Source organism: Rhinolophus sinicus, linkage group LG01, assembly GCF_036562045.2.
Source record: "Rhinolophus sinicus isolate RSC01 linkage group LG01, ASM3656204v1, whole genome shotgun sequence".
NCBI lineage: Eukaryota > Metazoa > Chordata > Mammalia > Chiroptera > Rhinolophidae > Rhinolophus > Rhinolophus sinicus.
In genome coordinates this window covers 91850670-91922758 of record NC_133751.1, presented here as the reverse complement: position 1 = coordinate 91922758, position 72089 = coordinate 91850670, and positions in this window count along the sequence as shown.

Here is a 72089-nt window from a genome sequence, read left to right as displayed (position 1 = left end):
CCCTTAATAGAAATTGCACTAAACAACAGGGATTATACAGGTTAAAAAATGGATAGAAACATTAGAAGCTTCCTGCAATAGTAAATAAAAATTCTAAAAAAACTCAGAGAGATTAAAACTCACTTTTTTTGTTCATTTTTCACCTGTACTCTTACATCGAGGTAATATTCACAACATTAGGTAGAGTTCAGAGGCTATGAGGACATCCATTCTCTTAATGGTAAGAGATTCCTATGGTTGCTGAAATAAATAAATTGGGTCTCTCTCCAGGCCAACATACTGTGGTCTAAATGTTATTTATTTCCCTTCAAATCATACCTTCTCAAAATCTGTGAGTGTTCCTTGTAATAGGAAAACACTGTGACTGAGTACTATCGAATAGGGCTTTAATCTCTCTCTGATCTTTTTCTTGACACTCTAGATTTCCAGCTCCTCATCTATGCACAAGACGAGTTTTATTCTAACAGAAATCTGGAAAAAGAAAGGATCATCAAAGCCACTTGAGATCTGTTTTAAAAATTGGTTTTACTGGCTCAAATGCACAGAATCAGATTAAGTAGGCTAGAGTGAGGCCACGGAATTTTCCAAAAGTACATCATGGTAGACTAGGCTTGGGAATCACTGAACTAGATGAACTATAACTATAAAGTTATTTTTCAAATAATTTTATAACTCTCTGTGCATACTTAATGGAAACATTTTAAAACTCCTTTACAAAAATGTTTACATTTAATTAAAATTACCATGACTTTTTTCATCCATACCATGTAATCAGAAAGAGCACCAAAATATATTGCAACTTTTATTTATTTATTTATTTATTTATTTATTTATTTATTTATTTATTTATTTATTTTAGCCAAATACCACCAAAACATGATATACTAATGCATAACGCAAATTGGAAGCATGAACTATCTGCTTCGCAGGATAAATGAAAGTTTTTGTATCAATATTTAAAATACATATATATTTACAATGATATGTGAATGAATTATCAGTACAAATACTTGCCATTTATTAGAGATGGAACTTCATACAATGACTTGAGTGCAAAATGTTTTCGAGAGGATATTCTTTGTGTATTTGGAAGCCCCGCCTTCCACAGTACAGTCTAAAATTTCAGTTGAATGATGGCTTTAATTTAAGTTTTTCTATTTTCATATATCAGCAGTAGATTACCACTTCATGTTACAATTACTCACAGAGCTTATCTATAAATGAAATTCAAAAACATGATGTGAACATAATGTGCTGCCAGCATAAGCAGACACAAATTTCCCTGCTCTTATCACACTTTATGTCAACATGTTCATGCATAATAATAAAAAATACACCTTCGAGGAAATAATTTGATTAAACCTTATAGAGCAACGAACATTTCCTATTTCTGTGTAACACTTCACATACTCCACAACCTTACATGCTGATCCACATGGCAGTGAAATGCATTATGGCAACATTTTCCAACTTACAGAAAAAGACGCTGCATTCTGTTCTTGCCTTTATTTCTGCCTCCATGTGACCTTACAGGTGCAGAGCAAAGAAAACCTCTCTAGTGTTTTGTTGCTATTATTTTGAAATTCATACAACTGCTGTTTAAAAACTCCCAAGTCCTTGCCTTAGATAGCTTAATTATGTTTACTGAATAACTTAAATGTACTTCTCACTGCCACCGCCACCAGTTCCCTCCTGAACATAGATGCCTAGGTATTATTTTAATCCAGAGCTTATCATTCTTTGATGGAAAGGGCATTAGAAACAGGACTATTGTGCTAATTAACTGCATGCTCTACTCAATTCTGAAAACAGGAGACACTCTGGAGTGAACTGAAGATGAAAGAGAAACAAAGGAAAAGGGTTATGTCATCCTTTTAGGGATTGTAAGGGAAAATATTTTTAAAATCACATTCAAATTTTGCATTATACAACTAAGAGTGATTCATGATCTTTCCAATAAACCGTGCAGTACAAATATGCATAAATAAAAAAAATACAATTTCTTATCATCTTTACCCCATTCCAGTTCCATCTCTCTGGAGTAATCAATATTAACAGTTGAGTATGTACCCTGCCACACGTTTCTTTATGTTCCTTATGTATACATGTAGAGATTTTGTGGTCTACATGTTTATTTTAACACAAATTACACAATGCCTACTGCTAACTTGCTTTTTTTCCCATTTAACCTCTCCCCTCTCCCACGTGTCCCCCTTTCCTTCTTTATTTCATCTTCCTTTAATCTTTCTATGACTGTGTGCATGGGAAGTGTATTAAATAGGGCTACATCAGGAAAAGTGAAAGCAATTTAGATTTCAAACACAAAGAACTTGGGAGAGCAGAGTTCACAATAAAAACTGCTGGCGACTTTCGGATCTGGGGGGCCGCTGCCTGCAGGATTTGGAGGCAATTCACAAAGAACCCACTGCAAACCTCCTGATTTCTGTGCTGGTATCTGCCTGTTCCTCCCTCTTTCCAGAAGTTGTGTAATAGCCCCTCAGTGGCAGATTCTAAACAGGATTTCTGCTCATTAGAGTCTGGAAAATCAAGATCACAAGTTCATTTTTTGAGATACATAGGATCATGTGGCGTGAGAGGAACAATATGGAAATAAGAACAGACAATCCAGTAAAATATTTAAATTTTTTGAGACTTTGCATAGCTATAAATTTATTTATATCAGAAATGAATTTAAAAATGACTAAGGATAACATTTATGTTGGAAATGTCTGTATTGCTCACTCATGCTTGCTTTCTCTTTCATTTTATGATTCTTCTAATCTCTAGGTTTTTGAAATTTCACAAGTGTATACTTTTGTGCAATTTTTCTTTCTTTTCTTTTTCTTGTGTGTTTGTTTCTTTTAATTTATTGGGCTAGCACTAAGTGGGTCTTGCAATGTAAAAACTCATATTTTTAAATTTTAATAAATTCCTTTATGTATTTTTCTTTGTTGATCTCCCAGTAGCATTTCTCTGGCTTTTCAGAAACTCCTACTAACTGGATGTGTGTTTGACTGGATTGGTATCATTTTTTTTTTTTTTTTTACTATTTTCTCCTGTTTTCTATTTCTTTAAGTTTTACTTCTATTTTTTAGAAGATTTTTCTCAACTTTTTATCTTCTAGTCCTTCTATAGCTCTGTGTTTGTGTGTATGTGTGTGTTTAATCACCTCATTAATTTTCAAAATTTTATACTGATTAAAGAAAAAAGTTTCTGTTTTATAGCACATTCTTTTTCACACGTGGCATATCTAGTTAGATTTTAGCAGACATTGACCATACCTCTGTTACAGTTCTCTACTGCTCCTGAGTTTTCTCAAATAGTTTTGCTATCAATCTTTTATGTAGAAGCATTTCTTGGAATGTCTGTTGATTTGATCATCATTATTTATTTGGTAACGAGGCACTAATAAGCTATTTGAAGCTCTGTGAACTGAGTGAAAGTGTAGTTAGACAGGCCTTACCTAGAGTGACAGGAACTAGGTGCCAAACTGTGTCTGTCTCCTAAGGCAAGAACTTTGCAGAGAAAGATACTCAGTCTCCTCTATAGTGGCTATTTTCCTGTTACATTTGAGTTATTTATCAGCTAGAAATATTAATCTTTAGTACAGTTGTCAGAAACAATTTCTCTGTCTATTTTTCTCTTAGATTTTGTTTATGGTGAAATTCCATGAAATCATTTTCATTTTTATGTACCAAATATTCTTTACTCATGACTTGTTGCTTTTCTCACATGCCTAACTAGGTATCCTTTCTGAATATAAACATAGGAGGTCTGACAATTAAGTTCACAAACTTGTTGCAACAATGTTGTTAAACTTTTTTGATATCAGAGGGATTATTAATTATGAATTTGTATCAACTGGACAAACAGTTAACCAAGTTTCCTGTTTGGAAGTGCTGAAAAGGTTGTGTGAAAAGTTAAATGAAAATGACCTGAACTTTTCACACCAATGCACCAGCTCACACTGCACTGTCTATGAGGGAGTTTTTAGCCAGTAAACAAATAATTGCATTGGAACACCTTCCCTACTCACCTGATCTGGCTGGCAATGATTTCTTTCTTTACCCGAAAATAAAGGAAATATTGAAAGAAGAAATTTTGATGACATTCAGGACATCAAGGGTAATATGATGACAGCTCTGATGGCCATTCTAGAAAAAGAGTTCCAAAATTGCTTTGAAGGGTGGACTAGGTGCTGGCATCAGTGCATAGCTTCCCAAGGGGAGTACTTCGAAGGTGACCATAGTGATATTCAGCAGTGAGGTATGTAGCATTTTTCTAGGATGAGTTCTCGAACTTAATTGTCCTACCTCATATATTCTATAATAATTTTCAAATATGTATTATTCTATTTTTAAGACATAAACACTTATTCCATCTGAAAGGATTTCTCCAACCCCACACATTTTTTTTCTCTACTTTCAGTTGATGGCCAGTTATATTGACAATAATTTTTAAGTTCACCACTATTTTCCAAAAATTTGAAAAGCTAACTTTGTCATATATGGAGTTCACATAAATACTTCAATATATTTTAGTAATTACTGCACAATTTAGTAATTTTAACTGATCTTTTAATAATTCTCAATTTTAAAAAAGCAAAATTTTAACAGTAACATTATGAAATATATTACTATCAGATAAGGAAAAACTTACATCACTTTTCTGTCTTTTGAAAATTTCTCCTTTCTATTCTCAGAGAATTTTCCTTTTTGAGGTGCTGCTGAGAGAAGGGAGAGGAAACGTTATGGATGAAATGCTAAAAATACACACAGTTATTAAATTTATCTTAAAATGATTAAAATTTTGTCCTTTATAATATAAGTTTAATATTTAGCCAAAATATTAAGATTAATTTGTTTTTCCTTTATTAATATGGATACTAATTTGGAAATTTTTAGCAATTTTAACACTAATATTTTTTTTTAGTTAATAAATAAATATTTATTGAAAGGTTACTAATTAACAGCTAGGTCATTTGAAAACTACTTTATATGTATTATTTTGTTTAAATCTCACAACAACTCATGAAATAGAAATTGGTATTTATCCATTTATCCATCAGCAAAATGTTTCTATTTCATGTTTTCTTTCCTTGACTATAACTTTTAGTTGGAAGGTTTGGGGTCCACTCATCATTTTATTCACTAATTTATATTTGCATTTTGATTTGTTTTGCAATAACTATCTTCCATTTTCTCATCTCAAACCCAAGTGTTGTTCTTTTAAATTTGTTTAACTCATATTTCCTGCTGATAGATTTTCTTCTGTCTCAATACACAACTGATCTCAGGCAATGGGAAAGCAGAAAAAAATATGACATTCTGGTTACTGGCTAATAAGCCAACAAAGTGTATCAATCTTTCTTTTATCTGTTGGATATTACGTTCAGGTGCTGAAAATAGTGATTGGAAACAGTAGTGCTATCTCCACAACGTGCTTGTCCAGAGTAGCAGAGCGAGTCCTTCGCAGCTCTGTTATCAGAGATATCCAGAACGTCTCTCTGTCTAGTCACCTTTAGTGCCTGACTTGTATTCAAAACAGCTTCATCATCCAAGATTTATAATGTTCTAGTCATCACGTTCAAAGTTCATCAGGACATAGGATAAGTGAAGAAAGGTAAAAAGTGATTTCCTGGAAGCTTCTACTACTAGTTCTTTCTTAAATCTCTCATCAGAACATGGTCACAATGCTATAATTGCTTCCAAGGGAGTCTGGAAAAAGTGTGTGAGTGTCTGTGAGTGTGTGTGTGTGGACACTTCATATGCTGATAATATAGGTTTCTATTTCTGTGTAAGTATCCTCAACCCTTTCACAATTCCCCTCTTTAGTAAACTAGCTATCAAGGGGTATACTGATTCTCATATATTGAAAGATTCAATTTTTTCACAAAAGGAACAGAATCAAAATTTCACCCAGTCACCAAACCAGCTCAAAGCCCAGAATGCTTGTTTCCTGTTTAGATGTCTCTATCAGGAAGATAGATGACATCTCATAGTCGACTGACCTGAAGCTAATAAATGCACCCTCTGTCTCAATAATAATGAATGTATAATGGTGGAGATGGGATAATATATCTGTAATAAAAAATCCCATTTAAGAACCATATACAAAAATTACTAGCACATAGTTTTAACTAAATGCATAACATTTGGTAAAATAAAATATAAACTCCTCCCCTGAGGCAGGCTCTAGCTCTGCTCTCTGGGGTGAGGGTGAGGGCACTTACTTGTCGATATTCACTTGGCTATAATTAAAGTGGACAATAGGGAAGAATTCCAGAATGCCTTAAAAATGTACAGTTGTAATAGTCTACTTAGTGATGGTATAGGTTTGGGGGCCTTGAATTTTTTTTTAAGGTACTTACAGTAACAGGCTATTTAAGGAAATGGAGTTTTTTCACAAAGAAAATAATAATAATGATAATAATAATAAATAATAATAATACTCTCAATCCCAAATATAAGAGGTTTCCAAAATTCCTTATACAGTAACATAGTGGTTATAATTTAAGATATATGCAACCCTAGTGAGAGATCTAATAACTCAGTGAGAGATTTGGAGCATTTTAAAATGTATAATTTTTTAAAGACCTAAGAAAATAAAATGAAGAGATTACAAAATAAGATGTCACAAAGTGTAAGTTTGTCTCTACCTCGATATTTACTAGATTTTTGGCTTAGAACAAGAAACAGACATTTCTTAACTTAGTTTTGTCTCTTTAAAATGCTTGTGACCTCTGCAAGGAACAAATGAGATAATACGGATGAAAGTGTTCTGTGGATTACAAAATTGTCTATTATATTAGGTATTATTGTTATGACAGCAATCACTGAAGAGCACCTACTATAATAGAAAATTGTTTTTATATAAAGTATGCCATAAAGAAAAAAATATATAATGTGCTGAGCAGGCTATCAAGTATTGTATATTGCTCAAGGGACATTTCTATGAGAAGTTGGCATTGCTATTCTCTTAGTGTCAAATGCATCATTGTGGCTACATTATAGAACATCATTATTTGGGACAGCTTTCACAAATTTCACATATAGTGAATATATATAATTTCCTTCTTAAAGCAAAAATAGATTTCTGGTTTCTTATGATTGAAAAGGATTATAATTTATTGTAGAAATAAATTATTGTCAAAGATTGTGTGTCCTTGTTTCATCAAGCCTTAAAAGCCCAGCTCAAATATATTTTTTAATGGCTGATGAACTGTATAAAAACAAACTGAACATTGGGGAAAATCTAGGGTTTCAGAATGTGCAAATATAGATGTCCCAGTCTAGGCTGCTTAATGTGCAGAGAGACTTTTTTTCTAATGCTCCTAGAATGAGGCCATAATATTCTGATTTATATGTACATCTAGGGCTCCAGTCCAGGGCAATCTTTTCATTATAAGAATCAGTGTTAAAACACTGGCATCAGATCATGAAAATGGAGACTAAACAGGCAAATTTTTAACAACTTGGACCTAGAATGCCAGATTGGCTATATAGGTATTACCTTTGTGTAGAGGTAATTATTTAGACAAAGAATGAATGATTTGCTTTCACCTAACCCAGGCAAATTCTGATTTAAACATTATATGTATGTGGGGACTTGTGGAGTGTATATGTGTGTATCATATATATGTGCATATACATGCATATTTTGTATTATAATGTACATATAGGTATACCATATATCACATATTTATGTATAATTATTATATTAATATAGTGAAAGATCTATTTCATCCCTATCTTCATCTAACTTACACACACAAAAAAAGTAAGAATCACTACTGCTTTTTGTCTTTATTTCTTAATGTTGCATATATTTACACAGTGACAAAGGATATAGGTCCTAATGCTCTTATTACATAAGAAGTAGCATACGATCACCCTCTTCTGCACCTTGCTTTCTACATTCAATAATAGTGCATATACTAATACACACATTCCTCATTCTTCTTACAGTTACATAACATCTTGCTTATGAGAATTCGTAATTTATTTAGTTAACCCTTTCTTGATAAACAATAGCATGTTAAATACATTTTAATGTTTAAAATTACTTCAATGAGAACCCTCAACATATTTTTTCTAAGAATGCAAGTAGACTCCCGGTTAAACTAAATAGCCAAGAAAACCTAGGTTTTGCTTTGTTTTTGTTTTTGTCTCTTTTAGGACACCTTAGAAGAATGGATATATTTCTAGAAACATACAATGAACCAAAACTTAAAGAAATAGACAATCTGAACAGACTAATAACAAGTAAGAAGATTGAATAAGTAATAAGAAAACCTTCCAACAAAGAAAAACCCAAACCAGATTGTTTCACTTGTGAAATTTCCCAGACATTTAAAGAATAACTAACATCATTCTTTGCAAATTCTTCCAAAAAATTGAGAAAGACAAACTCTCAAACTAATTTTATGAGATCACTATTACTCTGACACCAAAGCTAGATAAGAATACTACAAGACAAAAAACAAAAACAAACACAAAAACAAACAAAAAAACAAACTACAGGCCAATATCCCTGATAAATATAGATACACATTTTTTCAATAAAATGTTAGCAAATCATATTCATCAGCACATTAAAAAGATCATACACCATGATCAAGTGGGATGCACCTTTGGGATACAAAGATCATTCAATAAATATTTGACACCACATTAATAAAATGACAAAAAGCATATATTTTTCAATTGATGTAGAAAAATCATTTGACAAAATTCAATATCAATTCATGATAAAAACTTTCAACAAATTATGTACAGGAAAAACAAAGTGCAATGCAATGAAGGACATACATGAGGTCTTGCAATTAGTTTCGCAAACACATCCCAGAAAAAGTGCTACATATCTCATTGCTGAATATCACTACGGTCACCTTTGAAGTACTCCCCTTGCAAGCTAAGCACTGATGCCAGTGTCTAGTCCACCCTTCAAAGCAATTTTGGAACTCTTTTTCTGGAATGGCCATCAGAGCTGTCATCATATTACACTTGATGTCCTGAATGTCGTCAAAATGTCTTCCTTTCAATATTTTCTTTATCTTTGAGTAAAGAAAGAAGTCATCAGGGGCCAGATCAGATGAGTGGGAGGGTGTCCCAATACAGTTATTTGTTTACTGACTAAAACCTCCTTCACAGACAGTGCCATGTGAGCTGGTGCATTGTCGTGATTCAAGAGCCATGAATTGTTGGAGAAAACTTCAGGTCATCTAAGTTTTTCATGCAGCCTTTTCAGCACTTCCAAATAATAAACATGGTTAACTGTCCAGTTGGTACAAATTCATAATTAATAATCCCTCTGATATCAAAAAAGGTTAGCAACATTGTTTTGACTCTTAATTTGGACTGACAGAACGTTTTTGGTCATGGAGAATTGGCTGACTTCCCTTATGCACTTTGACACTTTGTTTCGGGGTTGTACTGGTACACCCATGTTTCATCACCAGTGATAACATGACACAAAACATCATCTTGGTTCTCCAAAAGGTCCGGCAAACTTCGATTCTCCTTTGCTTATTTCATCGGTGAGCTCCTTCTGTGCCATTTTTGCACACACATTTATCATGCCAAGATTTTCAGTTACGATTTTCCTAACTCTTTCTCTATCGATGTTTACTTAATCTATTATGCTTCTCACAGTCAGCCGATGATTTTGACACACAATTCGACAATTTTTTGCAATACTTTAATCAGTTCTGCTCGTTATTGGCTGTCCTGACCTCTCTTCATCAGTAATGCATTCTCTCCCCTCTGAAAAACGTATAATCCATTTGCACACTGCCATTTTCTTCATGGTATTATCCCCATAAACTTGGACTATCATGTCCCTGATTTTACTTCCACTCTTGCCAAGTTTAACACGAAATCTAATGTTTGTTCCTTGATCTAATTGAAGCTTAGACATTCTCGCTACCACACACAAAAACACACAACAACAATTATAAACGCCCCTTAGCAAGACACCGCCACACATCCACATGAACACATCTATGAGACACTGCTATACAAAAGTTATGAAACTTTATCGAGCTGTTTGTACAATGCTTCTAATGTACGTGCACAGTCACAAGTTTGTGAACGTAATTGTCAGACCTTGTGTGTGTGTGTGTGTATTAGGTTGGTGCAAAAGTAATTGCAGTTTAAAAGGTTAAAAATAATTGCAAAAGCCTCAATTACTTTTGCACCAACCTGGTATATATATATATATATATATATATATATATATATATATATATATATATATATGGTGCCACAAATATGTATACACATTTTAAGAAAGGAAAACTGTATTAAAATTGTAATATTCAATATATACCAATAAGAAAAGGTGAATACACGTCACGTTTGACTTCTGCAATTACAGGAGGTGCTCAAAGTGGTTACCATCAGCGTCAAGACACTTCTGATTACACAAAGTACTGCTTGAGCAACACTGACCAAAGTTTCCACCTCTATACATTTTTTTGGCACCCCCGGTATAATCAGAAATGAAAAAGAAGCAACTACTGATACCACAGAAAACAAGAGATTATGAGAAAATATTAAGAAGATATATGCCAACAAATTCGACAATCTCAATGAAATGATAAGTTGTTAGAAGCATACAATCTTCCAAGACTGAATCAAGAAGAAACAGAAAATTTGAACTAACTGATTACTACTAACAAAATTGATTAGCAATCAAAAATCTCGCAACAAACAAAAGTTCTAAACCCGATAACTTCACAGAAGAATTCTAGCAATAATTCAAAAAGAATTAACATCCATCTTTCTCAATTCCAAATTATTTCAAAAAATTCAAGAGGAGGAAAATCTCCCAAACTCATTTTATGAAGTCACCATTACCTTGATTGCAAAGCCAGAGAAAGACATTACAAAAAAAGAAAATTATAGGTCAATATCTTTGCAAAAGATATGAATGTAAAATCGCAAAAATGCAAAACATGCAGAAATCCTCAATAAAATATTAGCAAACTGAATTAAGCAATGCATTAAAAAGATTATACACCATGATCAGGTGTGACTATTCCTGGGATGAAAGGTTGGTTCAGAATCTGAAAATCAATTAGTGAGATACACCAAAGAAACAAAATGAAGGATAAAAATCATATGATCATATCACTAGATGTAGAAAAATCATTTGACACAACCAGCATCCATTTATCATAAAAACTCTCAACAAAGTGGCAACAGGGGTAACATAACTCAACATAATAAAGGCCATGATGACAAACCCACAGCTAACCCCATAATCAATGGGGAAAAGCCAAATACATTTTCCTTATGATTAGGGACAAGATAAGGATGCTGGCTATCACCATTTTTATTCAGTGTAGTATTGGAAGTCCTCGCCACAGCAATCAGACAATAAAATAAATAATAAAATAAAATAAAATAATAAAATAATATAAAATAAATAAAAAAATAAAAATGAAAAAATGAAATCATCTAAATTGGAAAGGAAGAAGAAAAAAATGTCATTATTTGCAGATGACACAATAGTATATATAGAGGACGCCATAAAGTCCTCCAAAAATGTATTAGAACTGATACATGAATTCAGTAAAGTAGTAGGATATAAAATTAATGTTTAGACATTGGTTGCATTTTTATATACCAATAATAAACTGTCAGAAAGAGAAATTAAGAAAATAATACCATTCCTAATTGCATCAAAAATACTTAGGAATAAATTTAACCAAGGAGGTAAAAGATCTATACTTGGAAAACTGTAAGACACTGAATAAAGAAATTGAATAAGATACAAATAAAGGGAAGCATATACTGTGTTCATGGATAGGAACAATCACCATCATTAAAAAGTCATACTACCCAAAGCAATTTATAGATTCAATGCAATGCCTATCTAAATACCAATGACATTTTTCACAGAAGTAGGACAAATAATCTTAAAATTTATATGGAACCATAAAAGACTCCAAATAGCTACAGCAATCTTGAGAAAAAAATAATAAAGTTTAGAGGTATCATGCTACCTGATGTCATACTATACTGTAAGGCTATACTAATGAAAACAGCATGGTATTGGCATAAAAACAGACAAACAGATCAATGGAAAAGAACAGTGGGCCCAGAAATAAACCCATGCCTATGTGGTCATTTATCTATGACAAAGGAGTCAAGAATATACAGTGGGGTAAAAAGAGTCTATTCAATGAATGGTATTGGGAAAACTTGACAGATACATGCAAAAAATGAAAGTGGACCACCTCTCACACCATATACAAGAATAAACTCAAAATGTATTATGACATAAACATAAAACCCAAAAGCATAAAACTCCTAGAAGAAAACATAAGCAGTAAACTCTCTGACATTGTACTTAGTGATATTTTTTTCTGATATATCTCCTCAGTCCAGGGAAAGAAAAGAAAAATAAACAAATGGGACTATATCAAACTAAAAGTTTTTGCACAGCAAAGGTATGAAAGATATTCTACTGAATGAGAGAACATATCCCCAGTGAAACATCTCATAAGAGATTAATATCCAAAATTTATAAAGAAGTCATACAACTCTACAGCAAAAAAAAAAAAAAAAAATCCAGTTGAAAAAAATGGGCAGTGTACCTGAACAGACATTTCTTCAAAGAGGACATTCAGATGGCCGATAGACATGTGAAAAGATGCTCAATATAACTAATCCTCAGAGAAATGCAAATTAAAACCACAATGAGATATCACTTCACACCTATCAGAATGGCCATGCTCAAAAAATCAATAAACAAGTACTGGTGAGGATGTGGAGAAAAGGGAACTGTTGGTGGGATTGCAAATTGGTACAGCCACTATGGAAAACAGTATTGAGATCCCTCAAAAAATTAAAAATAGAACAACTTTATGACGCAGCAATTCCCCTTCTGGGTATTTATCTGAAGAGATCCAAAACATTAATTCAAAAAGATATATGCACCTCTAAGTTCACTGCAGCACTATTTACAATACCCAAGATATGAAAGCAACCCAAGTGCCTATCAATAGACAAGTGGATAAAGTAATTGTGGTACAGTTATACAAAGGACCATTACTCAGCCATAAAAAAGAATGAACTATTACTACTTACGACAACATGGATGGACCTAGAGGATATTATGCGAAGTGAAATAAGTTAGACTGAGAAAGACAAATACATATGATCTCACTTATATGTGGAATCTAAAGAACAAAATAAGTGAACATACAAAAGAGGAACACAGATACTGAGAACAAACGGATGGTTGCCCTAGGGGAGAAGGATTGGGGACAGGACGAAAAAGGTGAAGGGATTAAAAAATATCAATAGGTAGTTACAAAATAGTCACAGGATATAAAGTACAGTATAGAGAATTTAGTCAATACTGTTGCAACCACTATGCACAGTGCCGGGTGGGTACTAGACTAATCAGAGGGATCACTGCATAAATTATATTAGGTTGGTGCAAAAGTAATTGCAGTGTTGGCAATTATTTTTAACCTTTTAAATCAATTACAAGATTAATTTCCCTACTTTATCTTGGCACTCAGGAAAATGTTTGTGTTATTTTCCAAAAATTTTTTATAATTTTATAATTTTTATAATATTTTGTTTCATTAAAACTTAAAAGATAATGTCTTTGTGTTTCCTAATATAATGTATCCACTTAAAACTCATTTTTACTAAACATGTAAAACTTCAACAGTCAAATTGATACAATAACATTTGTTTTTCGAAAATGGAAAACAAGTTAGTAGAAAAATATAAATTATTGGCATAATATATGTATCCTAAATGTCAGTCTAAACATACGTTAAAGAGTGATGGTTATAAGAAAACTATTGAATAAAAACCAACAGGGAAACTTTTTATCAAAAAATTGACAACTGTGATACATGGCTCTGCTTTTTCTTTTTCTTTCTTTTTTTTTTTAGAAACCATTACTAAAAGATTAGTGGTTATAGACACAATGCAAACTATTTTATCATTTAACTTACCATTCTGAATATGATATGAGATACTGAGAGTAAAATGAAACAGAGATTATATTAAAAGCCTAAAATTTTAATAAGCTTTATATAAAATAACTAATTAAATACATTTATTTCATGGTTAATGTTCAGGGCCCAGTGTAAAATTTTGGAAATAAGTCTTAATTTTCTAATTAGAAACCCTTTTAGTTGCAATTATATCTTTAATAGATAGTTTATTATATAAAGTCATATAGGAAACTAAAATTAAATTTCTGACTTTTCACACACACACACACACACACACACACACACACACACACACACACAAAGTCTTACACCCCTATTGGTAACTTGGGTTTCTCACATCCCTATGCCATTACCAAAAAGAAAAAGAAAAAAGAAAAAAAAAACATTTTTGGGAAAATTAAATAATGATGTGAACATGAAACTCATTTCACAGGAAAAATTGGCAGTGAGATAAAGATCAAGCTTTATGTATAAGGTAACACTTTTTGTGAAAGAGTTAAATTACATTTTAGATTAGTGTTGTGACTCATATGCAAAGACTTAATTCTCAAATATGTTATACCATTTCTGTATCTTAAGGTTTATTTGTTAGCATTCTTGATAGAAAGAGACTGGGTACTCTGCATTGTAATACTGAGAAATCCGATTCACATTAGCTAAAGACAAGGGCAAAGGATGGAGCTCAGACAAATGACCAGGATGGAGCTCAGACTCAGAAATTCAGAATCAGCTTCTGGAATGCCATAGGGACGCCTTCTTTTTTATCTCTGATTCATCCTGTTTTAGCTCTAGACCAGCTTTCTCCAACTAGAAAGAAAATAGGACTTTTACCACTTACGGAGCTTCAGATTTTGTATTTAAATAACCAGTAAGAAGAAATAAAATGCTCTAGCTCCAAGTTTAGAAATCTCATGGAAAGGATTTATTGCTTAGTGTAAGACTAGTGCTCATCACTCTTTGGTCAGTCAGCTGATTATGCCTCGGGCGATATGGCAAACATTCAGCTAGCTAGGGAACAGGTCATATTATACTGAAACTAATAACTCCCATGCTAATCATATGATTGAGAAGGAGGTAGTTCTTAGAAAGGGGCTCATAGTATCAGAAAGTCCAACAATTACAATAAAATTTAGAAACTTAAAATTAATCTAGTTCAGTTGCACATTTAAGAAATATTTTTCTAGACCATTCCGACAAATAGTTACATGAGTATGCTTGAATAATTTCCATGATGAAGAATTTGTTACTTTTATAATTATTTCTTTCAAAATGGAAGCAGGTAGGCATGAGTCCCAATCTTGAGTCTACCTCATGTTCCATATTTGACATTTTACAAAAGCTTAACCTAGTATGTAATCTCAGTGTCCTCACTATGCTGTTGCTCACTGTACCTTTCTCCTAGAAGTGCTGTAAGGATTAAGTAGAATAAGATGGCAGAGCACCAAACCCCTATATGGACAAAGCTTCAATGTCAAAAAGTCCTGTCATGTTCTGATACAAACTACCTTGATCTTTTGTTCACTACAATTTCTGTCATGGAGCTCTATGCGAACAGCATGAAACTTCTCTTCTACATAAATGTACTTCAAATGTTTGAAGATAATTAATATGTTCTCTTTAAATATACTTGGTAGTTTTTAACCTAATGCAGAATTTTATCTGCATGTAAAATCTATTTTTGCCATATTTGACCTGTTATTCCAGCCTGTCAGGGTTTTAGCTATGAATTCTGGTATGCAGAATATGAGCAGTCAATCCTAGCTTTGTTTATTTGATAACCATAACTCCTATATCTCCATCACATTCAGTATTAATAAATATTTTAATATTTATTTAAGATTTTAGAAAAAGACACACTTTGATCTTCTCACTACAAAACTTTATCAAGGTTGACATTAATCAACATACTTTATATCTTCTTTTTCCTTTTTCTTTTTTTAGGGAGGGCACAGCTCACAGTGGCCCCCACGGGGATCGAACTGGCAACCTTGGTGTTATTAGCACCACACTCTAACCAATTGAGCTAACTGGCTACACCTAGTCAACATACTTTGGATAAATATATTTGACGGTTTACAAATTCATCTATTTGCTTTACAGTCATACACACCTCTTTTCATCTTGTCCAAAAGTTGTAATGAAAGATGTTATCAGTCCTTTTCTGCACCCAAGATTTATAGGAGAGTAAAAGTAGCGTCAGTAAACCTAACTGCATAAATGCAGGCAATTCCTTTACCGTGTCAGGAATTCAGTCTTAAAAGATTGTTAATGTATTATTTGCCTAATATTCAGAATTGTGTTGAATATCACATACAACATTAACATAAGTGAAAGTGCTTTTTATCAAGGGCTAAAAGAAAGATAAAGCAGTAGTGTTATCATGCCAATTCCATTTATCTTGTATGAAACAACTATCAACAAAATAAATATGGCTCCTTTACCCAAGACAGTACTCACTACATTCATGATGTATCCTTGAAATCACACCTCTCTATTCTATCTTCTCCCTGTGTAATTCCTTCTGTAGAGAATTGAATGACAGACATTAAATACTGGATAATATTGTTTCCTTAGAAACAATGTTATAAATAATACTTAGGTTCAACGTTTAGTGTTCAGAGGTCTCATTATCTATAATGTAGATATTTTTACTATTGGTATATACAGAGGGTGCCAAAAAATGTATACACATTTTAAGAAAGGATAAAAACAACTATTAAAATTGTAATGCTCAATATATACTAATAACAAAAGATGAATACAAGTCATGTTTGACTTCTGCAATTACAAGAGGTGTTCAAAGTGGTTACCATCAGCATCCAGACACTTCTGAATACGGAGAATACCCAGCCCAGACGGTCGCATTACTTTCTCAAGGCTGTGTCCTTGAGGTTCTAACGTAGAGAAGGCGAGTGGAGATCACAGTGCAAACATAGGGGAGGGAGAGGGGAGCCTTCAATTGCCCTGGACCAGCTTGCAGGAGAAACCTGTGGTCACATCACTTGGTGACCTACCCAGAAACCCTTTCAACCAGAAGCATTACATGCTTCTGAACGTCCTTATTAGTGAATTTGTTTTTACTCATTGCATGTCTCATATACGGTAAGGGGCCCGGATCAGAATCTAAATCAACCATGTCATTAAGCACATCGTTTAGTTCATCTGTCTTTTTTTTTTTCTTAAACAACTTTCTCCATAAAGGAAGATGGACTTGATTTACATTTTTGTACAAGTTCCTTACCTCACTGCAGAAGAAGAATACTTTCTAGATTGCTATTTCCAGGTGCACGGGGCATAATGTCATAGCACTACTAATGATTAGCTCCTTAAATCATGGTCTGTAGATCAATAGCATAAGCATCACTTGGGAGTGTGTTAGAATTCAGGAATCTCAGGCTACACTTGAGACAGAATCTGAATTTCAATAAGCTCCCCAGGAGATTCATATGCACAATAAAATTTCAAAAGCAGTGATCTATAATATACCTTAAACAGAAAACAAGCTGATAGAAATACCTACACATGCATTACTGATTGATATGCTAACAGAGGAATTATGTTTGTGAAATAAAGTGATGGCATACTATTATGAAATATGAACAGAATACTATTTTTATACATGAAATATCCCCACTCTTATTGGCCATGTGACATTAGACTAGTAAATTAATCACTATGAACCATATTTTCTTATCTTATGAAATAAAGTTAATAATAAATTTCAGAGTTTTCATGAGACTTAGTTCTAATGTATATAAATCACTTTGTACAGGTCCAAAACATCATATTAATTATTAATAGATACTAAATCTAGAGTTTTTTAATAATACTGGAAAGCAAGCAAATTTGGAAGACAGGCAGTGTGGTCATTAGATTTATCATTCAAGGGTTGTGATGTCACTTAATAACAGTGAGCAGATGTTTAGGATGTAAGGGTGATGGTGTGTTTTTCAAGATTTAACCATTTAATTTTCCTTTTTTCCCCCCTTTCCCTCCTACCTGATTCAATAACTTTGTTTTCTGGAGGTTACATGCATACTTCATTAATCTGGTTAACCTGCAATACTCTGACTTGAAAGAAACGGAGTCAGCCTGTAGCCATCCAGATACCGGCAACCGGGCTACAATTCTGGACTGCTATTTTCCATCAGATATGACATCGGAATCACCCCTATGACTGAGTTCAAGATAACCAGCGCAGACCAAACTGGACCCCAAGAGATGTTCTTCCGGATGAGTCGCATGACTTTCATTTGTTCTGCGTCTTCTGTACCTATAAAATTCCTTGACCATTATAAGAAGGGGGAAGGTGACCTTTGAGATGGTAGCCTGCTGTCTTCGCAGAATGCCAACATTGCCAATAAACCTACTTTTTTTTCCACCCATCTTTGTCTCTAGATCCTTGGCTCATGAGTGATAAGCAGCCAGTTATGAATTCAGTAACAAGGAGCTGTGGATTCTAGTTCTGGTTTGCATTTCACCAGTGGCCTTATCTATGTCCATGGCCCTAACTGTCCAGTGCCTCAGTTCCCTCATTTATAAAAAAGAGTTGAAAGCAAATTAATTTAATGTCCTTCTGCTAAAGGAAAAGGAGGTTTGCTTTCTGCAGGAAAGAAATCAAACGTAAGTGAAAGTAAGTTGATTTAACAGAAAGTAAGTAAGGAAAGAAAGGTCATCCCTCAGACAGAGTGTCAGTCTCTGATTGCTAGTGGAGGAGAGATCCCCTCCATCTCTAGGGCTAGGGTTTTATATGTATTTTCTGTTTCCATGGAAAATTTATTGGTGTAGAGGCAAAGGGGAGAGAAGAACAATAGTAAGTTTATATTTAACAACTCTAAAATACAAGAAGAATAGGGGGAGACTTGTTTTACCTTTTGTAAATCACAACCTATGTTTTGTTTGAAGTAGACTTAACTACAGGGACAGCAATAATGGGATCTCTTTGCTTAATAGGCTTTCGATGTGTTGTTAGTGTCATTGATTAACATCTGAGTTCTGTGTCTTATAGCACCTAGGTAGCAAGCTTGGTATTTAATCTCCTGGTTTCTCCTTTTGTACAAATAGTCCTCATTCCCCTTGCCCATTTTAATTTGACCTTCAAAGTTTTGAGTGTCATAGTTAAGCAGTAGTTGACCTCTTCAATTGTATCAACCATTTCAACGTCTTAAGTTGTGTTAAACTTGACCTTGACAAGTTGAAATCATTTTAAAAGTTTAGAAACTTCTAATGCATTTCTTAACTTACCCCTTAATTTTGGTCTACTCTTTATCAGAACAGCAGCCTAAATGATAGGAATGACGTAGCAAAATATGGGATCCGTTGTTCTAATTTCTCTGTCATCTCTTAATATTCTACAATTTATCTAAAGTAGTAAGCCATCCCTCCATTTTCTTTCATATTTTGACCTTACAATTCACATTCGGTGTCTTTATAGACTTTTTTTTTAAATATACAATACATTCCTAGCTTTGTCTTTTCTGAAACTTCCCTACCTCTTATATGTTTGGCACATTAAATGGTGTCTTTTCATAAGTTCTATGTTCATTTTCTCTGAGAAGTGATTTCTACCTGTTTTATTACTTTGCCTTTATAGGGGACAAAACATAATTTTACCTTTACCCTCCTAAATTCTTGGCTCGGGCCCAGGTAATAAAAGACACATTAACAAGAGAAAAACAAACAGAACTTTATTAATATGTATATCTCATGTATATACTATGAGAGACCCTGGGAACAAATGAGTAACTGAGGTGGCAAAAGCCACTAGCTTAAAAACTATCTTCAGCTAAAGATTAAAGAAATGTGTGGGGAGGACAGTTGTGGAGAGGTTATCAGGAAAAGTAAGGTTTCCCTGGTAAGGTATAGTAAGGTGTATTATGCAGATTTAAGTTGGGGCTTCTCGTTTGATAAAATTTCCTTGTGATTTAGAATTGTCCTATTCCTACTAGAGAGAGGGAGACACCCTAGCAAATGGAGATCTACTTTATAAATATAAATTTCCCTTATCATACTTTGTTTTCAGAGCTTCTCTCTCTGGTGTTTCTCAAAATAATCCTTATGCCAAAGAAGAGTATTTTGGGGTGACATATTCTGCTACCCCTCACTGTATTTTTCCTATTTTACTCATAGGCACTCTCTGTAGATTCTCCTCTGACATTTAAGAATTAACAACTCTCTTGACTTAAAAGCAATGCTAGGGCTACATTTATTTTAGCCTCCAATAGTAATGGGGGTTAAGGGAGGAGACTTTAAATGACAAGTCAAGATTAAAGACAGGTACGCTGTAGATATTTATTTTACCACATATTAAATATCTCCTCTCACAAATACAATTAAAGGTATAACCAATTGAATATAACTTCAGTCTCTGTCTTTAAAGTTTCTTTATGAATGTGAGGAAACTTGGCTATCTTGATCAGCTTTCGCTTCCTTGAGAGTTATAGGTGACAATACTATTTTTTTCCAATTTTTTTTCCTTCGAATCATAACTTCAATATAGCTTACACATGCATTATGCCTAGTATTTTAATAGAGTAAAGCAAGGATTCCCCCAATCCTTTTATGCTATCTTATAGCAGCGTGGCTACGTTGCACATATAGCCCATGGACTTTGTCCTACCACTTCAGGCAAATAGACAAGAAACACAACATAGCATACAGCCGCTAGCCACTGAAATTATTTTCTATTCTCTATAGCTTCTAAACATCAAATTAATCTAAGATTTGTTGCGAATTCCTTTGAACATCTCCTGTTTAAATTCCCTGGTCAAAATACCCTTTTAAAAAATTCTGGAAATGCCACTTAAATGTGCTTCCTTAACTAATGTGTGTGTGTGTGTGTTTGTGTTTACTTGAATAGTTAGGGATGTATGGACTCTGAGAAGAAAGATTAATTTGATGTGATCCCCAAGAAGAAATTTATCTGCTGAGGTGGACTTCCCATGGTCAACCAAATAATAAGAGTCTTGGCAGGCACTTGCTGACAGGTGCTTCTTACGTACTGTACTCTGTACACTGGGAATAACCTCAGACTGAACTCTGGGCTTTGTTCACTGTACCCCGCTTGTTTACACAGTCTGGGTCAACGACTGCAGGGAAGCCTGGTTTAGTCTTCCTACCAATAGACTGAGATTGGCCCTGTCCAACAAGAATTGCAGAATTTGGATACCCCATTTACATGAAAAGGATCTTTCAAAGAACCTGTGTGATAATGTTCACTACAGAAGGTGTTCTCTCCTTTGTCTCTGTGGAACACAATTTAGGTTGTTACCTGAATCTGTGTCTCCGGGGCTGCAGCTCCTTTTGCTCAAAAAAATACTTAAAATTCTTTATTACTGTCTAAAAGTGATTTTGATTTCAGGTCTTTTACTTTTCTATTTAGGCTTTCATTTTTCAAAGCTTAACCAGTAGCTAAATATGATTAGAAACTAGGAAGAACTAGATTTACTCCAAGGAAGGATTATCATTTAGATTTCTGCAGTAAAAGTATACATGCCTTAAAGCAAAGCTTTGCTTCGTTTCAGTGAGACAGAGAGAGAGCAATGAAATGGTACAGAAGGCTCTTCTTATGTTCATTGCACAAAATAAGTTTTGCTTTCAGAACTCTGACAGATATTTTCTTTTTAATATCTACAACTCTCTAGATATTAGCAATTCATCAACATTCCATAAAAATACCTTGGCCTAACCATCATGCAAATGCTTTGTATAACATTTCAGTGGCATTTTTACTTCCATTGGTTTATAAATACCGCAGGTTTTTGGCTGCTGGGAGCAAAATGGGTGACACAACTATTTGAAAAGATGGGGAGGTGAGGGCATGATTAACATAAAATAACGTGTACTGATTATTTTTCAGGCTTTAGCCTCTAAGATACATTTTATTATAATTTACAATCAGAAGCATTTGTCCTGAACAGTTTTTCCATGCTGAGACATGTTAATGGAATAACATTATTACTCAATAAAATCACTTACTACATATCAATAATTTAAGTAGTCCACTCCAGAGGTTGGCTATGAAAACTATTTGCCACAATAGGAGCAAGAGAAAAGAGAATAAAGCACATAGAGCATGCAGTTGCACTATTCACTGATGCAATTTTTTTTGTATTTGTTTATATAAAAACGAAATATAAATCTTGAAAACGTTATAAGAAATTATTACTCTGATTCCATTGTAACAGATCTCAGAACATTTTACACTAAAGCGGTAATGAAATCTAACTAAACAGATTTATTTTAAACAAAATGTCTAAATAATGTGAATATTATTTTTCTCCTGAAAAATTATTCCAGGAAGTATATGTGACCTTAAGAATATTAACAAGCGCGCACACACACACACACACACACACACACACACACACACACGAGTCACAAATTAGACTGGAGCTGGCTCCTCCCCTGATTCTCTGTCATTTTGTTCCATGGGAACAGTCATTAGCCCTTAGCCTGACCTGGTTCTTTTTCATACTAGCTGCTGGTCACAAACCATATGGAAAAAATATTACATTGTTAGGTTGAATTCATTTAAATTTTATATTTGCAATATTTTCACAACAGGTGTGTGTGTGTGTGTGTTTCTGCATGTGTATCTCTCTCTCTCTCTCTCTCTCTCTGATTTCTGAAAACAGAACATAAATTCAGTAAAATATTTCTATATACACTAGAAAATCATGCTTTTTCCCCCACAGAAATATATTTTTTTCAAAGATTCTATTAAAAATACTAGAACTTTTAAACAGGTTCAAACTATGCTATATATTTAATTGGACAGAGCGCTCTGCAGTATCCTTTAGCCAGCCTTTTGAAATTCTCCTAAAACATGTCGAATCCTCTGTTCCCTTTAAACTGCCTGAGTATCAGTTTATATTATTTACCTTAAATTTCAAAATAATACTGATTTCCCTGTGGAAGTCTAAGAGGCTTGTATTTTATTTATATATTATAAAGTATGGAAAGCTAGATATACTTGAGCTCCAATTCCCAAATGAACTCTCCCACCCCAAAATGGGATGTATACGGAGGATCTTGATTACATCTGGTGCCACAGCTTGTAATGGATATTGCTATTAATACAGTGTACCTTTAACCCTCACATTTTTGCCTCATATCACATCCTGTTTGCCCTAGGTCAAGTGCATTATTCCCTAATGCTTTACCAGAGTTCTCTCATATGTCCTTTCCTAGTTGTTCTTTCACTTGCTAATTAACGGTGACTAGATACCATGAGTTGAAAGTACTCTCCAAACCCCGCCTGGCTCCCACCCCGACTCTGCCCTACCCAGATCTATCTGGAACCTCAGAATGTGACTTTATGTGGAAATAGGGTCTTTGCAGATGTAATCCAGTATGATGTAATACTGGATTAGAGTGGGTCTTAAATCAAATAACTGGTATTTTTATATTTATGAGAAGAGGAGACAACACATAGAGATACACACAGAGGAAAAGGCCGTGTGATGATGACAACAGAAATTGCAGTGATGCATCTATAAGCTAAAGAATGCCAAGGATTGCTGTCAACAACAGAAGCTAGAAGTGAGGGGTAGAACAGAATCTCCTTCAGAAACTCCAGAAGGAACCAACCCTGCCTCCACTTTAATTTCAGACGTGTGGCTTCCTGAACTATGAGAGAACACATTTCTGTTGTTTCAAGCTACTCAGTTTGTGGCAATTTGTTATGTCAGCCCTAAGTGTCTTTCATTATAGCTTTGCACCTCCGTTTGTGCTCAACATCGTTAATCCAGCAATTTCTGTGAGACTTTATGATTCCTACTGCTGATCCTACTGAAGGCAGAGGACTTACTGTGAACCTGATGAACTTAAGCTTCAGAGTCCCCGCAATACAAGTTCTTCCAAGGTCTTATACTAACGTATCTAACATTCTTTCTAAAATTAATTTATTTTTACCACAAAAAGTATAAGCTACAAAACTTGGTTCACTCTTGGTAAAAGAAGTTCCTGGGCACCTGTAAATGATCACTGAATGAATGAATGAATGAATGAATGAATGAATGAATTAATTAATTAATATGAATATTTATATAATATCCTTTAAACCGAACCATCTGAAAAGCAAAATTTAAAATAAAGGTTAGAATCTTTGTACATTCGGAATTCCCATTAGCATCATCTTTCTTTTCTAGAAAAAAAAAGCAGGAAGGGGTATTCACAAGGAGGTATTGGGACAAAAATTATATCACTGTTAGGCAACTATAATAATAGGGTTGGGACCCATTAGTAGGAATAAAATTTAAATTCAAGATAAGTATAGATGTTAAGATATATTCCCAATGAACTTACCATAAGCCATATTTGAGAAATACTTATAAGGTTATTTAAAAATATAGTTAAACTACTTCATTAATTAATTAACTTTTACCCAGAACAAAATACAATTTTTTAAAAGTTATCTGTTTGAAAATATCTGTCATCAGGTTTTCCTCTCTTTAACATTAAAACTACTGGAATACTTTGTCAATAGATACATCACATACAGTCAATTCTCATTATTCACAGTAGTTATGTTCTATAAAAGTGCCACAAACACCAAATTAGCAAATCCTAAACCACTACTCTTAAGAAAAATGCAGGGTTAGGTTCCCAAAAGTCTCTGGTCACAATTTTTGTCAACCAGTCAATACATAGACTGGTTTCAAAGACATCTTTTTTTAAAATATACATTGTTGATTCATTAACATTGAACTCATGGCCAGGAGCACAATTCCCTATGCCTAAAGAAAGCTTATCTCAGACAAATTTTTTTTTTCCCATAAGACACTTCACAGTTTTGTGCTATGGAATACTAGACACCCCTTGGCACTTGAGGACCATTTTAAACAGTGAAATCACCAACAAAAGCACAAAAATGTGAAAAATTATGTTACTAAATAGACCACAATAATGACACTTGTTTATATTGTGAAAGCTGAAACAGGAAGCAGGGTATCACCTTGTTCAATCTCAGCTGAGAATGTGCACATTGGACAAGTCAAATTGTTCACATGTCTATGAATGATTGTGAAAGTGCCTCAAGTGTTGATCTGGGGTTACATATAAATTTTAGGGAGTGGGTCAATGTGCGAATTAAATATCCTTTGACTGTTATAATAACGCTCCAAGTAGTCTCTCTTCTTTGGCTGTCCTGAACAGGACATTAGCTGTGTACATACAAATTTATTTACAGTAGAAGCCTACCCAACAATGATTAATGGAAGTATGTACTCTAGTGTTACTATATGAGAACTGACTGTATTATGATTTTGCAATGAATTGCTCTTCTTTTTGTTTTCATAGTCTGTGATAATTTATTTTAGCTTTTCGTTTCTTATTTTTTCAGCTCTCTCCCCTACCTCTTATTACGCTTTTTTCCTTTGCTCCATTTCACCATTTTTAATATCTAGGTCCAATGTTACATTTCTAATTGTTCACCATAGAATTCTACACGGATAGTCTACAAACATTTTGACTCACTATTTTCTTTTAAAGAAGTGTAATTTCTCCTAAATTCACTATTTGGTTAATGACATGGTGATGGTCAATTTTATGTGTTAACTTGTCTGAGCCATGGTGTATCTAGACATTTGGTCTGAGTATGTCTGTGAGGTGCCACTGAATGAGATTAACATTTAAATCAATAGGCCCAGCAAAACAGATTGTCTTCCCTAATGTGGACAGCCCCACCCAATTAATTTAAGACCTGAATAGAATAAAAAGATTGAATAAAAGGGAATCCAGCAATTTCTGTGAGACTTTATGATTCCTACTGCTGATCCTACTGAAGGCAGAGGACTTACTGTGAACCTGATGAACTTAAACTTCAGAGTCCCCACCATACAAGTTCTTCCAAGGTCTTATACTAACGTATCTAACATTCTTTCTAAAATTAATTTTTACCACAAAAAGTATAAGCTACAAAACTTGGTTCAATCTTGGTAAAAGAAGTTCCTGGGCACCTGTAAATGATCACTGAATAAATGAATGAATGAATGAATTAATGAATGAATGAATGAATGGATGGATGGATGGATGAATGAATATGAATATTTATATGATATCCTTTAAACCGAACCAGCTGAAAAGCAAAATTTAAAATAAAGGTTAGAACCTTTGTACATTCGGAATTCCCATTAGCATCATCTTTCTTTTCTAGAAATAAAAGATTAACATTTAAATCAATAGATTTAATGATGAAGTGATGAAGTCTGAATTGGTAGCAGAAAGCTGGTAAAGGAGGAAGAATGTAGAGGGGTCTACAATTTTATCTTAACTGCTTCCAGAAGACGTCCATTACACAAAGTTAAAAAAAAATAAAAATCAGAAACTACTCAAGAGCAATCTTTCTCAACATGGGTTATACATGTCTTTAAAGGTGGAGTCTGAATATATGTGGGGGAAATGTTTGCATGGCACAATAGCTGGAGAGTATTAGTGGGATTTAGTGCACTGAAACAAGCGTCCTAATCTCCTCTCATTGCAAGGGTAGTCACATACAACAAAGAAGTGCTAACCCCAAATGTCAATATTGCCCCAGTTGAAAAGCACGGAGAGGAAGTGTTCTTAATTAAAAATGCATGGATGGGCTTTTGGAGATCAGGGAAACATTGGAAATTAGAATATGCTACTATCCCCTCATCTTTGTGTTAGGAACCAGCAACATTCCTATGAAAACATTAGCAATTACTATTTGAAAGCACAAGGGTCATTAGGTGATAGTATATATAACTCATTGATATTGGGGAATGCTGATTATTACCCAGTTAGATGACTACAAAGGAGATTACCCAAAGGAAACAGAGAACCTTTGGTCATAAGAATTTGAGGTAATTTTATTGGCATCAGATTATTCCTAAATCAGGTAATGTCATATTCTATGTTCAAACTTTAGCCTACTTCCTAATCACCAAGTAGGCTTGTTAATGCATAGATTACTAGAGTTTCTAATTCTGTAATAAGTCCAGGGTGGGGTTGAGAATTTTAATTTCTAACAAATTCCAAGGTAGTGCTGAGTACCATTTGTGTAGCTGGGTTGGGGTGGGCAAGGGGACATAAACAAAGAAACTCCTAGAAGTTTTCTCCTTCCCTTTGTTACATGATTATATTGAAGAAAAGTGACACCAAGAGGAGTCGCGGAAAATATTGCAATATGTTGGTCTTATAAAACCTTTCTGAAGCTTTCTCTCTCGGACATAGACTATGATATTATTTGATTTGTGAGTAAGATGTGGCCAAAAAAATTACCTCAAATTCTTAGAGCCAAATGTTTTCTGTTTCCTTTCAGGTTATCTCCTTCAGTCAGCTGTTACTCTAATAGTCAGAAATCCCTAGTACTATTAATATATATGCTGAAAGACAGCGATCTTGAAATGTTGGTGGTTCATATTTATTTCTCACTTCTGTGGACAGAAACAAAGTACCACCCAAATGAGAACAAGCAAAGGCTATTTAGTGAGAGCTTCTTACAGCAAAGGAGTCAGCCACTATTACTAGTATCTGCTGACAGGCAGAGGAGAAAGTTTTACAGTGGAAATGCTTTACGTTGACAAGGGGAGGCTTCAGGGGTGCCCTGATTGGAAACTGTTGGCGTCGGGAAGCTGAAAGTAGGCTGACTGAAAGAGAGCATCCTACGTGGTTGGTTAGGGCAGCATATTTGGCTTCCTCTGATTGCTCCTAAATCGGAAATGCGGGCAAACATTTGGGAATCTGTAATGAATCAAGTCCTGGATGTTTGGGGCTGATTGCTAGACGTTGTGGTTTGGCTTCCTGGGCGGGTTGCTGCAGATTGTGGGTCAGAGTGTTGTTTATAGATGACCTGGCTGCAGTTCGTTGGTATGTTCAGTCTTTCATTTCCATTACTGTCAGCAGCTCTAGGTCTAGGTCTACTGCTGTAGCTCTACCACAAGCTATAGGTAGTTCTGGTCTCCTTCTTTTTTTCAGCCACAAGCTGAATGACATATCCTTCTTATAACAGAGGGCACAGGAGCAAGAGCCCTGTTGGAAACTAACAAGGTCTCTAAAATCCTCTGTTTGGATTGCATAGGTCATGGGCCATCACTGTTCCCTATTCTACTGATCAAAGGGAGTCACATGATCAACACTAAAGAAAACAGGAGTAAGCACAAAATAATTTTGGACACTATTATTATCTATCAGAGCCACAAAAAAAATGTCAAGACTATAAAAGGAAGGGGGAAATGGAGCTAGGTAATGTGTTAAAGTGCATGTAGGTAAAAATATTAGTGAAAACTGATTCTAAGGGATCTATTATTGCTATTAGAGTTTTAGACCACAAGTGATTCATGGGAGTTAGTATTTGATTATTATATCTCTGGTTATATATATTTATGTAGTTTTACATAATTCATAACTTAGAAAATTGAGGACTTTTAGAAAATGTGAAACTATTCTAATGTGCTAAAATGCTTTATGCATTCAATTTATTTTGTCTTTCACATCACAACAATTTGTACTGCTCTGGTCCTGCATTTCTCTTAAAAAACAAAATGATATGTTAAAAATATATTAAATATACATTTGTAATATTTGTTTAAATACATAGCAGAATAATTCCAAGCCTTGTACTTAAATAATGTCTATAGCTTTCCTTATAGCCTTTATTCAAGTATAGACTTGAGTTAGATTTTTTTTTTTTCTTTTATCATTTATGGTATGAATTTAGAACCTGGGGCAAGTCTTTCCAGTACAAATTTTGACCCTTACAAAATTGTATATTCTCTATTTTCTAAGTTCCCTAAAGGCAGCTTGATGTCATCCTTTTTTTTTTTTTAATGTCTCACAACGCGGCACAAACCGCACATATATTAGCTCAATACATGTTTGCTGAATAAGTAAATAAATTAATGAATGTTATCTAAACCCTTATGATAATAGAAAAAGAAAATGGGGTTAAAAATAGTTACAATATATGCCCTTATTATATAACTCATTTTTTTCTATCACAGTGAACTAACTCTAGAATGAATGTTACTACACAGAATAGTAAGTAAAGTGACAAACATGGATAGATATAGAAGTCTATAAAAATACATAATTAGTGGGAGATCTAGTTTCACCTGTATCTTATATAATATGTAATAATTATTGAATAGATCCTGTACTGACTAGCTGTTAGTTCTCTTTCATTTGGAAACTTGGAGAAATATTCAATCAGTTGAGAAGTGAGTATATATATATATATATATATATATATATATATATATATATACTGAGAGTGCAAAAGAAATGTACACAGGTAGACACTTTGGTCAACACTGTTCAAGCAGTAGTTCGCCATAATCAGAAGTGTCTGGACGCTGATGGTAACCACTTTGAGCACCTCCTGTAATTGCAGAAGTTAAATGTGACGTGTATTCCTCTTTTGTTATTGGTATATATTTAGTATTACAATTTTAATATAGTTTTTCTTTCTTAAAATGTGTATACATTTTTTGCATCATCTATCTATATGCACGTATGTGTATATATACATATATGTGTATGTATATATGTATGTATATATGTATATGTATGTATATATGTACATACATATATATGTGTACATTATGTATATATATATACACACACACACACACATATATATATATATATATGTAGTCTCACATGGTTATGGAGGCCAAGAAGTCCAATGACCAACTCTCTAAAAGCTGGAAACCTGGTAGTATAATTCATCCACATCTGAAGGCCTGAGAATCTGGGGGCCAATTGTGTAAATTTCAGTTCAAGCAGAAGACGTAAGAACAGGGGTTTGCTAAAGTAAGAATCCAAGTTCAAGGGCTTGAGAACCAGGAGCTCTGATGTCTAAGGGCAGGAGAACATAGAGAATTTGTCTTTCCTTTGACTTTTTGTTCTATTTGGGTCCTCAATGGATTGGATAATACCCACTCACACTGGTTAAGAGAAGATTTTCTTTACTCAGTCTACGGATTCAAATGTTAATCTCTTCCAAAACACTCTCATGCACACCCACAGATGTTTTACCAGCTATTTGGATATTCCTTCATCCGATCAAGTAGACCGTAAAATTAACCATCACGTTCTCCAAACTCCTAAAACCACAGTTGTTACCACCAGCTAGTTTCCTTGAAAGTCTGAGCTGCAGCTGCACAGGGCTGCTCTTCCCCATTTCTCTATTCTAATGATCCTAATCATCCTGTTTGTCTGTCAGCCTTCACAATGGTAGCTAATTTCTGAACCTAATACCTCTGTGTTACTACAAAGAGGCATTCTTTGTCTCTCTTTTTGCCTTTCTAGTCTGCCAATAGCTATTTATCCAATTCCTTTATTAAATTTCCTCTGTTGAAATAATGAGTCATTCAGGTTTCCTTACTGGACCTTGGCAGATTAAAAAAGCAGAGAGACTTAAATCAAGAATTGGTCTCATTGAAAATGAAAAACAGGTGAAACTTTAGATTTCATTAATCTGATTATTTTCTTTGCACATTCAGTTAAGACAAATTTCAAGTAGGAACTAGGAGTTGATTAGAGACTGGGATGAAAAAGAAAAAGAAATAATGTCAGAACGAGAGGAAATGCAAAGAAATCAAGCCCTAGAGTTCGGTTCTCAGGATGTTTATGGTGGCATAAAGGCACTAGTTATCCACAACCTAAGTTATGTTCATTTTTGCAATTTTTTATTGGTCAGAGCCTACATAAGCATAACTTGTGATATGAAAAATTAAATTATATTGAACACAGAATTAGTAAAATATAGATGAAAACTGTTTGTAAAGTAATACAAGCATTTAAAAATCTGTAAAATAGACAAGGAAAAAAAAACACCCATAAGCATTGCCTTCCCATGTAACCCACCCATAACACCGCCACATTGCTTTAGCCATTTTGCCAACATCTTTGGTATATTTCATATCTTTTACAGTTTGCTTCATGCTATTTAATATATATATGTATATATATATATATATATATATATATATATATATATATATATATATATATATATATATATATATATCCCAATGTCAAATAAGTTACCAAACTCATCCTAGATAAAGTGCTACATACCTCATTGCTGAATATCACTACAGTCACCTTCGAAGTACTCCTCTTGGGAAGCTATGCACTGATGCCAGTGCCTAGTCCACCCTTCAAAGCAATTTTGGAACTGTTTCTGGAATGGCCATCAGAGCTGTCGTCATATTACCCTTGATGTCCTGAATGTCACCAAAATTAAAAACCTTCCTTTCACTATCCCCTTTATCTTCAAGTAAAGAAAGAAGTCATTGGAGGTCACATCAGGTGAGTAGGGAGGGTGTTCCAATACAGTTATTTGTTTACTGGCTAAACACTCCCTGACAGGCAGTGAGTGCCCTGTGAGCTGGTGCATTGTCCTGATGCAAGAGTCATGAATTGTTGGCAAAAGTTACAAGTCATCTAACTTTTTCATGCAGCCTTCTCAGCACTTCCAAATAGTAAACTTGGTTAACTGTTTGTCCAGTTGGTACAAATACATAATAAATAATCCCCTCTGATATCAAAAGAGGTTAGCAACAACATTGCAACAAGTTAGCAAACTTTATTGGCAGATCTCATGTGTGTGTGTGCGTGCGTGTGCGTGTGTGTGTGTGTGTGTGTAGAGGGTGCCAAAAAGGTATACACATTTTAAGAAAGGAAAAAACTGTATTAAAATTGTAATACTCAGTATATACTGATAACAAAAGATGAATACAAATTATGCATACACATTTTTGGCACCACTGATATAGCTATAGATGCATCTATATATCTATATATCTATATATCTATATCTATATCTATATATCTATATATCTATATATATATCTATATATCTATATATCTATATATCTATATCTATATCTATCTATCTATATATATATGTATATTCCAAAACAGTTCCAAAATTACTTTGAAGGGTGGACTAGGCACTGGCATTGGTGCATTTCTTCCCAAGGGGAGTACTTTGAAGGTGACCATAGTGATATTCAGCAATGAGGTATGTAGCACTTTATCTGGGATGAGTTCTGGAATATATATATATATAATCAGTGGTGCCAAAAATGATATATAGATATATAGATATAGATAGATATAGATACATATAGCTATATATAATATGTATTATTTATATATTATATATAATATAATATATAAATAATATATTATATATAACATATATGATATATAATATATATATATATACCTACCTACATATATATATATATATATATATATATATATATATATACCTACCTATACATATATATATATAATATATACATATATTTATTTATATATATATACCTACCAGAGGTGCCAAAAAATGTACACAAGTGGACACTTTGGTCAACGCTGCTCAAGCAGTAGTTTGCCGTAATCAGAAGTGTCTGAACACTGATGATAGCCAGTTTGAGCACCTCTTGTAACTGCAGAAGTCAAACATGACTTGTATTCATCTTTTGTTATCTATATATATTTAGTACTACAATTTTTAAATATTTTTTTCCTTTCTTAAAATCTGTATACTTTTTTTGGCACCATATAGATATGCATGGATACAGCTATAGCTATAGCTATAGATATAGATATAGATATAGATATAGATATAGATATAGATATAGATGTATGTCTATATATCTATCTATATATACAGATATAGGTGATATAGATATAGATATAGATGTAGATGTAGATGTAGATGTAGATATAGATATGAAACACTACCCCTACATTTGTTTACTAGTTCAACTCCTATATATCTGGTAAGATGCAACTAAATCCCAGCTCAAGTGTCACCATCTTAGAGAAGTCTTTCCAATTCTCCGGCCAGTGTTACAGCTTCCTTCACTGCTCTCCCTGAGGCCTTATTAACACCCTTTTAAAACATACATATGTCCAATTCTGACACCAATTTTATATGTATGTGAGGTTCCCCATACCACAAAGCAATTCTCTGGCGCTAGCTGGTATCCTGCAATATAACTCAATTCTGACACTTAACTACATGGAGATAGTGTCAGATTCCACAAGTATGGTCTCAGTCCTTCAAGACTGTTTTCCCAGCCCTACTTCAGATGCCAATTTCATGTCCAGATTTTCTCCTGCACTTCTTATCAACCAACTATACATCAGAGGTTTGAATGACCCCCATCCTCCTTGTGTTCAATTAATTTACTAAAACAGCTCACAGAACTCAGAGAACATTCTACTCATTAGATTACAGTTTATTATAAAAGGATATAATTCAGGAATAGCCAGATGGGAGATGCATGGGGTAATGCTTGTGGGTAGGGGTGTGGAGCTTCCATACTCTCCCCAAGCACGCCACTCTTCTCACGCCTCTACATGCTCAGCAGTCAGAAGTTCTCCAAACCCTGTTCTCTGGGTTTTTACAATGCTTCACGACATAGTCATGATTGATTAAATCATTGGCCAATTGCAACTGAACTCAATCTCCAGCCCATTTCCCCTTTTGAGAGGTCTGCGGTGGGACTGAAAGTTTCAGCCCTCTGATTACATGGCTCCACTGACAACCAGCCTCCTTCCTTAGGTGCTTTCCAAATGTCATCTTATTAAAATAAAAAAGACACTTTTATTGCTCTCATCACCTAAGAAATCCCAAGGGTTTTACGATCTATGTGCCAGGAATAGCGGACAAAGATCAAATATAAATCACAATATTACAATATTTATACGTATGTATGTATATGTGCGTATGTATATATACATATATATATATATATATATATATATATATATATATATATATATATATATATATATTTTGGTATGATATTAAAATATATAATATTGATGCTATGTAGGAGCCTGACTCAGAGAAACTATGCTATCCGGCAGCACATGACCTAATTCCTGGAACCGTCAGTTTGCCCTTAGAAGGTCACGTCTCTGATAAGTAAAGCCCCTTCCTCATTCCGCTCTCTCCTTCCTCATTCACTCCCCGCCCAGTTTACCCTAACCCATATAATCTTGTAGCTGCAATAAAAAATTTGAGGCTTGATCAGAACTTTGTCTTGCCTCCATTTCTTCGCGCCTCCTATTTTCTCTTTTCAGGGTGTCTCCCTTCGGTCCCTGTTGAATGTTCTGTCATACGGCATAACGGCGACTGGACTCCGGTCCACCAGTTCGGGGATTTATACCGAAGCGCCTTAGCTAAGACAGATTTAGTCCGCGAGGGTCACGGCCAGATGGGCATCTGATTGTTTCGCTTGTTGATTGAAGGGCCGAGAAGGGGACCATGGGTCAGACATTAAGTTCTCATGAACTGTTCGTTTCTGGGTTAAAGAGTTCCCTCAAGGTGCGTGGAATTAAGGCTAGAAAAAAGGATCTCCGTGAATTTTTCGAGTTTCTGACAGATATTTGTCCCTGGTTCCCCCAAGAAGGAACGATTGATATTAGAATTTGGAAGCGCGTCGGTGATGCGTTCCAAGATTTTTATAAAGCCTTTGGGCCTGAAAAGGTCCCCGTTTCTACTTTTACTTACTGGAATCTCATAAATGACGTCCTCAGGGTTCACTCCCATGACCCGGATGTTAGAGAAGTTTAGTCATCCCTCATTAAGACTTTATCCCTGCCTTAAAAACCTTCCCCAAGATTCAGACACAACCCTCCCTCCCGAGGACCAGGCTACCCTTGGGGATGCGGCCGCTCATTACCATCAGGAGGACCCCTCTGTATCGTCTCCTCCACCCTTCCGGCCACCTCCTTATATCATCCCTCAACACCCTCCATTCCTCGCTCCCATCGTCCACGGTCCCCTTACTACTATTCCTCACTCCAATCCCCCTACTCAAACAGCCGCTTCCCTAACACAACAGATTGCCTCTCTTCGAGAGGCCCTCCAGGAAAAACGCCAACACATTAGTCTTCTCAAAGAACTCCGTGCCCTTGAGGCTGAACTCGCTGCACTCTCTGGGCTGCCCTTTTCCCCCCGTCTACCCCTAAAACGAGCTCCCAAACAAAAACCTGTCCTCGCTTTTCCGGTCACTCGCAGACAGGCTGCAGAGGTAGGTCCCGATACTCAGACCCCTGAGGACCCCCAAGAGGAGGATACCGCGGAGGAGTCCGATAATGAGGCTGAGGAACAAGATAACCCCCCCTCAGAGGAAGAAACGGAACCCCCAAGAGACAGACAGCGCTACCGCCCTTTAAACATTAAATATTTAAAAGACTTAAAGGCTGCGGTCCACGCTTATGGCCCTGTGGCTCCCTTCACGGTAGCCTTGCTGGAAAGCCTCACTGACCGTTGGCTAACGCCAAATGATTGGTTCACTTTAGCTCACGCCGCCCTGTCTGGCGGTGATTTTGTTTTATGGCGCACAGAGTACGCGGAAAACGCATGAAAAATGGCTGAACGAAATACTCAGAGCCAGTCCTCCCGCTCCTGGACTAGAGATCGCCTTCTCGGCCGACCGCCCTATAACACCAATGAGACTCAGGCCGCCTTCCCCCCAGGCTTATTAGCTCAAGTCCAAAATGCCGGCCTCAAGGCCTGGCGTAAACTCCCACCCAAAGGGCCCGCCAGCACCTCCTTGGCCAAAATCCATCAAGGGCCACCAGCCCCTGGCCCCAAGTCCCCAGAACAAACCAGGGGCAATACGGTTTGTTCCTCAGTCCCAGTCTCCATTACCTCCCTTTGCAGAGCCACCCCAGGCAGTGCAGGATTGGACCTCTTGTCCCCCACCCCAACATTATTAACCCCTGATCAAGGCATACAACTCCTCCCTACCAATGCCCATGGGCCTCTACCACCCAATACCTTCGGGCTAGTCCTTGGGCGCGGTAGTTCAGCTCTAGCGGGGATTAATATTATACTATTCAACAAGGCCAGAGAATAGCTCAACTTATTTTACTTCCCTTAGATTCCTCCACTAAGTCTAACCTCCCTCACCCCAGACTACACTCTGCCTTTGGGGCCTCGGATACCTACTGGATACAACAAATTACCCCTGACAGACCCCTACTCACTCTAAAATTAGACAATAAACCCTTTGAAGGACTCATTGACACTGGGGCTGACGCTACGGTCATCGCCTCTCACTTCTGGCCTGCCTCGTGGCCTACCACTGTTGCCTCCACCCATCTAAAGGGCATCGGTCAGTCTACTAACCCTAGACAGAGTACAAAACTTCTCACTTGGGCAGACAGTGAAGGTAATACCGGCCACGTCCAACCTTATATCATCCCAGGGCTGCCCGTTAACCTCTGGGGACGCGATATACTTTCCCAGTTAAAGCTTATCATGTGTAGCCCCAATGAAGTAGTCACACAACAAATGCTCAACCAAGGCTTTGTCCCAGGACAGGGGCTTGGAAAGTCGGGACAAGGCATCAAACATCCCATAACTGTTATAACCAACAATAATCGGACAGGTCTGGGACATCCCGACCAAAATTTCTCCTAGCGGCCATTGACTTCCCTGTACCCCATGCAGACAAAATTAGATGGAAATCGGATGAGCCTGTATGGGTAGACCAATGGCCACTTAATTCAGAAAAACTCACAGCCGCCACACAGTTAGTACAGGAACAACTGGCGGCCGGCCATCTTGAGCCTACCACCTCCCCGTGGAACACTCCTATATTTGTTATTAAAAAAAAGAGTGGAGCCTGGAGACTTCTCCAAGACCTCCGTGAAATTAATAAAACTATGTTTGCCATGGGGGCCCTTCAACCTGGCCTCCCTTCCCCTGTTGCCATACCAGCCAATCACGCCAAAATTACACCCAACCATTCTCGTTGGATATCTACTCCTGGTAACTTCTTGCATTTTGGCTGGCTATTGTTAATTCCACTGCTCCTGCCTACCCCGCTCCTAATCATGTTTTCATCTGCGGCAACGGCCTGGCCTTCACGGCCCTCCCCACCAATTGGACTGGCCTCTGTGCTCTGGCTTTTCTCTTACCAGATATAGATATTCTACCCGGAGATCAGTCACTTCCTATACCAGCCCTTGATCTTTTCTTCTTGACAACCCCTTTCTAACCAGTTTTCATGGTCTCTTGCCTGTCCTCCTCCCCATCCTTGGCCCCATTCTAGGATTACTCCTACTTGTCTCCCTCGGACCTTGGGCATTTAATAAACTGACAGGATTCATCAAACAACAAATAGATAACATTCTGGCCAAACCTATCCATATTCATTATCAACGCCTGGCCACGATGGACCATCCGGAAGGTAATTACAACCAGTTACAAACAGGCTCCAGCTATATAAACATATAGCAGACACGGTGGCTGAAAACGTGTCGGCCCGATCTAAAGGGCTTGAGACCAGACGGCTGCAGCAACTGGGTACTGCAAGGGAGGGACCCTAACCCATATAATCTTGTAGCTACAATAAAAAATTTGAGGCTTGATCAGAACTTTGTCTTGCCTCCATTTCTTCGCGCCTCCTATTTTCTCTTTTCAGGGTGTCTCCCTTCGGTCTCTGTTGAATGCCCCGCTGGTCGGGGCAATGCTATTTACATATTTGTCTATTTCTATTATGATTAAGTTCTGCTAGTGTACGAAACATGCTTTATTTGTCTATTCTGCAACTCTGTCTGAAATGTAGGTGGTATTCAAAAAATGTTTGATTAATGAGTAATGAGCAAATAACAAAAAAATAAGTTGGTTTATGGCCACTGGATAAGTATATAGACAAATGATGTGTATTAAAACTATGTATAATACAGCAGTTTTATCCATACTTGGTTAATAGCTCAGGTTTCCTTTATTTTCTATTTACACAGAGATTTTGCTCCCCTTCAGGATTTGGGCCTCGTAATTTGATCAGGTGTAAAAAGAATTAAGAAATAACTAAGAAAGAAAATTGTGTGTTTGGCTATGTCTATTGAAATGTACTTTAGGTACTCAATTGTATATGGGATAGATATTTATTATATCTTTATCTTCTTTTCCAGAACTATATATTACTTCATGTGATCCCCCCCTCCCCCCAGTTCTTCCAGTCCTCAGCCACAGAATGTGGATTTGATCTAGGTTAACCCTCTGGACCACAGGGATTATTCCAAGAATGCAATCAAATATACATAAGAGAGCCAATAAAAAAACAAAAACAAAACAACAACATTATTTTATGATCCCTCTAAATGCTAGAGAAATCAGATTTTCGTTTTTGCTTTTGTTTGTTTGTTTGTTTTTGTTTTTGTTTTCTGAGATCAGGAAATTTAAGAACTAGGTATGTGTGAATATGCCTATGGTCATATATTTTTTGGCATCTGAAGAGAACCTGAAAGAAAATAAAGCACAATAGATCAAAGACTCAGGGTAAGAAATGGAGAAAGAGAGAGAGAGAGTATGCATGCATCAAGAGAGAAATTTTCTTAAAATAGTGTTTGTTCCCTTAGATATAATGATGCTGAATCTACCTAGCTCAATTCCAAGCCTTTGCTGTTAGTGATTTTATAAATTTCTTTTAGGGTTAAACTGGTTTGAGTTTGTCCCGGCTTCTACTATAAGAATCTTGATCATGCTCCCTCTTTTTTCTTTTCATTAGAACTGTTCTTTAAGAACTGATAACATAGTTGATATGATTTCACATTCTAGAACATGATTATTAACACTGAAGATCTTTTCTTTTTTAAAATCCATGAGTCAGACTTCCCTCTAGATATACTAAACATTATTTATTAACATAACTACCAAATTCTCTTAGAATCTATAGTCAAAGGAATCTTGATATATTCTAGTCATTCTTTGAACAAGTGCCATAATTCCCAATACATTATAGCTTGGGGAGATGGATGACCAGCTTAAGATTTTACACATCCAGTGAGGGATGTCCCAACTCACTGGATGCATGTGCAGTGTAGAACTGTGTCAACAATGAGAACACAGAAACACATTGCATATGTTGATCCAGAATCTGACTTCTTGTAATTTCTAACTTCAGGACAATACTGAATAAAACATCTCTTTATTACATTTGACAACTCTTCACATATTTGAATACAGCTGTTTTCTTTTATCCTGTGTCTTCTTATTTCTGGGTTAAATTTATCTCATTTCCTCAACTATTTATCTTAAATAAAATCCAGACTATCTACAATTTTTCCCTTCTTCCCGTGGATGCTTTCTGTTTTGATTATGTCATTTTCCCCTAAAATGTGTTCATCTTGAATTGAAATCAATTTGCAAACTGTAGTTCTGGCAAGGTTAGCATAGATTTCATTCTTAATCATGACTAGGATACAGGATAGCTATTACGCTTTCTAAGACTGTGTTGCATTTAGGTATTTTGAATAACATTGATCAACTAGAACCCAGAGGTCATTTACAAACAAATTGCTGCAAACATTGAGCTTAACTAACACGATGATATGGAGAACTAAGCAATCCCTCTACTATTTGCTTATCTGCATGTTTCATTATTAAGTAGTACAGACTGCTCATAAATTATTTAGCACTATTATTTTGAAAGTCCTTAATAGAGTAGTTTATAAAGACAATTTAAACTAAGTTGACTGAAATAATTATCATGAACACATAATAATCATACAAATGGCTAGTTAATTGCCTGTCATTCTTAACTGAATTGTGTAGTTCTGTCTAATTCATTAACTGAATCAAACAGGTTAATACCATTGTAGACCCCAAATTTCATATTACATCATATTCTGAGAGCTAAATTTTCAATAACAATATTTATACTTTATTATAAAATTTAAATATGCTCATTTTAGAAAATTTGGAAAAAAATACGTAAATTATTTTTAAAAATTCTCAACACTAAAAGAGGGCAATTAGTAAAGCATTTAGACTCATACTGAGGAAAAATACACAATACACACAACTGTAGGATTATATTTTTTTCACCTAAAGTTCTAATCAGAAACTATTCTTATTTTAAATATTCTTGAAAATACCATTTTGTCACTAACGGATAGGATTTTCTATGGCTCAGTAGCCAGTTATTAGGAGTTTATGGACTTTGAAAATATATATTATTTCTAGGTAAATCCAAAAGGGCTATAGGACCAGACGTGTGGCTGCTCTGAAGGCCTTTAGTATGATTCCAAAAATGTCTGAATCACAGATCGTTTTGTCTAGTTCCTGGGTGAAGTTCAGGAAAGTCCTTGGCTCCTTTGCTACCCAGTGGAAGCTGAGAGTAATAAATGCAGGCCAACTTCATGTCTGCATGCATTGGACTCCATGATACAGGTAATCCTAATGTATTATCTCATAACCAGAGGACTAATGAGTTATACCTGGATCAGCTGAGGTGGTTCCTGGCCCAAAACCAGATCCAACTCTGGGCTGAATTTCAGCAGCATAATGTATGCCAGGCTGGGCATGGATGGTAGTAATGGAGTGTCCAGATGGCCTGAAATAACCTTAATGTCTCAGAGCGTGATCCTCATGCTTGTATCTCATGGTCATTCTCTCCTGGGGACAGAAAATTGGCCTCATTTTGAGCATGTTTTCGACCATGCTTCTGTGTCTCCTGACGGAGCTGCCTTCCTTCTGACTCTTTAAGTATTGAAACCTCCTTTTACTTACCCTCGTGGCATCTACATCTCTCCCGTTTATCAATATGAACTTATAATGGAATTATTTCCACGTGGTAGTCATGCATCTTTACTCTAAAAAGTACAGCATGTAGAAAAAGAGAAAAGGAAGATCTTTTTTTCCTCATAAAAATGTTAATTACTAACTATCATGAAAAGATTACAAGTTATGGAATAACTGAAATATGTTTCTGCTTATCGTTTTAGGTTTTATTTTCTGTATTATCTTTCATTTTGGGGAAGGAATGGGGACTTCTGCTATCTGCCAAATAATGAGAAAAAAATTAAATATGTTAAGAAGAGGACCCCGAATAGATCATATTTCAAGTGCCAAGACCCTTTTAACCTCAGAATATCCTGTACTATTTGAAGTGTACTCTTGTGCATTCTATTCAATATAGAACAATTCAGTATTGGAGAAATATACATTACTCAGAGGAAAGTAAAGAAAACTTGCTCATATAAGGCAAACTCTGGAGATAAGAGATGTGGATTCCTAAACATGCCATTCTGTTGAGACTCTGACTGGTATGGAATATGTTCTTGAATATCTGGGTTTGTCCTTTTTTCATCATGAATGATCAATCAGATGAATATAATACATTGGGAGTATATTGTTATACCCTCCAAACCTCTGTTCTCATCTAGCTTCTAGTGTTGTATGCCTAAGTCTGAGACCAGTCTGATACTTCCTTCCTTGTAGATTTTTTTTAAATTATTGATTCTAGTTGAAATGAATTTTATTTATGTTCAAAATTCATGTGTTCACTAGATTATGATATCAGAATCTCTTAATTATACCTTATACTTGGTAATCTCTTTCTACATGCAGAACCTGGTATTTTGTAAGTACAGGAATATTTTCCTTTAGTATATATTTAATCATTGAGTTTGATCCACTTATCTTTTAGGCATGAATACTAATATTCTGAATTTGGATTTTTCTATCATCTCCCATTATTATAATACCTCTTTCAATTCTTATATTTCTCCCATCTTTGATTTTTAATGGCATTTCTGTTTTTCTTCTTCTAGTGTAAATGTTAATTATGCTATTTTTGTCATTTTATTACCTATCCTTATTTCCTCTCTATTCATCTTTATTGTTGCCACAGGATAATCAGCACTTTGTCCTATTCTCTTGTCCTCCAGCTTTTGTATCACCTCTTATGTGAATCTAAACCTGTATGCTATCTAATTGACAGTGTAAAGTAGATAATTTCTAAATATTTTACAGTAGTCAGTCTTTTCAAGAATATATACTTCTGTAACTCACATATTATTTTCTCCTTTTCTGATACATGCATTTTTCAGAGTTCTCACTTTTACTTACTTTTAATGTCCCAATATTTCAACCACAAAGACCTATCCAAGTTAGATTTTTATCTATAAACAAGGTAGAATAATTTCCTTGTTTCTCCTAATGGTATATTTTAATATCAGAAAGTCCTTCCTAAGGTAACAGCCCAAGAGAATTGTGAACATGCACAACTCATCACTAAATTTCAGGGAGCAACAATTATTTAACATCGTATAGGTGGTGGATTAAGAAATAATACTTTGTTATCACTTTCTGGTTGTCTTAAACAATCTGAATTCCTTCTATGAAAGTAAGAGGGGGAGAGGAAGAGAAAAAAGGAGAGAAAACATGAATTTATTTAACCAGTAGCTCTCAGAGAGCAGCTTTCCTATAAATTTGCCCCCTGTACAATCTCCATAGCACTCTATCTCTATGCCTTACGTAAAATTGCAAAGCATGTTTACTTTGCCCCAGATCTATAACATTACTTGGATATTTTATCTAAAAAAGGATGGGTGAAAAAAATTATGATTGTGTAGAAACAGGGAGGAATAAACAGTTGGTCGTAAATAGTTTCCAACAGTTAAATGGCACATTTGTTCTTGGTATACACCAGGAATTTCTTGCATTCACAGATGAGTTTGGTTTAATTTACGTAGTTATTTAAGATTTTTTATTTGAATGCTTTTATGCAGGCTATTTACTGACATATAAGCCCACCTTTTCCTATGGATGAGAATAGAGTCTAATTACATGTTTATGTTGTGTTGCAGCCCCGAGTAGGCATTTGAATTTTGAATCATAGGCTAGATCTCATGCCTATACAAGAAGTCCAGCAAGTTTAATTATGATCCATTTGGAGGGTCAGCATAATCCATTTATTCAGATAAATTTCAGTCTTGTAATTAGTAGAAATTTATCCCAGACTTTAGCAATATTATAGCTTTTAGTATTAGTGTTCAATATTATTCTACTCGTATCTTAAGCTGAGATACTATAAGTATTTTAACTGGAAAATAAAATAATCAAGTCATAAACTCAAAACCATATTTGCACTTCACGATCCAATCAAAGAATTTTATTGCTAGAAAGGTCCTTCAAGATAATTCACTCCACGTACTTCATTTTATGGACACATTTCAAGTATTACTTTTCCAATGTTATATTGGTGTTTATGGTTGATTTCAAACTAGAAGCCAATATTCTTTCCACACTTTACACATTTCAATATTTCATATTGAACTTGTTATTTTATTTTGCCAATCTTCTCCAGGATTTCTACCTTTAAGTTATTTTCACTTTTTTTTTTTTTTCTTGCTCTAAGAGTATACACAAAAACCATCATTTGAAAATTCATATAATTCGGATAAAAAACAAAAAACAAAAAACCAATTTTAGACTATCTTTTTTCCTTTAATTTTCAGATTCAATCTCTAAATCACCAGTACCAACGAGTTATTTCATTTATATATTTATGTTTAACTAAAGTGCCTCAGAATCCTTATCGTTGTGATCATTGAGATACTTTGTGGATTGTCAAACACACTTCTAATTATTATCATCTTTATTCCCAATTTGTTTTCAAATCAGAGCATTTTGAATCCTTGTGGTTTTTTTTTCCCCATGCAGAAAATCTCCACTTCTTATTTGTAACTCCCAAAACTTAACCATTTAATTTACTACTATAAGTAATCTACAGAAAATTTGTAGCAACCCACACTTGAATTTACGAAGTCAGAGTCACAGCAATGAATGGATCTATATTAAATTTCTTTGCTGTACTTAATTTTTGTAAAAATCTTTTCCTATATAAGAACTCAAAAATTAGTATTATAAACATTTTAAGCTAATTTGTATTCCCAATACATCTTTGCTAACCATAAAGTAATTGAGATACTGTACTAATAAAATGGAAAAAAAATATACAGGAATTAAAATAAAAAGCAATTTTCAATTTCTATAAGTTGATCCTTACCTTTTATTTGGGCATATATGACATTTTTTTCTGTAATGTTTCTGACAGAAAATTACTGATAATGTCTATATCCCCCAAAATGGAACATTTTTGATGCTTTCAAGAGTAATTGTCAACTTCATTTAGGGGCTTTGATACTTGAATTGTCAACTCTCTAGAGCTAGTGTCATCTTTAACCTTTTGTTTACTGTTTAATTACTTTCTTTTCAATAGATAGTTGCTTATTATCTATTTGCAATCTCAGTGAGTGTTAATATCTTATGTCTTTGAGGGTTATGTGTTATGCCCAACATTTTAACACAGTAGTGAGCAAGTCAGAAATACATTTCAAATAACATACTTATTCATTGGATTGGTGTTTACAAAAATGTTCTCAGAATTAATCCTCATATAGTCTAGTTCCACTAAACAGATGTCTGATTTCTCCTGACTGAGCTTGGAGATGTAATATTTTACATCATATGGAAATATGCATTGACTGTTTAAAACCTGTGATAGTGAGTATTACATCTCCTCAATCTACATGCACCTTAAGACTCAAAATTTTGGACTGATATACATTTGAGTGAATCAGAAGATTTGTAGAGTAACTTTTGGATTCTGTTATGCTTTTCTTTTTTCATTTATTACTTCCTTTCAGCTACTGGACGTAAAAAGTGACTGGACGTAAATTCTTCACTACATACTACAATCGGTAGGAACAATAAAAAGATGATCACTAGGTAGGTATTAACATGCAGGTTACGCCAGGGGTCAGAATATAAATTACTTACAATAATGGGTTCAAAATACTCAATTTTTAATTTATTTACAGCTAAGTTTCTCCTTTTTTCCTGCTATTTGCGAAAGCTTATAAATTATGCACTTTTAATAAAATTAAAAAAAGAACTGGCCTTCTCTGCAGCTCATTAAATCCATTCAATTTTACTCAGAGGCAGCATTTAAATGCATTTTATCCTCAGCAGTATTCTCAATAATTCTAACTAGTTCAAACTGAAAGCTTGAGAGCCCAGGGCTTATCTCATAACAATTTCCCTTTTTGTCATGGATTTGTATATCTTTGTAAAGGAGCCTAGCTATATATCCACTGCTATTTTGCAAAGACCTATTACTATTCTGATTTTGTCTATTCAATTTATTTCAAGACAACTAGCAACCACAACCACCTGTATTCACGTGCTTGTATGGTACCAAAACATATTTGAATTTTCACTCAAGTAACCACTGTAAAATCGAAACTTCCTTTTGTCCTAAAAGGTGACTCCCTTTCTAATAACAAGTTTAATGATCGAACGTCTATTGCACTAATAAAAGATAGTCTCTAAGAAATACAACATTGGATTTTTTTTTTTTTTACTTTTTCTCTCATCCATTAAAACCCAGACACTAAAGAAATGAGAAATGTTTAGTTTCCATAACTTAACCTATACATTAATGTACCTTCAATAAAGGGTTTGATGATTATCTGTTATAGCACTGATTCTCAAAGTGGAAGTTAAAACCCTTCGAAAATTTAAATGAATCTAAATTATTTTTGTTTCCTTAGAGCATGCCCTTATTTCTGTTCTTACAACTATGCCTCCCTCTCTCTGGAATGTGAGAACACTTCAATGTCATCTCTTTCAAAGTTGCTATCCTTCGTGGAAGGATTACCTATGGTAAATTTCTGACTGAGTGATTGTCATTGGCTTTTTTTTTTTTTTTTTTTTTTACGGTAATATGTGACACATCTTAGATATTTATACATTCTAGCCTGGAATAAGGAGGAAAGGAACTAGTTATAAGAATAAAGTGTCCTTTGAAAAGGGTAGAAAGCAACATTTTCCTCCAAAGAATACAAATTTGAATTTGTAAGTGAAAGCAAAAATGTGACTAATTTGATACTTTAAGGATAATCAGGGATTTTTTTTTTTAATATGAAAAATAGGAAAACTGTGAGTCTTGGAAATGGGCAAAAGAGATTAGTGGGTTTTCTTTTTTTAATTAAATGTATTGTGTTGACCCAATTTTTCAGATATTGGATTTTATAAAACAACATTTAGATATTCAGTTGTGTCTGGATGCATTTGTAAAGATTAAAGTTTATTGGGGTGACAATTGTTAGTAAAGTTACATAGGTTTCAGGTGTACAATTCTGTAACACATCATCAATATATTACATTGTGTGTTCACCACCCAGAGTCAGTTCTCCTTCCATCACCATATATTTGACCCCCCTTATCCTCTTCTACTACCCTCACCCCCTTTACCCTCTGGTAACCACTAAACTATTGTCTGTTTCTATGAGTTTTTTTTTTTTTTTCTTTAGTTGTTTATCTTGTCCCTTTGTTGCTTTTAGTTTTATATCCCACATGTCAGTGCAGTCATATGGTTCTTGACATTTTCTGTCTGACATATTTCACTTAGCATGATAATCTCAAGATTCATCTATGTTGGGTTTTCTTTTAATACAATGTTGGCTGTTGTCTGGTGAACTCTTTACGGTTTTATGATAAAGCAGAATGCATACACTTAAATGCCTTTGACTAAGCTATTTTATAATTCTATAGAGATAGAAGTTAACTTGTAGGTCACTTAAAGAAATACAAATTTTTCCTGTTCATAGAAAATAAATGGTTCATAGAAAATAAATGGTCCTCTACCAGTTAAAATGAATAAACATTCATTTTAACTGGTAGAGGAGGTAAATCTCTGATTCAAATCTTTACTTTACTGATTTTAAACTCTTACTAGTTCCCTCATTAATAAATGAGTTAGAGAATGATTTGATATGTTCATTTTATACTTGTGAGAATAATGGTTTAACTTTTGAAAGTTATAAATTAACATAATAATTACAAAAATCATATATGCAAACAATGAAATAAAAATTAAGAAATCTTCTGCAGCCTGTCATAATTGTAAGCAGATAATACTTAAGAAGCTGTGATGCTAATAAACTACCATATTTTGCCATGTATAACATGAACTTTTTTACCCAAATTTGTGAGGGAAAAATGAGGATGTGCATTATACATAGGTAGTGCTAATTTTGTGTTTATAAAAATGTTTTTAATTGTTTTATTTATGCCTATGAGTTAAAAGTGTAACTCTAGAAATTGATAATGATATCCATATGCAAAATTATACCCTGGAATACGATAATCGGTTTTGTTGAACTTATGATGAACTTGCAACAATGAAGAGTTCTTAGCCTTCTATGATACATAAATATCATACATTTCTTACCGGGACATAAAGATTCTTGTAGCTTGTATCTGTTTCTGTGTTTTGTAATTATTTGTTATGTAAAATTTCTCATACCATAATATGTTAAAGAAAAGCAAATGCTAAAATTCCTTTATAATACAAAAACCAAGTATCTAAATGTAAAAAACAAACAAAAAAATTGAATTAAAAATAATTAAAACAAAAGAGTTTTTCCCTGAAAGTTTGGGTGGAAAATGTGGGTGCACATTACACATGGGAGCTCATTATATACAGCAAAATATGATATGTTGTGCTGTAGTTTTTTAGTTAAAGTTTATCGGGGTGACAATTTTCAGTAAAGTTACATAGATTTCAGGTGTACCATTCTGCAATACATCATCTATATATCACATTGTGTGTTCACCACCCAGAGTCAGTTCTCTTTCCATCACCATATATTGGATCCCCTTTACCCTCATCTACCACTGCCCTCCCCCCTTACCCTCTGGTAACCACTGAACTATTATCTGTGTCTGAGTTTTTGTTTCTTCATTTGTTTGTCTTCTTCTTTTGCTGTTTTCAGTTTTGCATACTACATATCAGTGAAATCATATAGTTCTCTACTTTTTCTTTCTTATTTCACTTAGTATTGTAATCTCAATATCCATCCATATTGTCGCAAATGGTGCTATTTCATCTTTTCTTACAGCTGAATAGTATCCCACTGTGTATATATACCACATCTTCTTTATCTATTCATCTATAGAAGGACACTTTGGTTGTTTCCATGTCTTGGCCACCATAAATAAGTCTGCAATGAACTTTGGAGCACGTATGTCTTTATGGATAAATGTTTTCAGATTTTTTGAGTGGACATCCAGGAGAGGGATTCCTGTATCATACAGTAATTCTATTAATTTTTTGAGGAACCTCCACACTGCCTTCCATAATGGCTGCAACAGTCTGCATTCCCACGATCCATGTATGAGGGTTCCTTTTTCTCCACAGCCTCACCAACACTTGTTATTATTTGTCTTTTTGATGATAGCCCTTCTAACTTGTGTGAGGTGATATCTCATTGTGGTTTTTATTTGCATTTATCTGATGATTAGTGATGTTGAGCATTTTTTCATATGCCTATTGGCAATTTGTACGTCCTCTTTGGAGAAATGTCTCTTCAGGGCCTCGGCACATTTTTTTAATTGGATTTTTAGCTTTTTTTGTTGTTGAATTCTATGAGTTCCTTATATATTTTGGATATTAGTCCCTTATCGGAGGTACTGTTTGCAAAAATCTTCTCCCATTCAGTTGGTTGCCTCGTTAGTTTGTTGATGGTTTCTTTTGCTGTGCAGAAGCTTTTTAGTTTGACATAGTCCCATTCATGTATTTTAGCTTTCACTTCCCTTGTCTTTGGAGTCAAATTCATAAAATGCTTTTTGAACCCAAGGTCCATAAGTTTAGTACCTATGTTTTCTTCTATGCAGCTTATTGTTTCACATCTTATGTTTAGGTCTTATGTTTAGGTCTTTGATCCATTTTGATTTAATTTTGGTACACGGTGACAGATAGCAGTCTAGTTTCATTCTTTTGCATGTGGCTTTTCAATTCTCACAGGACCATTTGTTGAAGAGGCTGTCTTTGATCTATTGTACGTTTTTGGTTTCTCTGTTGAAAATTATCTGTCCATATTTATGTGGGTTTATTTCTGGGTTTTCAATTCTATTCCATTGGTCTGTGTGTCTGTTTGTCTGTCAGTACCATACTGTTTTGATTATTGTTGCCCTGTAGTACAACCTGAAGTCAGGGAGAGTGATACCTCCAGCATTGTTATATTTTCTTAGTTTTGCTTTGGCTCTTCAGGGTCTTTTGTGGTTCCATACAAATCTGATGATTTTTTTGTTCTATTTCTTAAAAAATGCCATTGGCATTTTGAGGGGAATTGCATTAAATCTGTATATTGCTTTGGGTAATATGGCCATTTTAACTATGTTGACTCTTCCAATCCATGAGCACGGAAAGTCTTTCCATTTCTTTGTGTCTTCTTCAATTTCTTTTGAAAATGTCTTATAGTTTTCAGCATATATGTCTTTCACATCCTTGGTTAAGTTTATTCCTAGGTATTTTATTCTCTTTGTTTCAATTGCAAAAGGAATTTTTGTTTGTTTGTTTGTTTGTCTTTGTTTCATTTTGTTTTATATTTCTTTTTCTGAGATTTCATTGTTAGTATACAGGAATGCAATGGACTTTTGTATGTCGACTTTGTAGCCAGCAACTTTACTGTATTTGTTGATTGTTTCTAAGAGCTTTTTGGTGGAGTCTTTAGGGTTTTCTATATATAGCATCATATCATCTGCAAAGAGTAACAATTTAATTTCTTCATTCCCAATTTGGATGCCTTTATTTCTTTCTCTTGCCTGATTGCTCTGGCAAGGACTTCCAATACTATGTTGAAAAGCAGAGGTGATGGGGGCAGCCCTGTCGTGTTCCTGAACATAGAGCAAAGGGCTTCAGTTTTTCACTATTAATTATGATATCAGCTGAGGGTTTGTCATATATGGCCTTTATTATGTTAAGGTATTTTCCTTCTATACCTATTTTATTAAGTGTTTTAATGATAAATGGATGTTGTATCTTGTGAAATGCTTTTTCTTCATCTATTGGTATAATTATATGATTTTTGTCCTTTTTTGTTTACATGGTGTATCACATTGATTGATTTGCATATGTTGAAGTTGTGCTGTACTTTAATATAAATGATTACCTCTATTGGAAGCAAAATTGCATTTTTTATACATTTTTTGTTTAACCTTTGACAAACCCATTTAACCAGCTCCCTTTTGTCCTTAGTTGTGCCTTCACAGTCTTCCTTGCTTGAATGGATCTGTGTCTGCTTACTGTGACAGCAGTTTATTCAAGGAAGATGAGCACTGAGTGTTGATATCAGAAGACAAGAGGAAGCCTGCATCGTCTGGACTGCCAGGGGTCCAAAGTCAACTTGGTTTGGCAGATTGCAGTAAGGTGCAGAGTTTGTTCCTAATGTTGTTTTATTTAAGGCTGGGTAAACAAGAATTTGAATAATGTTAATAATGAAGAGAGCAAACTTTTCTGTTATTTGGAAGGATTCAATAGAAAGGAGGTGCATGTTAGAATGGCTATTATCAAAAATACAAGAGACGACAAATGTTGGCAAGGATGTGGATAAAAGGGAGCCCTTGTGCCCTGTAGGTAGAGATGTAAATTGGCACAGTTTGCCATGGAAAACACTATGGAGATTCCTCAAAAAATTAAAAATAAAACTACCATATAATTCAGCAATCCTATTTCTGGGTATTCATCCAAAGAAACTGGAATAAGTATCTGGAGGCGATAATTGCACCCTCATATTCACTGCAGTATTATTCACAATTGTCATGACTTGGAAATAACCTAAGCATTTCTTTATCCATGAATGAATAAAGAAAATGGGAGATACACACACACACACACACACACACACACACACACACACACAAAATGAGGTATTATTCAGTCATAAAAAAGAAAGAAAGAAAGGAAGAAAGGAAGGAAGGAAGAAAGGAAGGAAGGAAGGAAGGAAGGAAGGAAGAAAGAAAGAAAGAAAGAAAGAAAGAAAGAAAGAAAGAAAGAAAGCAAATCCTGACATTTGTAACAACATGGATAAAACCTTGAGGACATTATGGTTAGTGAAATAAGTCAGAAGAAAACAGCAAATACTATATATCACACTTTTATGTGGAATGGAAAAAGTCAAACTCATAGAAACAGAGAGTACACTGGTGGTTTCAGGGTCTGGGAAATAGGGAGATGTTGGTCAAAGTGTACAAACTTCTGGTTATAAGATGAATAAATTCCAGGGATGTAGTGTACAACATGGTAATTATAGTTAGCAAAACCATATTACATATTTGAATGTTATTAAGAATGTAGACGCTAAATATCCTTATTCCCCCCACACACACACACACAAAGAACAATCAAAGAACAACATGAGCATTTTACCAAAGAGATTGAAATTTTAAAAAAGAACCAAATTGAATTTCTGGAGATTAAGAAATCAATAGAACAAATTAAGAATGAAATAGCCAGCTTAGGTAGTAGAGTTGCTCAGATGGAGGAAAGCATCAGTGACATCGAAGATAGAAACCTGGAAATGACACTGATGGAAGAAGAAAGAGACTTGAGACTTAAAAGAAATGAAAGAACTCTACAAGAACTTTCTGACTCCATCAGAAAGAGCAATATAAGAATAATGGGCATACCAGAAGGAGAAGAAAGAGAGAAAGGAATAGAGAGTATATTCAAACAAATAGTCGATGAGAACTTCCCAAACTTGTGGAAAGAACTGGATCCCCGAATCCAAGAAGCAAATAGAACACCTAATTACAACAACCCCAACAGGCCTTCTCCAAGGCACATTTTATTGAAGCTGTCAAAAATCAATGACAAACAAAGAATCTTCAAGGCAGCCAGGGAAAAGAAGACGGTAACCTACAAAGGAAAGCCCATTAGATTTTCATCAGATTTCTCAGCAGAAACTCTACAAGCCAGGAGGGAGTGGAACCAAATATTCAAACCACTGAAAGAGAGAAATTATGAGCCAAGAATAATATACCCAGCAAAGACATGCTTTAAATGTGAAGGAGGAATAAAGACCTTTCCAGACATACAGAAGCTGAGGGAATTTTCTAATACACGACCTGCACTACAAGAAATACTAAAGGAAGGTATTCGACCACCATCAACAGGGACAATTTGTGGCAACCAAAACATAAAAAGGGGGAGAGTAAAAGCCTGAACCAGAATATGGGAATGGAGAAAGTAGGCATGCTGAAGAAAATTGAACACTCTAAATATCAAACTTTCTTTTAATAAATTTAACGGTAACCACCCATAAAAACCCCCAAACTGAAATATATACTGTAATAAAAGAAGAAACAGAGGGAAACGTCATAGAATACCACCAAACAGTAAAAACAGACATCAACAAAAAGGGAAAGAAACAATGGAGACACAGTCTTACCAGAAAATTAAAGATAGAATGATAGGAAATCCTCACATATCAATAATCACCCTAACTGTAAATTGACTGAACTCACCAATAAAAAGGCACAGAGTAGCAGATTGGATCAAAAAACTAAACCCAACCATATGTTGTTGTCAAGAGATGCATCTCAGCTACAAGGACAAGCATAGACTCAAAGTGAAAGGTTGGAAATTGACACTGCAAGCAAATGGTATTCAGAGAAAATCAGGTATAGCTATATTGATATCAGATGAAACAGACATCAGGGTGAAAAAGGTAACAAGAGACAAAGATGGACATTTTCATAATGATAAAGGGGACTATACAACAAGAAGACATAACAGTCATCAATATTTATGCCCCCAATCAGGGAGCACCAAAATATACTAAGCAACTACTAACAGAACTAAAGGGAGAAATTGACCAAAACACAATTATATTAGGGGACCTAAATACACCATTGACAGCTATGGCTAGATCATCCAAACAGAAAATAAATAATGAAATAGCAGCCCTAAATGACACATTAAATGAAATGGAGAGAATTGACATTTATAGAGCACTTCATCCTAAAACATCAGACTATACATTTTTTTTTCTAGTGTACATGGAACATTCTCAAGGATAGACCATATATTGGGACATAAAAGTAACCTCAGTAAATTTAAGAAGATTGAAATCATACCAAGCATATTCTGTGATCACAAGCCTTTGAAATTGGATATCAACTGCAAAAGAAAAGCAGGAAAAACCACAAATACATGGAGATTAAACAAGATTATTTTAAAGAACAACCGGGTCAAAAAAGAAATTAGAGGAGAGATCAAAGTATACATAGAAACAAATGACAATGAAAATACATCCTTCCAAAATTTTGGGGATGCAACGAAAGTAGTTTTAAGAGGAAAATCCATATCATTGCAGACCTATCTCAAGAAAGAAGAAAAATCCCAAATAAGTAACCTCACATTACACATTAAAGAACTAGAAAAAGAAGAACAAATGAAAAGCAAGGTCAGCAGAAGAAAGGAAAATTATAAAAATCAGAGCAGAACTAAATGAAATAGAGAACAAAAAGACAATAGAAAAAATTAACGTGACAAAGACCTGGTTCTTTGAAAAGATTAACAAAACAGACAAACCCTTGGCTAGGCTCACTAAGATAAAAAGAGAGAAGACACTAATAAACAAAATCAGAAATGAAAAAGGGGAAGTTATCACGGATGCTACAGAAATACAGAGGATCATCCAAGAATACTATGGAGGCCCATATGCCTCCAAATTCAATAACCTAGAAGAAATGGACAAATTCTAAGAAACATAGCCTTCCTAGGCTGAACCATGAAGAACTGGAAAATCTAAACAGACCGATCACCAGTAACGAAATTGAATCACTCATCCAAAACCTTCCCAAATGCAAATATCTGGGACCAGATGGCTTCACTAGTGAATTCTACCAAAACTTCAAAGAGGATCTAATACCAATCCTGCTCAAATTCTTCCAAAAAATTGAAGAAGAGACAGTACTCCCTAACTCATTTTATGAGGTCACCATTGCCCTGCTACCAAAACCTGGTAAGCACAACACAAAAAAAGAGAACTACAGACCAATATCTCTGATGAATACAGATGCAAAAATCCTAAACAATGTTCTAGCAATCAAATATAATAATGCATTAAAAAGATTATTCATCACGACCTAGTGGTGTTCATCCCAGGGGCAAAAGGATGGTTAAACATATGCAAATCCATCAATGTGATACATCACATAAACAAAATAAAGGACAAAAATCATATGATTATATCAATTAACTCAGAAAAAGCATTTGACAAGATCCAACATCAATTCATGATTAAAACAATAAAATAGAAATAGAAGGAAAATACTGTAACATAATAAAGGCCATATATGGCAAACACTCAGCTAATCTCTTAATTAATGGTGAAAAACTGAAGCCCTTTGTTCTACATTCAGGAACACGACAGGGCTGTCCCCTATCACCTCTGCTTTTCAATATAGTGTTGGAAGTTTTTTGCCAGAGCAATCAGGCAAGAAAAAGAAATAAAATACATCCAAATTGGGAATGAAGAAGTTAAATTGTCACTCTTTGTAGATGACATGATGCTATATATAGAAAACCCTAAAGACTCCACCAAAAAGCTGTTAGAAACAATCAACAAATATAGTAATGTGGCCAGCTACAAAGTCAACATACAAAAGTCCATTGCATTCCTATATACTAACAATGAAATCTTAGAAAAAGAAAAAAAGAAATCCTTTTGCAATTGCAGCAAAAAGAGTAAAGTACCTAGGAACAAACTTAAACAAGTATGTGAAAGACCTGTATGCTGAAAACTATCAGATATTTTCAAAAGAAATTGAAGAAGACACAAAGAAATGGAAAGACATTCTGTACTCATGGATTGGAAGAATCAACATAGTTAACACGTTGCGTACGGTGGGGTTTAAATCCCTCATACCCCTCTGTTCCGGCAGGTTTTTAAAAGAAACTACTTTAAAATGCACTCTTCTCTTTAAAGCGTAAATGCTTCTATGTCATTTATTATTTTTCTATGGAATTTTTTAGGATTTACTCACCTATGATGTTAGTAATCCCTCTTGGTGTGATACTGCAGAAAGCAGCTTCCTTTGTGCAGTGGGATACGGCAAAAATTGCATATGTACCAAGTTTCACTTCTCACTTTTTTTGATGCGCACACTTTACACACCCGTGTGTGATATTTTTTTCTTTCCTCTTCCCACTATGGGCTCCAGATGATGCGTGGCCAAATCTCCCGAGAGCCTGGCCGGATTGTCTTCCTTGGGGGCCCGCTGCGTGGGCACTTTCACAGCTGGTTCCCTATGGCCACTCGTCTCACCTCCCTGTCTTGGCCTCTCACTGCTCTCTGCCCAGTCTTTTGAAATTCTCGTTATCCGTCCTTAACGCATGGCTCAGAAAAAAATGAAGATTCTCGTGATCCGTATGCAATGTGTTAAAATGGCCATATTACCCAAAGCAATTTACAGATTTAACACAATCCCCATCAAAATCCCAATGGCATTTTTTAAAGAAATAGAACAAAAGAATCATCAGATATGTTTGGAACCACAAAAAACCCCGAATAGCCAAAGCAATCTCAAGAAAAAAAACAACGCTGGAGGTATCACACTCCCTGACTTTAGCCTGTACTACAGGGCTACAATAATCAAAACAGCATGGTATTGGCAACAAAACAGACACGTAGACCAATGGAATAGAATTGAGAACTCAGAAATAAAACCACATAAATATGGAGAGACAATTTTTGACAAAGGAACAAAAAACATACAATGGAGAAAAGACAGCCTCTTCAATAAATGGTTCTGGCAGAACTGGAAAGCCATGTGCAAAAGAATGAAACTGGACTGCGATCTGTCAAAATTAATTCAAAATGGATGAAAGACTTAAGCATAAGACCTGACACAATAAACTGCATAGAAGAAAACATAGGTAGTAAACTTATGGACCTTGGGTTCAAATAGCATTTTATGAATTTGACTCCAAAGGCAACGGAAGTAAAAGCTAAAATAAACAAATGAGACTATATGAAACATAAAAGCTTCTGCACAGCAAAAGAAACCATCGACCAAATAAAGAGGCAACCAACTGAATGGGAGAAGGTTTTTGTAAACAGTGCCTCTGATAAGGGGCTAATATCCAGACTATACAAGGAACTCATGCAGCTCAACAACAAAAAAAACAAACAACCCAATTGAAAAATGGGCAGAGGACCTGAAGAGACATTTCTCCAAAGAGGACATACAAATGGCAAATAGACAAATGAAAAAATGCTCAACATCACTAATCATCAGAGAAATGCAAATCAAAACCACAATGAGATATCACCTCATCCCAGTCAGAATGGCTATCATCAACAAGACAAATAGTAACAAGTGTTGGAGAGGCTGTAGAGAAAAAGGAACCCTCATACACTGTTGGTGGGAATGCAGACTGGTGCAGCCATTTTGGAAGGCAGTGTGGAGGTTCCTCAAAAAATTACGAATAGAATTACCATATGACCCAGCAATCCCTCTCCTGGGTATCTACCCAAAAAATCTGAAAACATCCATAAAGACAAGTGTGCTCCAATGTTCATTGCAGCTTTTTTTACGGTGGCCAAGATATGGAAACAACCAAAATGCCCTTCGGTAGATGAATGGATAAAGAAGCTGTGATATATATATATATATATACACACACACACACACAATGGAATACTATTCGGCAGTAAGAAAAGATGAAATAGGACTATTTGTGACAACATGGATGGATCTTGAGATTATAATGCTAAGCGAAATAAGTCAGACAGAAAAAGCAGAGAACCATATGATTTCACTGATATGTGGTATATAAACAAAAAACAACAAAACAACAAGACAAACAAATGAAAAACAAAAACGTGTAGACACAGACAATAGTTTAGTGGTTACCAGAGGGTAAGGGGGGAGGAGGGTGGTAGATGAGGGTAAGGGGGATCAAATATATGGTGATGGAAGGAGAACTGACTCTGGGTGGTGAACACACAATGGGATTTATAGATGATGTAATACAGAATTGTACACCTGAAATCTGTGTAACTTTACTAACAATTGTCACCCCAATAAACTTTAATTAAAAAAAAAGAAGTATAAATTGGTAGTTACAAAATAGGGATATAAATTATAGCACAGGAAATATAGTCAGTAATATTGTAAAAACTATGTATGGTGTCGTATGTATGGTGTAGATTTACTTGCATGATTACTTTGTAAGTTACATAGATTTCTAATTCCTGTGTTGTACACCAGAAACTAATGTAATATTGTATGGCAACAGTAATTGAAAAATAAAAATTAAAAAATACAAAAAACAAAACACCACTGACATTGCAGAGGGCGAGGGGATCTCAAAGGGAAGCCTGGCGTTTTCTTGAGCCAGGCAAATATGGGCTTTATGTATGTGACCTCGTTTGTTCCATAAACTTCTAAGGGCTGAAAGACAATCCTTGAGATTATGACAAAGGCCTGGAGAAACCGCCGATTAAATGTGCACTGACCTGCTGCGGGAAGAGTTCCACAGACTCCCTTGATGTAAATCAAATGGTTATTAAATACCTTCTGCAATCACTAATATTTTTTCTCTAAAGTTGTTTTTCTTGTATAAAGTCAAAGTCTCTACTTCTACTAGCAGACAAAGTTAAAATTAATATATGGTGCTTTTTTTTTCTTTTTTTTTTTTTCTTTCTCTTTCTATATTTGAGCTGCATGAACAAACTTTTATAATACTTTAAGTTCTTGTGGATAGAATGTGGTAGCTATTACCAGATGGATAACAGTAAGAGAGATTATGGCGTGGAATTATTTGAGAAATCCAAAATTATAGAGAAATTTATTAAATGAATATTTTGCTACATGTATCTATTTTAGAAATAAATGTTATTAAAATCTAAAAATAACAGAAAGATTTTACATCTATATTATTTTACTTAGAAAAAAATTGTTTATTGACTATTTCCTGGGATGATTCTTAGATATAAGTTTAGATACACTAAGGAATCATTTATCTTACTTCTAATAATTAAATATATTAAATTGCATATAGTGGGTAAAATACTGTGAACTAAATTCTTGAGTGAGCTGCTTCCTGTTTTATGTAGAATGCCTTTCATATTATCATTACATATATAGGTGGCAAAATGTATCTATAATTTGAAAACAACAAAAATTATTCATACTTTATGAACAAACTATTCATGTATGCACTCAATACATTTTCATCGAATTCCATTCTGTTCCAGGTATTTTTGCTCCACTGAGAGGCAGGGTGAAGGTGAGGAAATTAGAAAAGCATGCAGTTGAGACTTCAAAGCCTTACAATTTAGTGGTAAAAACAGATACATGTGCTCACAACTATATTTCAAATCATATTGTGGATGGCACATTAGAAGGATGGAAAACAGAAGCAGGATGAAATTAATTCCAACTGGGATAATGTGTAAAGACTTCATGGAGTAAGGAGGATTTCATCTGAGCTGTAAAGATAGGTAGAAGCTGTGAACACAGATGGAGATAGCAGAAAGGTAGAGAAAGTAGGTGGCCAGGCAAAGATACTACACAGAGAATTAGTCATAACTATACACAGGGAGGAAGTGGAAGCCTGAGAAGTTCAGGATGACTGGAGGATTGCCTCTGTGTGTAACAAGAGGAGAGATGTGGTGTGTGGTGAGCTATGAGCCTGGAAGGCTAGATTTCTTAGTACATTGCATGCCAAAATAAGGAATGCTGATAAAATTAATGTACAGTGAGGAACCACTAATATGTTGTCCTATTATGAAGTAATATAACAGAGACTCACACTGCACACCGAAAAGGTTCATAATGACTGTTATTCTCACAAAAAATGAATGACTAGTCTAATAACTCAAAAATAGTAAATGACAAAGCTGGTAGTAGATCCCAAATCTTGATGCTACATCAATTCTAGTCTCAAAATATAACAGTGAAAGTTTTCTTAGGTAGCAGGCATTTTATTTTGGTTTGCATTTTTATCTTCCAAACAAGGTTAAGAAAAGATTGTTTGGAAAAAAAATGCCATGAATGATTTTTAAACATATTGCTTCGGCGTTATTTCCTGCAGATTAATTGGAAGTGCTTGCAAATAATACTGTAATAGAAATATCCAATAATACTGACAAGTACTCTAAGAAAATAATAAAATCCACCTTAATTGAAAGAGATCATCAATTATATAGAAAGGTCATTTTTTTAAACATCAAATTCAGTATCCAAAATAAGTTTGTGAAAGGTTCTTCAAACTACCAGCATGTATTTAGTATAAATTTTTTTATTATTATTATTTTTATTTTTTTTTTTTATTTTTTAATTATTATTATTTAAGCACTGGGAAGCCTGGCTATAAAAATTTAACTCTATAGCTGACATCCAACAGAATTAAAAAATTGTGTATGGTAACATTATGTATATAAAATACACTAATTTAGAACTTTATCCTTTAATATGCTAAAAGGCAACAGCCTTGGTAAAATTATACAACATATAAGTAAGTACATTTTATACACAAAACTATCTAAACATATGTTTAGCTTTAAATGTTTTGTTAGAGTGAAAAATTGCCAAGAAGATATCCCTTCTTGTTTTGTAAGCATTTCATTTTTCTATAAGGTCTACATTACACATAGGTTTAAAAAATAAGAAAAACCCTTCAAGCTAGAGTTCATGGCTATTTCTGTCACACTGACATGTCAAGTCAAATGAACTACAGATTTGAACCATGGAAATGTGCCCCCTGCTATGAAACGGTCAATATCATGAAGTCTCCTATTATATTTTATGATGCTATTTGACCTCTATACAGGTACTTCCATTATCTGACAATAACATTCAATTTGCAAAACTAGCCCCAGTTATTTAAAGTGCTTGACATGCAAGGAAGCATTTAGGTAGTTTTGTGTTGGTTTTTATCGAGGACTTTGTAGTGACCAGACTGGTCCTTTCGATTTTTCTTTTTTAACAGTTGAGTTGCTGATCTCACAAATCATATTTCGGTTGGAAATGAAAGGTGCACCACTGCCAGCATTTTGTTAAAAATAATGACACACTTTACTACCTGTAAGTGCTGACCGAGTGCTTCTGCCTTTTCTTCCCAAGGTGACTATAACACAGATTGATGAAAGATTCTGCAGGACGACAAAGGTTAAAGATGCAGACCCAGAGCGAGAAGCCAGCGCTGACACTGATGGAGTGGAGTGCAGCGCGAATGCCCACGTTACCGGCCTAGCCTCTGATAACCAATGTAATATGAAAACTGACTACGGAAGAAAGGAACAAATTAAATCCATTAATCAAGCATATCTCCACTAAACACTTGTTTTAAAGACATGAACAAATGAAAAATTTACTGTTTGTTTTCATGTTCGCAAGGATTGAGGAAGAAAATTAATTATACAAGGCACTGACCACCCTATTAGTTAAGTTTTTCTTGAGGAAACTACTTATTGCTTTGTCAAAGGACAAATGAACCTCATTAGGGAGATTAGTTTCCGTTGGTAGTTTTGCATTACAACAAACTGATAATACACACTTTAAAAGATACCCCAAGTAAAATTATGAAAATTGAAAATCCGTTTTTTTTGTGTGTGTGTGTTTTTTTTTTTTTTTTTTAACCTGGTAATTTATGAACTGTTCGAAAATGACCACTCTATTATCTACCGTGAAACCAGAAGGAAATCAGAGGTAGCGCCACTTTTCACTCACGTGCCTGGAGGAGAACTATTTCAGTGTGGGCTTTGCCAGCATTATGATGATGAACTTATGTATTCCGGGTTTATAACTTGGCCATGGCATTTTGCTTTTATGGGCAAACATGTCAAGCAGAGTTCTATGCCCAAAGCAATTTTTGATAAGCTCCTTTGAAATCTTTTTCTTTTCAAATGTTTTAAGTGCCCTGAACAAATAGTGAGCTGACGTCTGGTATTCTGAATTTCCCCTTCAATCTACACAGTGCAAAGCAGGAAAAGGGAAATACCGCTCTGCTATCAATCCCGTCTGCACAGTGGGCTAAGGAGGCTCCTGAGCCAGCCACAGTGAGCGCAGTTCAGTTTCAATGTTCATTTAATCCCAGCTTTTCTGTGGAGGCTAACAAGAGGGCCAATTACCTCTCTGTGGTGGTGGTGGTGGTGTGTGTGTGTGTGGGGGGGGGGGGGTGCAAAACCTGGAGTGAAACCAGACTCATTCCACAGTGTATAAATCATCTGTGAAATAATAATGACTTTTTTGCATTCAACTGACCTGGGCTGGATTCAGACTACTGACCCAGAAAAGAAAAGCTTCGCATGTCCTGTTACCAATCCTAGGAGCCACTGGAGACATACCTACTATTCTCACTCTCTTTATAGGAGTCTTGTTTTAGTTTATGGGTTGCAAGCCAAATTGACATTTACTTACTGTTTTTGTTTGGTTTGTTGGTTTACCTTCTCTAATTTAACAGTAGCTTTAGGGACATGGCAGTTGAGGGAATTAGGTCAAAAGAGCATCTAAGTTCACTGCTTCAGCCCCTAAGCTCTGTTATTGAGGAATGAAGGAGGTAGAGTTTTAAAATATTTTTCTTAATATAAAACTAAACATTTGTATTATCTCATGTCATCAACTAAAATGTTTCAGCATTTTTTTGGATAAAATTACATGACTCTATAAGAGTAATTCTGACTGGCTACCCTATTGGCCTGGGTTGAGTGGGGAGCTTTCAGAATTAGCTATGGGTTTTCCTTTTCCAAAATTAGTGTGCCAACTTGGGGGTGGGATCCAGGTTGTGTAGGACTTGAGGGTTATACAAGATAGAGAGTTATTTTAAAGAAAAATAATACAAATTTGGATATACAAAACTAGGTGTTTTGTTTGGGGGTTTCAAAAGAAAACTCCAGGAGGAGAACATGGATTCAATTCACTTATATAAGAAGTAATCCTGTAAGCACAGTGAGGTAGTGATAATGAAGATGGGAGAAAGACAACAAAGGGCCATAGGTAATAGACTCACCACTTGGAGATGGGGATTAACCTTGCTGTGAGTCAGTCCTCTGGGATACATTTCAGATCAGACCCCAGAACGCCATGTCAAGGGGCAAGGGAATTGGGGCCTATGTCATTCTTAGTGTACACTGGTTGTCAGTTTCTCCTGGGGGTATTATTTCTCTGACTTTCTCTATGTCTGTGCATGTCTATGGGCTGTGAACACTCATGCAGCCAGAGGAAGTCCTCTGGAAGGGATGGGCTTGAGATGGCAACCATAGAAGTGTACAGGAATTGGTCAGCAGAGCCCAGGTTGAGCTCCAGAGTAAGGCTGGGGACAGAGAACACTGAGAGAGTACTGACGGCTGCTTTTACAATAAGTATGAAAGTGGATGTATAATTTAAAGATAATAGAAATCACAGCAAATCAAAAATTTAAAAAGTGACAACTATAGTCATTCTAGTGCTACCTAATATGAGTGTAAATATGAGATAGGAAGTCTGAGTTGAGTGTGATAACTGTCTTAAATGACTGCTGCTAAGCCATCTTATTGGTGCAATAGTGTAATGATTAAGGGGGTGGGGGGAAGGAAAAAAGGGCCAAATACAGAGGGCGCCAAAAAAATGTATACGCATTTTAAGGAAGGAAAAACTGTATTAAAATTGTAATACTCCATATATATCAATGACAAAAGATGAATACAAGTCATATGTATACATTTTTGGCACCCCCACATATACAATATATACACTCTTTTAAACCAAAATACTCTTTGAATTCTCATCCAGGACATCTGAGATGAGGATGGTACACTGAAAGAGAATATACAGGGGTTGCCAAAAAAATGTATACACATTTTAAGAGATGTTATCCAAGTACTACTTTTGGAAGTTGAATTGAATTATGGTAGCAATGTGAAGTATGACGTTCGCTCAAAAAATGACATTAATCAAATGAATGCTAGTGTCACCCTGCAACAGGCAAGACAGTCAAAGAAAATGGTGGAACTACGGTTGTCATTTGAGGAGCGCAAGACCATTTTGAAGTGGTATTTGAAATTCAAGAACATTGTAGAAGTGTAATGAAAATGGAGTCACAATTATGCAACAGAACCTCCAACTTAACGCCCCTTGACTTCTACTTATGGGAGACCTTAAAGGATGTGGTGTACCATAGAAAACTGGCTACACTGGTGGTACTTTGGGAAGAAATTGAAACGGCATGCACAGCAATACAGGTGGACTCTGTGGTCAACGTTGCTCAAGCAATAGTTTGCTGTAATCAGATGTATCTGGGCGCTAATGGTAACCACTTTGAGCACCTCTTATAGTTGCAGAAGTCAAATGTGACTTGTATTCATCTTTTGTTATTGGTACATATTGAGTATTACAATTTTAATAGCTCTTTTTTTCCTTTCTTAAAATGTGAATACATTTTCCTGGCACCCTCTGTATATGGTGATGAAGGAGAACTGATTCCAGGTGGTGAACACACAATACAATATACACGTGATGTATTATAGAAATGTACACTTGAAACCTATATAATTTTACTAACCATTGTTACCTCAATAAATTTAATAAATAAAAAAAGAAAAATTATAATTATCCCACATGAACACATTTCTAGTGTCTTTTTCAATATCTCACACGGGATCGTCTTTAAGTAAGTAAGGGCCCCTGAAACTTGGGTGTCAGTAATTTCTTGGTAAATTGGGTATGGCTGTTATTACTGAGTTTTTCTTATATCCTCATGTGTGTAGCTCAGAAATTAAGTTGACCACAACCTGTCAAAATATTTTGGAATGACAAAAAGAGCAAGAAAAATTAGCAAAAAAAGCCCTCAAAATATATATTTCAATATATGCAAATATTTGAGATGAGTGATAAACTGTGATTAATTACAACCTGGTTTCTCAATAATAGTACTATTGAAATTGTGGGCTTGATAATGCTTGTTGTAGGAGGGGTCTATCCTGTGCATTTTAGGATGCTAAGCAGCATCCCTGGCCTTTACCATTAGATATGATAACATATCTCCCCCAGTTGAAACAAATAAAAATGTCTATAGACATTGTCAAATGCCTCCATGGCCAAGTAAGAACGAGAACCCTGTGTTGAGAACCACTTATTTAGAGGATAGGAAAAGTTACAAACTAGAAATTTGACAAATGAAAAATGTCTGGAGTCTGTTTCAGTTGGATTAATTTGTCCACGCATCTTAAATCTACCTCTGCCATTGTATGGGTAAAACAATCATTTTATTCAATTTTTTTTTTTTTAATTTTCACTCAAAAATATCACTCAGTTATTATGTGAATGGGAGAATGTTCTTAGTGACTGAACCACAAAATACTGCTGAAGATTATAAGGAAACAAAGATATTTTAAGGAACTATCTAGTCATCCCAGATTATTCGACATTACAGATAAGTAACAGTCTCTCTTATTTTTAAACAGGTGTAGGGTAGAAAGCAAATACTCTACTAGTTATTTAAATTTTTTAACGTAAAAATGGTGGGCTTAGTGCAATATTCAATCTCTGTGGCAAAATATAAAATTAACTTTTTATATAAGAAATATGATGTATGATACATGAGCAGAAAGTATTCAACATAAGATAGTCACTGATAAAGAATAGTCTTCTTGAAAACCATAAGAACATGACAAAACTCCATTAAATTCAACTGTCATTTAACAAAAAACGACCATATGCCACAGAACTTTGCCAGGCTCTTAAAGGTGAACAAGTATAAACAAGATGAGTTTTTGCCCACAAGAATTGAAAATCAAGTAAAGGATGAAATATATGTTCATGGATAATTGCTACAGAATTACAAATTCAATAAATGTAACAAAGCTGTGCCAAATTATGCTATTCTCCCAAATAGCATTCTGTGAATGAGTAATCTTAGGAGATATTAAGAGATTTCCACATGCAAAAAGAAAAAAACAAAAAACAAAACAACGCTTCTTATTTAAATAATTTTGGGAAATACTGGATGGTGCATTCCTAGAGATATTTACATTATCATATAAAAGCTTGTAGGAGTTTTCTCAGAAAAAACACTACTATAGTTCATTTAACCCAGCATTTTACAAACCAATTTGTACAAGAACAATTCTTGCACAACAAGATCAAGTTTGGTGGGCTATCAAATCAGAAAAAAAAGTGTATTAGGGAATTTAATTTCCATTGATAGATGAGAAAAGCATAGTAAAGTGCAATTTGAAAAGGGTACTATAAGATGGGAAAATTTTTCCCACAAAGGAATATGGATAGAGATCACACAAGGTATAAGAGATACCAAAGTTAAAAACTTGCAGGTCATATCAGAATGCAGCCTGATGGAGTAAAAGTGCACATGGGAGGCAGTTCCAGAACATGTCAAATCTTAGCAATGTAAGGCAAGTGCTTCTGAAATTTTAGGTTGAGGTCAGTGAATTGCTGGGTAAGATATATGCACTTGATTCTGTAGGCTACAAAGAAACACTGATGATTTGTGAGTAGAGCAGTACAATCAGAGCAGTAATTTAAAATTGGAAGATGGAAAAGTTAAATCCAACAAATTAAAGTAGAAAGCAAGTTATATAGTCAAGAAAGAATTAACAACATTCATTTTACAAACAACCATGTCTTGAAAATATGAGGTCTGACAATTAAGTTCGAGAACATGTTACAACAATGTTGGTAACCTTTTTGGATATTAGAGGGATTATTCATCATGCATTTGTACCAACTGGACAAACAGTTAACCAAGTTTACTATTTGGAAGTACTGAAAAGGCTGCATGAAAAAGTTAGATGACCTGAACTTTTTGCCAACAATTCATGGCTCTTGCATCACAACAATACACCAGCTCACACGGCACTGTCTGTCAGGGAGTTTTTAGCCAGTAAACAAATAACTGTATTGGAACACCCTCCCTACTCACCTGATCGGGCCCCCAATAACTTCTTTCTTTAACCAAAGATAAAGGAAATGTTGAAAGGAAGACATGTTAATGACAGTCAGGCCATCAAGGGTAATACGAGAGCTCTGATGGCCATTCCAGAAAGAGTTCCAAAATTGCTCTGAAGGGTGGAGTAGGCACTGGCATCAGTGCATAGCTTCCCAAGGGGAGTACTTCGAAGGTGATCGCAGTACCTTCAGCAATGAGGTATGTAGCGCTTTTTCTAGGGTGAGTTCACGAATTTAATTGTCTGACAATAATCAGGTGCACAGTTCCAAGCAAATTTCCCACTGGTCCTTTCACTTAGAGATAAAGACCAGGATCCTTAGCCCGATATTTACAAATTGGCCCCTTTCTGCTTATTTAGTAGGTACCCATCCCATTCTTATCTCACATTCCCCTTTTTATATGATTTATACTCCAGTCGAACAGAACTACTTTGCTATTGAAGTAGTTGGGTCCACAAATCAGAAAGGAATTTAAGAATACAGATGTAGATATGAAAGTAATACACAAGAGCTATAAATCAGTTGTGTTAAATAAAATAACTTTCAAAAAGTTTACCCACACAACATCTGAATATACTCTAATACTTATTTATAGTAATAATATCGGATATCATCCTATTATTGTTATTGAAATAGACAAGTTCAGGCCCTGGCTATCTCAATGACTAGTTTTGTAAATTTGGCAGGTCTAACCCTTCTATTTCACAGCTTTTTTGATTTTTAAGTGGGGATTATGATAGAATTTACCTTCAGAGTTTACCATGAGGACTAAAGAGATAAATGATATAACATGCTCAGTATAAGTTTTGGCATATTCTAAGCAATCTATCAATGGAGTTGCAAAAGTCCACACGTGATAGAATATAAAGAGAGATACTTAATCATTCCTTCCTCTGTATTGCCTCTGATCCTTATACACAATCTTATGAAAGCATATCTTAAATATTATTTTAATGTGTTTGTTTCGGGTTATGTCTCCTCTACTTGACTGGATGTTTATTAGGGCTGATAGTATTTATAATTCATTTTTGTATTTCTAATTCTAAATGTAATTCTTAACATATTATCATGCCCTAATTAATATTTATTAAATAAATGAATGAATCCATTTTAACAATATCAACATGATGGTTTTGGAAATGTCATCTTTTTCTCCTTGCCAGTTGGTGACTATTGGGATAAAACTGAATGATATAAAAACAAATTAGTTAATGCATATTCATTGTTCAAAACCTATTGAAGAAATGTCATAAACCAAGGGCAAATGGAATTTTTTCCAACTTTAAGTATGAGATCAAGGGAGCAAAAATAATGCCCTCAACTCTCCCTTTTCCATAGGGGCGTTAGAGAAATGCTTTTCTCGCGTCCATGGCTTCAATGAAAACATGTTTCCACCTTAGAGAGAAAGGATAGATAATGCAAACTGATGATTATTTCACTTCTGAGTATAATGTTGGATGAGTCATAAAATGGTTTTCCTTCACCAGGGATGCAATGTGGCAAATACAGGGGTGGCCATGCAAACTCAGTTCAGTGTTTCCAGCAATTTAATTGGATGCCATTGGGTGCTGTCTCTGTGAAGCATATCCCATAAGAAAAAAAGATTTTTTCGTATGACCTCCAATGCAGTGAAAACTATTTGGCTCAATTTTATCTTTTCCAGAAGAACAGATCTAAAGAGAAATTACAAAAGAAATGTAATAGCATTTTTACTCCTTTCTGCTGGAGGGGTTTGCAATGTGACTGTTTTAAAACTTACTATTTTACAAAAGCCAATTTCCTTCAAGAGGCCGTTGGCACTCAAATCAGCAACACAATAAACTTGCCAGGATCAGACTATGTGTTGAATGATGAAAAAAAATCGCTGCAATTTTATAAAGCAGAATGATTTGCTTTGTGATTTTCTTTATTTTTTTTTTACTATGTAATGCATGTTAGAACTGAGATGAAATGGGTGTTTCTGGGTGAAGTTCAGTGCTTACTCCACAATTTGGTGAACCCAAAAGCAGATACTCTATTACACTTTCAGAATAGGTAGCATCTTAGAGGTTGGCTACTCAGACATCTGAGTCTGACAGCCGGGATTCAATCCTCAGCTCTGTAACTTACTAGCTGTATAAAATTATGTAGCTTTTCTGCACCTCATTTTTTCTGTAAAATAAAAGTAACGTGCATATCTCTATATAAATATACATATAACATATTTATCATATTGTGTGTGTATGTGTGTGTGTGTGTGTGTGTGCATGTGTGCTAATATATCAGTCCAGATTATCCATTCAGGAATCGGTAAATATTCATCAGATTGTTCTGCAGAACCACTGGAACCACTGGACTTTGCTATTAAGGGACACTGGCAAACAGAATTGGCCCATTCATTACCCACATCCCATAAAGTGCTATTCTAAGAGGAGGCCCATAATGACACTTTAGGGTTTTTTTTGTGTGTTATTTTTTCTTTTCTTTTTTTTTTTTTATTTTATTAAATTAATTGGGTTTTTAGGGATCAATGTCAACTCAAACACTGCGTGAAATAATCCTCCTAAGAATAACTAAGTATTTCCATTTTCTCAATGGACAATCACCTGAGCAACTCCCCTCCATGGCTGCCACGCTTACAAATCACCTTGTTTATGAACTAGGTCCTTACCTTGACTTAAAGTAACTGATTAAGTTTTGGTGAAAATGTGCTTCATCCTTTGTTTTTGCTCAACTCCAGAATCATGACTACCTCCTCTCACTCTATTCCCTTTGTTGATTGCAAGTTTGTGCATATTTCTGGCTTCTGGACCCTAATCCCTCCCCATATTTTGCTCCTGAACCTGGTTTAAGTTTCCCAGTCCTGGCTTTCTAACTGACACCATGTTTCCGAAACTTCATGGTTTCAGTCCAAATAAACATTCTCAGCAAGAGCATATCACATAACAACACAGTTGAAATGCCTAGTTTTCCGTCTTCTGTTCTTCCAATTCTTCCCCTCTCCGCCAAACTTATTAGTGTCCCTCTGTAGTATCAATAAATATTTACTTAACTTCCTAAGCTACTTATGTGTCTGAGCTTAGATGTGATTTTATAAAAGACACGGTTACTTATGTTCTTCTTTTCTCACTATCATCATCCTCTGAATTGATTTTTTAGATTGTCACCACTATCTACATTTTTTTGTTCTGGCTGCAAAAACAAAAGGTTGAAAATTTGGAACATTATGAGGCATTAGAAAGACACCTGACATTTAATTCTAATTGAATGCTCATTCTCCTCAAATATTTTAAGCCCTAGAATACTCCATTGTGGACTATTTCAAATCATTGATTTTCCAAACCTTTGTAGATCGTATAATGGTCATACAACATACATGTTTAGCATTCTGATATCTTTCTTTTGAATTGAACTTTTTATCATTATGAAATGTCCTTCTTTAGATTTAGTTAATGAATTAGGGCAGAGCTCTATATTGGTAAGACAACATCAATTTCTGGCATACTGTATTCTAAGGCATTACCTTTTTCTTGGGTTTTTTTTCAGTTTTTCAATTACGCTAGACATATAATATTATTAGTTTCAGGTGTGCAAGATAGTAATGAGCCATTCACATATCTTACAGAATGACTACCCTGAAGAGTTTACTACCCGTATGAATTAAGAGCTGATGGGTCTTGATCACCTTATCACTACAAGACTGCAGTATATGGAGACTTGCCCTTCAGATATTTTTTTTTAAATTCAGCTCTTTAACATTTTACCCCACAAAGCTTCAAGATTTTGTAAATGCCTTGAGGTAAATAACAAGTGTTGGAGGGGTTGTGCAGATAAAGGAACCTTCATACACAATTGGTAGGAATGTAAATTGGTACAGCCACTATGGATAAAAATATGGAGGTTCCTCAAAAAATTAAGAATAGAATTACCATATGACACAGCAACTCCCTTCTGGTTATCTACCTAAAAATTCTGAAAACATTTATCCATAAAGATATATGTGTTCTGATGTTCATTGCCAGCTTTGTTTACTGTGGCCGAGACATAGAAACAACCAAAGTGTCCTTTGATAGACAAGTAGATAAAGATGTGGTACGTACCAGATATGACAGTTAAGATCACGAACTCATCCTAGAAAAAGTGCTACATACCTCATTCTGAATATCACTATGGTCACCTTCAAAGTACTCCCCTTTGGAAGCTATGCACTGACACCAGCACCTAGTCCACCCTTCAAAGCAGATTGGAACTCTTTTTCTGGAATGGCCATCAGAGCTGTCATCATATTACACTTGATGTCCTGAATGCCATCAAAATGTCTTCCTTTCAATATTTCTTTTATCTTCAGGTAAAAAAGTAAGTCACTGGGGGCCAGAATAGGTGAGTAGGGAGGGTGCTCCAACACAGTTATTTGTTTACTGGCTAAAAACTCCCTCACAGACAGTGCTGTGTGAGCTGCTACATTGTCGTGATGAAAGAGCCATGAATTGTTGGTGAAAGGTTCAGATCATCTAACTTTTTCATGCAGCCTTTTCAGCACTTCCAAATAATGAACTTGGTTAGGTGTTTGTCCAGTTGGTCCAAATTCATAATGAATAATCCCCTCTGATATCCAAAAAGGTTAGCAATGTCATTGCAATAGAGTTTGTGAACTTAATTGTCAGATTTCGTATATACGAGGACTATTACTCGGGCCATAAGAAAAGATGAAATACTGCCATTTACTACATCACAGATGGATCTTGAGATTATCATGCTAAGCGAAATAGATCAGACAGAAAACTTTGAGAACCTTATGATATCACTCATATGTAGGATATAAAATTGAAAGCAACAAACAAATAAGACAAACCAACAAGCAAAAACTCATACACAGAGTTTAGTGGTTACCAGAGGGTAAGGGAGGGGAGAGAGGTAGAAGAGGGTAAAGGGGGTCAAATCTATTGTGACTGAAGGAGATTTCACTTTGGGTGGTGAACACACAATGCAATATATAGATGATATATTTTAGAATTATACACTGAAACCTATGTAATTTTGTTAGCCAATGTCACCCCAATAAAGTTAATTTTAAAAAATGTGTTTGAGGTCTCTACTATTCCACTTTGGCCCCATTTCAAGGCCAAAATGCCTCCTCATTCCTGTTCCCCAGCGTTGTTTTTTTGATCAGAATTATTCCTGCGTTCTCAGGCTCTAAATAGCCCCAAAACAAGTGTGCACAGTGCAATTCACCCCTTCCTTTAATGCTGTCTTATCTAGCCTGTCTTGTCACATTCCTTCCTTCAGGTGGGTGGGCCTTTTGCTCTTAAGCACCTTGAGATATTGTATGGTTTTACTCCCCTTTCAGATTTAGAAAATCTCTTGTACTGAAAAGTAACCATACGTTCAAGGCCCTCAAGTCTGCAATGTTGTCACTTTAGAAATCCACGTTCCCACTAAAACTGTGGGTGATTTATCTTCTCACCCAGCAGGCGACCTTTGCCTGCCCAGGCCCATATCTGCAGCCCGTGGCCAGCACTAGCAAATGCTTACAGGGGAAAATAGTAGCTGCCATTGCCAGTTCACATATGAACAATTTTCCCATCTCTGGAGTTTTCATTTGTTTTAGTCCTTCCTCTACTTCCACTGCTCCGAGGCACTTTAAAAATACAGTATTTGGAACCTAGCCAGGCTTTTCTAGTAGTTGTCAGAGAAAACATGGTCCTGCCAAGACTAACTACACCGAACTCAAAAGCGAGGGTTTTATTTTATATTAATGTTCAATTTGTCCCTCTTGTCCTCCACTTTTCTTCCTTGTAAGTTGAAATTTCTATCTGTTGCTTAATACAATCTTTAACACCCATGAAAACTATTTTCTTTCTGGCAAGGCTCACCTTCAGTTTTCCTATTTCAAATATGGAGTCAATCATTCCAGTAACTCTCCTGGTTCTTTTAGTGAAGAATAGTATTAGAGCAACAGAGACTAAAATCTTGGCACTGAGGTTGTATTTCGTATTATTTCATGAGACCGCTGGGAAAATGCTACCAGAAACCCAATAGTTATGAAAAAAATTATCCCATAGAAAAAGTGATGAGTCCACGTTATTTCTAATTTGATTACAAATGTTATTATAATAAGAGTTTGTTAACCTATTTTCTAACTTCCAATAAAATTAAATGTACTATTTTATGATATTATAATATACTTTTAACTTACCAAACCTCCACTTTTCTTTTAATTCTTGAATTAAGTGTCCAGAGATTGGTTGTAAAGTAAGGAAGTCAGTAGCTAGCCATTGTCAAAAATCACTGTAATATCAATTATTCAGAAAATATAAGAAACTCCTAGCCTTTCTCTAAAAACAAATGAACAAAGAAAAATAATATACAGACTAACAACTTCACTAGCCTAGAAGGTATACAAGCGTATTTCAGATAAAGTCACAAATAATTAAGAGCAAGGAAAAGTGTAAAACAGACCAATATAACATTTTGGTTTTGTTTTCCTAACTCACCTTCTCTCTGTGACATTAATGTCATTATTTATACAGTTAATTGCTCTGATCATAAAAGGATAATGAGCATTACTTTACCTCCCAAAGAGAG